General features: G+C 33.6%; 3 protein-coding genes, 1 non-coding gene and 2 pseudogenes across 5 annotated transcripts; 3 read left to right on the top strand and 3 right to left on the bottom strand.

The window, feature by feature from the left end:
• Positions 1-5,511: 5,511 nt before the first annotated feature.
• Positions 5,512-11,284, bottom strand: LOC107628178 (uncharacterized; annotated as a pseudogene). Its single transcript, XR_015905205.1, has 16 exons — positions 11,056-11,284; positions 10,264-10,366; positions 10,084-10,153; positions 9,943-9,981; positions 9,744-9,861; positions 9,595-9,652; positions 9,309-9,508; positions 9,163-9,223; positions 8,740-8,799; positions 8,604-8,623; positions 8,442-8,507; positions 8,171-8,338; positions 7,660-7,917; positions 7,256-7,468; positions 6,803-7,074; positions 5,512-5,978 (listed from the first exon to the last, which is right to left on the bottom strand). The product of XR_015905205.1 is annotated as an uncharacterized LOC107628178 (transcript).
• Positions 11,285-20,582: 9,298 nt separating this feature from the next.
• Positions 20,583-22,247, top strand: LOC107626824 (uncharacterized). Its single transcript, XM_016329720.1, has 3 exons — positions 20,583-21,588; positions 21,672-21,771; positions 22,016-22,247. The coding sequence occupies exons 1-3, from the start codon at positions 20,583-20,585 to the stop codon at positions 22,245-22,247; spliced, it is 1,338 nt and encodes a 445-aa protein (XP_016185206.1).
• A 14,524-nt stretch (positions 22,248-36,771) lies between these two features.
• Positions 36,772-36,879, bottom strand: LOC148573096 (small nucleolar RNA R71). The gene has a single exon (XR_015906345.1). It is a non-coding gene; the product is annotated as a small nucleolar RNA R71 (small nucleolar RNA).
• Positions 36,880-59,350: 22,471 nt separating this feature from the next.
• On the top strand, positions 59,351-60,307 carry LOC148573095 (uncharacterized). The gene has a single exon (XM_088505670.1). The coding sequence runs from the start codon at positions 59,351-59,353 to the stop codon at positions 60,305-60,307; it is 957 nt and encodes a 318-aa protein (XP_088361796.1).
• Positions 60,308-64,814: 4,507 nt separating this feature from the next.
• LOC107624896 (uncharacterized) lies at positions 64,815-67,226 on the bottom strand. The gene is made up of 3 exons (XM_088504868.1): positions 65,916-67,226; positions 65,606-65,798; positions 64,815-65,518 (listed from the first exon to the last, which is right to left on the bottom strand). Exons 1-3 carry the CDS (start codon positions 66,336-66,338, stop codon positions 65,043-65,045), a joined length of 1,092 nt encoding a protein of 363 aa, XP_088360994.1. The 5' UTR covers positions 66,339-67,226; the 3' UTR covers positions 64,815-65,042.
• A 2,541-nt stretch (positions 67,227-69,767) lies between these two features.
• Positions 69,768-70,481, top strand: LOC148573094 (uncharacterized; annotated as a pseudogene).
• The last annotated feature ends 1,608 nt before the right edge of the window (positions 70,482-72,089 follow it).

The following is a 72,089-nucleotide window of genomic DNA, read 5'->3' as shown; positions in this document are numbered from 1 at the left end:
TAAAGCTATTTAATCTATCCCCATTCCAGAGGATAGACAGTGAGGAAGCAGTGACACAACGCATAATCAGATTGACTGTCGGAGGAGGAAAGCCAAAACTCACCAGGGTTTGTTTCAGAAATCCCCAATCCACTCTATCGTACGCTTTCTCCAAATCAATCTTAAAGGCCAGGGTGCCTTTCTTTGACTTTGTCTTCTTCATGAAATGGAGAACCTCTTGTGCTACAATGATGTTGTCAGGGGTTCCTCTCCCCGGGATAAACCCTCCTTGAAGGGGCCCAATAATCTCTTTGAGATGGGGACGAAGTCTATTGACCAAGACCTTCGTTATAACTTTGTAAACCACATTACAGAGACTAATTGGTCGGAAATCCTTCATGGAAACCGGGTTTTCTACCTTCGGAATAAGAACCACAAGAGTTTCCATCATCCTTGGATCCATATCCAAACCAGAGAACGCATGATGAACCATAGTCCAAACATCAAAACCAACAATCTTCCAGTATTCTTTAAAGAAGAAAGCCTGAAACCCATCAGGGCCCGGCGCCTTAAAAGAATGCATACTGAAAACAGCCGACTTAACTTCTTCCAGAGTAACTGGCGCTGTGAGGCTACAACAAGCTTCATCATTCAGGGAAGGCAGTGGCACATCACCAAGACAACCTAAGTCTACATCCTCCGACTGGCAGAATAGACGTTTATAGAAGGATTCAGCTTCCCTTCTAAGGACATCCGGGTCTGTTTCCCACACCCCATCTTGAAGAAAGAGACCATGAATCTTATTATGCTTTCTCCGCACAAGAGTCTGGACATGAAAGAACTTGGTATTTCTATCCCCAAATTTTACCCACTGCTCTCTGGATTTTTGAAACCATAGAAGTTCCTCCTGCACAAGCGTGTTATTAAATTCCTCAATCAGCTGTTTTTCTTTTTGCCGCATAGACAAATCTTCCATTACTTCAAGTCGCTTCTGAAGGAAATTAATCTGTCTCTCCAATTTGCATTTCCTAACGAAAATATTGCCGAACACTTTAGAATTAAACTCCAAAGAGTTCTTCTGCACTTCTGAAAGCTTGCCGTACATCTCTCTGTAGCCAGCCTGCCATGACTGGTTCACAATATTTCTGTACCCCGGATGAGTTGCCCAAGCTGCAATAAACCGAAAAGGTCTATTCTTTTTCGGTTGGGGACGACCTGTACAGCGTACTAGGATAGGACAATGATCAGATTGAAGCCTATTTAAAATATCTGCGTAAGCCTCTGGAAATAGAGATAGCCAGCCACTATTGATACAAACCCGGTCAAGTTTTTTCGCCACCTCAACACCATTTTTAACCCTTCTGTACCAAGAAAATTGTCTTCCAATAGTCTTCAAGTCAAACAGATTACTATCCCCTAGAGAGGCAGCAAGCCGATCTGCATGATGACTCGAGAAGAGGCAACCCTTAGATTCATGAGAGAATAGTACTTCATTAAAATCACCAAGAACAATCCATGGCCCGCAGAAAGACGAAGACTGAGTAACAAGATAATCCCATAGCAAAACTCTGGTATTAAATTGAGGACTACCATAGATACCACTGCACCTCCAAATCACATTATTTACATGAACCTCAACTGTAACACACTGATCGAAAGCATCAACCCATTTGCAGTGAACACCCTGTATTGCAGAAAGGAACCAAATACCCCCCTTGTGTCCTGACGCCTCCACTATACCAATAGGGTGATAACCAAGTCTTTCCCAGAACATTTTCAAGTGTTGAAAAGGACAGTGAGTTTCAACCACAATAAAAATTACAGGTTTAAATTTCCTAACCAACTCTTTACAATTCACCCGGGCTAACTTATTAGAAGCACCCCTAATATTCCAAGCTATTATATTTAAACTATCCATAATATAAAATATAAAAACATAATACATTTAATAATACTAAAAACATAATACATTTAATAATAAATTAAATACATTTTAAAATTAAAAGATATAAAATACACTTATTTTTCAAAAAAAATTATAAAATATAATTAAACAATTTTTTATTTGGTTATTTGTTATTATTCTATAACATAAAATATATAATATCATAAATATTAACTCTTTTTTTTATATAATAAATTATCTTATCTTTAATATTATAACATAATACATTTAATAATACTAAAAACATAATACATTTAATTTAAATTAAATACATTTTAAAATTAAAAGATATAAAATACACTTATTTTTCAAAAAAAATTATAAAATATAATTAAACAATTTTTTATTTGGTTATTTGTTATTATTCTATAACATAAAATATATAATATCATAAATATTATACATATATAAACTTTGATATTTGTCTTTTTTGTTTCTATTTAACTCTTATTTTATACTTATATGAGATTATAAAATTTAGTTAGTTTTACACTTTAAATTTATGTATTTTTAAAATTTATATTAGCATATGTTAATATTTTTGTATATTTATTTATATTTTATATATTATTTTATTATAATTCGGTTATTTTGGTTAAATTACAGTTGAACCGATTAAATATTTAAATTGATAAATTAATAAACTAATAATTAAAGTGGTTCAATCACGGATTCAATTTTTAGAATTTTAATAATAATTTTTTAACCTTTTTATCTTTTAAAAAAAGTAGTTATTGAGAATCTTAATCTATTCTCCTAACTATCCTTCTAGTACTTAAATAGATATATTATTTTTTAAAAATATCAAAAAAATAAAATAATTTAAAACCTTTTTATTTAAAAATTTAAAAAATAATTTAGCGAATGAGTTAGTATTCCTAATCATTCTTCTTTTCAAAAATGTCCCAACATCTTCAAACTCTACTAGATCACATATTCCTATCACTACACATGGTCTAACATGATTTTTGTTGGTTTCCTAGTTTTGAACCATTTAAGTAAATCGCCCGAATCCACTCCATGAGTAACACTTAAAAACCATATATATAAAAAGAGGCCTGTTACACATACACTTATAAATTATATAAGTTGATCCAAATTCAAGAAAAAATACACGTACCATTTCTTTAAAATCGAATGTCCAACGCACGTGCCTTAATCACCCTTCCACAACACGTTCGTTATGGAAACAAACTACGATTCTGCAGAAAGGTTCTAACTTGTCGCAAATAGTAGAAGATCAAGAAGAAAAGATACAAATCTCCATCAAAAATCACCAGAAAAAAATGAAGAAACATTATTCAAGGTACTGTTTTACTGTTCTTCTAGGTTTTTTTCTAGATTGTCTTTGCCATGTGCCTCATCCTTAACCAACAAAACATTAAAAGATTTCAAGAAGAAATATACTGTCTCCCCCATGTTTTGGATGTATTTCTTAAATCCTTTAGGTGTATTTGTGTAATCCTTTGGGTGTATTTCTGTAACTGTTTGGGTGTATTTCTGTAATCCTTTCTGTAACCGTTTGGGTGTATTTCTGTAATCGTTTGGGTGTATTTCTGAAGTTCCATTATCTTCAAAACAATTTCAAAGCTTGATTTTAGAAATCATGAAAATCGAAAAAAACACGAAGCAAGAAGGAGATCCAACAAATTTGGCAAGAAATTCGAAAAAAGAAACGAAATCTTTTGAAAAATGGAAGTTATATATTTGCGCGTTAATTGATTTGAATTGATTTAAAAGTTTGTTAAAGAGGCACGTAAAGCAGCACGTTTAGTGGGTTTTAATTCTCTTCAGGCTTGTAAAGCTTGTAAGCGCAAAACACTTGTATGTAGAGATTAATCCATATAAAAAACTAGTATTTTTATCCGTAATAATATTACAGGAATATAAATTTTTAAAATTACAATCTATTTTATTCTGACAGTATAAATTATACATGGCACAAAAGATTTATAAAATCAAACTACTTTTACAAAAAAAAAAGTCATAAATTAACAAAAGTCTCTGACTAAAAAGACCAATGTATTTGTAAATAAAAAATCAAATAATAATTAGACATTAGCATAAAAAATTATAGTGATAGTTATAAAATTAATTTAAAATTAATTTTTTTAAAACAATTGAATCTTGATTCTAACTTTTAATTATAACATTAATATTCTCTCCAAATTATATGTAATAAATATTTGAAAGAAGAGAAATAAAAATATACATTAGAAAAATAAGCGGTGAAAATTTAAAACTAAATAAAAAACTAATAATAATAATAATAATAATAATAATAATTTTTTTATTTGAATTATATTATTTTGTTAATTTTGTTTTCTGTAGAACAGAAAGATAGAAAAAATTGAGAATGAGAGAAAAGAGAAAGAAAGATAAAGATGAAAAATGAGAGTGAGAGTTTGTTTATCTTGGAAGAATAAATTTAATTTTAATTGTAAAAAAATATCGGATTACATATTTTGATTTGTCAAATTACTAATATAAAATATAAATTATATATAGAGTAAAAATAATAGAGAGAAATAGAAAAATATAGAGAGATAGATGAGAGAATTTAGGAAGAGAGTTTCTTAATTTTGAAAAAAAAAATCTCTCAATTTTAATAAGAGAGTGTCATGTGACACATTTGATTATTAAATTAGATGATAATATATGATACATAATATAAGTATATTTTAATTTCAATTTTAATATTTTAAGTTTAATTTTAATGCAATTAAAGAATGTCATGTTGCACATTTTGATAGAATGGTTGAAGAAATGAGAGAAATAGAGAAAGGAAAAGGGAAAATGGAGGAGGGGAAAACTTTTTAATTTTGGAGGGAAATATTTGATTTCAATTGCAATGAGGAAGTGACATATGGCACATTTTGGTTGTAAAATTAGTAAGGAGGAGAGAATAACTCTTTAATTTTGGAGGGAATAATTTAATTTCAATTATAATAAGAGCGTGACATGCGGCATATTTTAGTTGTAAGGATGAGAGGAGAATTCTTTAATTTTGGAGAAAAAAAATTTAATTACCATTACAATGAGAAAGTAACATATAGTATATTTTAGTTGTAAAATTAGATATATATAATAGAATAATAGATAATAGATAATAGATTATTTAAAAAACAAAACTATCGTTGCATCTATTGTTGATTCGGATTCATCATGCATGAGAACTTTACTTATTTTCAATTACATAAGAACTTTTCAAGTATATATCATGTAGTGGCTTACTTGTTAACAGTTATATATATGTTACATATGTATAAAACAACCTTTTAAGAAGGAAGAAAAGACAAGTAGGGGTGAAAATGGGTAGGATAGGGTAGGGTTTGGATTCAATCCTAATTTTATCTGTGAGTTGAGATTTTTATACAAACTCAATTCTATTCTATCTGCGGGTTGAGAATATCTTAACCCTAATCCTATTCGTTCTTAATCTGCGGGTACCCGATTTTATCCACGGGTTACAAAAAATATATAACATTATTATATAACTTGATGATAATTTAAAATAGAACTTATTTTTATGTAAAAAAAAAAATTAAATTATCAATTAATGATTTGATTTTAATGGTTAAGGATCTTTTGCATTTAGTGAGAGGTTTTTGATTCAACATCTACTTAAAACATATTTTTATTTAAGTATATAACATAAACATATATAGAGTGCGGGTTGGTCGGGTAGAGTTGAGACTCAATCCGCACCCTACCCGACTCGCACGAGAACCCTACCCGCACCTTATCCTACCCGCTGCGGATCGGGTTGGCAACCCTACCCGATTGGATGGGGTCGGGTTGAGTACCCGCGGGTAGGGTACATATTGCCACCCCTAAAGACAAGGGATGCCCACATTAAAATAAATAAATAAATAAACAAAAAATAAATATCAGCATTAATTGGTTTATTTAGTCTGTTCTTGGTCGATTCAAACCATATGTGTTGCTGGTATGTAATGGTAAGAGCCACTGCGACCCATATTTCCTTTTCCCATAACAGGCCCAGCAGTAAAGAATGAACATTGACAGCATTGCAACAAGGGGAATGGCCCATCTGTTACAATCACCCAAAATTATTACTATGCAATAACAATATAAATGCCAATATTGCACATTAATTTTCAGAACTTTAGTAATATAAATGACTAGGTGAACATGGTTGAAAGGCTTGTTTTGGTGAGTTTTTATAAAATAATTTTTTTAAGTAATTTTTTAATTTTTTTAAAATAAAAATAATTTTATATTTAAATATTTCATATAAAAATATCTTTTTATTTAATAATTATATTTGAATATAATAATATACAAATATTTATTTATTATATTAAAAAAAATATTTTAAAAAAAATATAAATTATAGCTTTTAAAAAAGATATTTTTTATTTTTTAGCATTTTTATTTTTACTATTACAATTTTATCAAACACACTAAAAATAAAAATAAATTATTAAATTTTTTTAAACAACTTAATGGCACCTAAATATTCAAAAAAAGCAATGATACATGAAGTCATATTTATGGATTTGGGTTAACAATAACACCACTTTTAAAATGAGAGTGAGAATCATTGCTAATACTATTTCAGCTTAGATATAGGTTCATGTATTATCATTATATTAAATAATGTTACATATCATTTCGGCTTAAATTGTCAAGTAGATGCACATGAAAAGTTTTTGATACAGAGGTTTATGTTGTGCTAAAGTTTGATCTCTATTTAAAAAAATCGTGAAGCAACAAAGATCAAAATTTAAACTATTTGTTCATTTAAGTTTCGACTTCTTATATAATATTTTCTTGTATCTAGACCTAGTAATCCTAGTAATCCTAAAATCAACAGAATTTTAGTTGGAATTAATTAAGAAATGTTTAAATTACCTGTCAAGATCCAAAATTGGGCTATAAACAAGAGTTTCCCAAGTTGCAACTATAAAATTCCAAACTGGATTATAGTAAAGAGATTCTTCTGACCAAAACATTCTTGTGTAGGTCTGCAGAAATATAAAGAGCATCCATGCTCCAATTTCAATCAAAATGAATCTTGTGATAAAACGACCAATCACTACCATGACCAATGATAAGGTCACCAACCAATTGAAAATCTTCTTGTTGTATTCTTTTATAAACAGAGCACGTGACTTCCCCAACATCTGCATTTCCATTTGTTGCACCAAACTCATTAAGCATTTGAACCATTTACTTCATAGAAATATTGTAACAATTCAGGTTTTGATACTAAACAAGTCTAATATGGACCAAGTACCAAAGCTTAAAGGGTCTATTCATGTATTTTAAATAATGTGATGCAATATTTATTGTGCTGTTTCAAACCTTCATCATCCGTTGCTTGTAGTTTGTCTTTGCAGGTCCTAGACATTCATGTCCGAAACTATGATTGCACTGTTGGAAACCCGCATCGAATTTTGCCATAGAAGGAAGCCTAAGAACTTGAAGCTGATCCATAATATCCTCACATCTGGTGTAAACTGCCTCACAGGACTTTGAAGATAGATATTCGTTTTGCAAAATAATGTTTTTGTACACCTGCATCAAATTTTGCAAGCAAATATAGGATATAGATCATCAAAGTGTCAACATCATCAAATCATCAAATAAATGATAATCACTAAATATAGATGCATGACATGCTATTTCTAATATAATTTCAGTTGCTAATTGAATTCCCTGTATACCAATGACATTTTGAAAATCTACATCAAGTATTAAAAAGTTACCTTCTCCACTTCTGCATCAAGCTGCCTGAATGATTTCTTAGCATGGCGACGACCAAAACACTGCTTTTCAAAGACTTTAATGACTTCACCTTTAGATTTATCATGTGCCTCTTCAAGAGATTCTTCTGGAAGCGGGAGATTCAATGTTGCCATCTTTTCACCATATAACTTGAGACATTTCTCAAGAACACCCTTGTTGAAAACCTCCACAAGAGACCCTGTTGATGGAATTTCTCCTTTGTTCAATGCTTCAAGCATCTAAATTTGAAATGACAAAAACCAAAATGGTTTAACAGTTATACCATATGAGATCACAGTTAAAGGCCTTATTTTAATTGTCCAATCACTAGCCTCAATCTACCGATATTAGATAGCGCTAAGCATATTCACTATAAGAGCAGGGAAGATTTAGTTTCCGGTATAGGATCGTTGACAGAACAATGTTTCAAGAATAACTTGCAACACTTTGTCGAAAACCTACTCCCCCAAAGAGAAAGTAAAAGCCAAGTACCTGATCCATGAAGGACACAAATTCTGTCCCATTTAGAGTCTTTCCCTGTATAATCTTTGGACGAATTATGCTGGCGACAAGCTCCTTTAATTGCTTCCTTCTCTCAACATATGATTGATCGAGTTCAGCATCCTTCATATCACACAGCTTTATCCGATCAAGATGTGGCTGTTTAAGGTCCAGTTTCAATGACCAATTAGATAAAGAACACTATCTACAAACAATGTGGACATACATAATACAATTCCAGATAGAGAAACAATTTTAAAACCTGTGGTAAGCTAAATGCAGTGCTGTTGTCACCCATAATAGCCAATGAGTCTCGAATCTGATTGACCTGATGAAGTTAACTTCTGAGGTAAATATTCAGTCCTGGGATAATAATATTTTGCTAGTAACTAGAATTAGAATTAAATTCCAGGAAAGAAAATACCTTATCAATATTTTTATCCCCTGCAATTAAATAGTTGAAAAATTCTTTCGTCACACATTTGCTTTAGACAACATAGAAAATTGTACTGCAGAAAAATTTTAGTTAAAGCTGATAGCAACAATACTGCATATCTAACCATCAATGTTGGGAACATGCCAAAGAGCTTCGTTCACCATTTCCTGCACTGATTTCCCTTCTGAGACAATTAAGCAAAGTATCAGTATCCAAAATCCAATAGGGTTCACAGGATAGTCAACAAGGACTACTAGACCTGAAGGGTAGACAACAAAACAAAGCTCCATTTTCATTATGTCCTAAAGTTCAATTAATGGAATGAGAGTGACAAGAACTGAAAATTAACCACCTCGTCATAGAGACTCTGATACATATCAAGGACTAAATCTCCAATAAGCCTAAGTTAGTATATGAAGGCTTATGAATGAACGAATATTATATATCTAGAAACCTCAATGGCAGTTACAAAAGCATGTGATTCCTAGAATTTAACAGACACCTTGCTGATATATGAACTAAAGCAAGCAAAGTGTTTATGACTTACGGAGAAAATCACGTTGGATAAGCCACAAAAGTTTAGCAGGTTGAAATGCAACATCTCGGCCCTACCAAACATCCAAATATTCAGACCAAAATTCAAGAGAGAAAAATATTAGATCAATGGTGATATTACTAATGCCTTTGGATTACCTTTACTCTGTTACACAGCAGTTGCAAATTCAGCATATGCATACAAATCAAGCAGACAAGTTAATAACCATAATTTATCCCACAAAAGAGAAAGAGCTTGACAATGTCAGATAAAAAATTCATCAGGTTGCGAACCTCCCATAAAATTCTTCAGCTAGCTCAACCGCAAAAGAGAGCCGAGAGATGTCAGCTTCGCGTATCTGAATACATAAAGATTAAACACATCGTTCATGCAACACCAACAAACACAAAAATGACAAAATATGTAATGATGACTATAACTAACCGTCTCAGGGAGATTGTAAATAAGCACAGAACTCATAATAGTTGCCAGAGCGAAAATCCTGGAAAAGCAACAAGCAGAAAAGCTCAAGTGAAAAAGTTTTATGATTAAACACATGCAAAGAAAGATAATAGAGGGTTAGTATCAATTACCGATCATCGTATACGTTGGACTTGCCAAGACTTTCAAAACCTTCTGTATCAAGGTAAAAAACTGAAGTTCTTACTCCATCAATGTCCAACTCTATAGGCGTTCCCCAAACCCATATTCCTGTATGGTATCATTCAGAAGAGAAATTAGATTAAATCATAGAAGATAAACCCTAAATCCTAAACCTTAATCTCCATCTACCTTTTGTCTTGGTGTCACGCATGTGCCCAACACCAAACCCTAAAAAAAACATATTAATTCAAATCAGTTGATCAGAAAATGGAAAACATAAAACCAATATCAATGTGAGTGAATTCTTGCAGCCATGAGAAATTCATGCACCTTCATAACAAGAAAGAGAGAGAAGTTGATTAAGCAAGAAAGATTTTCCAGAGCGATATGGCCCAATCACCTGGTTCATACAGCGATTTTCAAAGTTACATGAGGTTTAATCTTAACATGAGGTAGAATAAATACTAGGATTCAAAGTTACAAAGAATACATGCTTTAACTATAACATACTGCCACAGATGCAATCGGATTCGTTATTCTCTTGATAGACTCCAATCCTTCACTTGAAATCCGAAGCTTTGTATGAGTAGGATCAGGTTCAACAATTGGAAAGCTGTGAACACAGAAATTGAAACCAAATATCAGCATGGCACTTCATAACAAGCAGAAAAATCTTGCTCATTCAACAGATTCTCAGTCCAAAAATGGAAATGGAGCTCTAATAATAATAAAAACATTCACATGGCTTTGTTATATGCAAAATTTTCACCATTGATCCCTAGCTTGGATCCTACACAAATCTAACACTAACCAAATATGCATATCAACCATATATAGCTACTAGAAATCTGATGAAAGTACAGGGAAACAATTCATTGCAATATGCAATTCATACAAATATTACTTTAGAGGATTCAGTACGCTATGATGAGATCAATGTAAGTTAACTATGGCAAATGATGTTTGCATTACTTTTTATGCACACTTCTCTTGTGCACGTTCCTTTTTTTTTTTGTGACATGACAAAATGTTTATCTTCCCGTCACTTTTAATACCCCAAAAAAAAAAAAAAAACCATATAAGAGACTGAGATATACACAAAACTATATAGCATTTGTCATTCTTATTCAAATTATGAACTAAACCCTAAACCCTAGCGTATGCCATTTAACTTTCTAAATTCTAAGCATTAACCACACATCACCACCAGTAACTAACAAACAGAATTTAATTACAGGTACACCTAATCAAAACAAATTAATAATAATAGAGCACAATTTTGATATACAATTGGTGACTTACGGTTGGTGAAAATTGAGGATGCCGAAAGAAGGGGAGAAAAAAAGTAGGAGGAGAAGAGAGGGAATTGGCATAATAACAGAAGAGTAGAGGGAGCAATATGCAAAATTAGAGAATGGTAAAGCAAAAGGGAGAAATGGAGAAGAAGTAGTAGTTGAAGGAGCCATGAGCATGAGAGATGAAATAGGAAATGTACGTTAAGAATAACAGAAAACACGGGAAGAGAAGGAAGGAAGACGTGGCGATGAGGCTAACCGTTTTCTGTTTTCTGTTTCGTTGGTTAGTTAAGTTCTGAAGTTTGAGTTTTCATTCTCTGTGTTGCGGCTCATCACATTCACATTGCACCAATTCACCAAATATTTCATAACTCAAACATCATTACTAACCACGCAACAAGTTTGTCATAGCTTGGGGTGCAGGTAAGTTATAAATAAGTCGTTTGGGAAGTTCTTCATTAAAATTGCTCCAAAGACATCACTCAATTATAGTGGGTTTGATCGATATTAAATTCATCTAGACTTTTTTTTTTTTTTCAACAAAATATATTGTCAGACTCGCGAAATCTAATCTAGTTGTCTTTGTGCTTAGCATGGAACCTTGGCTTCATGCACATTTTGGTAGAGCCTAACAAACTCAATTACATGTCGAAGTGTTATAAGAGTTCAAATCTGAACTACAGATACTCATAGTTAATTGACTTAAATCAGTGAGTTAGCACGTTAGGGTAGTGTTTGTTTTTTTTTTTTTTTGAAACAAAGGAGCTCAACACGGTGGAGCACAACAAACACTAATCGCAAATTAACCATAACCACCTAGTAGCTTACTGAACAAAACAAATCCCTTTGTCATCTTCGGCATAGCCATCAACAACAAAAGGGATTTTTACATCTCCACTCTTGGTAGCTAAGAAAAGACATGTCAAATATATCTTCTACGCCTGGTTCTTTATTGTGAAAAATTCTGTTGTTCCTTTCCATTCAGACATTCCAAACTACCGCAAAGTAGCACATGAACCATTTATTGCGCTCTTCCTTACTACCGCTTGCACCTGTCCAACTTAGAAAATATTCCTTCCCAGTACCGGAAAAGAACCATTTCATGTCGAAATAAGCTAACCAAGCGCACCAAACTTGCCAAGTAAAATCACATCCAAGAAATAGATGATAAATATTTTCAACTTCCTTTTTACACATAGCACACTTTGTTTTCAGAGAAGAAAACTAAAACTAAGGGTGCATTTGGTTTATATTTATATTTTTTATTTTTATTTTTAATATTTTCTATTTTTTAGATTTTGTGAAAGAAAAAAAAATAAGAAGTGAAAACAAAAAATAAGATTTTATTATTTTTACTGTTTTCACTTTTTTTTTCACAAAATTCAAAAAACAGAAAATATTAAAAATAAAATTATTTTGTTAGATGACCAACTTTTTACGATTAACATTAGTCAATTTTTTTAAAATTATTTTTTCTCTTAAATTTAGATCCTTAATCATAAACTTTTAATTCTAAATCCTGCATTCTAAATTTAAATTCTAAAAGTAGTTAATATTTGCTAACTAAAAGTTAGTTTCTTATATTTTTTGTTAAGAAATGATAAGATGTTCATAAAGTGATTTCACTTCTTAATAAAACTATGAAAGAATAAAAAAAAATGAAAAATATTGTATTTTATATTTTTTGATTGATTGAATTATAAATTATGAAAGTAAAATTATATATATATATATATATATATAGAGGGTATTAGCCTATAAAAAATAAAAATAAGATAAGATAATAATAAAAAACTAAAATTGTAACTGAATTTATGTATTCTAAAGTAAAAGTGGAAGAATGGTTTAATACTTCTTAATATACCTTATTTGTACCTGTGGAATAAGCAAACAATATTGCAACTCGCTGCAATTTGTTTCTTTGCTTTACCTTCACACAACTTATTAATGTTGAGACTTTTTTTATATGAGAAGAGAATACCCTTTTCAATCGACCTACTAAATTTAAGATGAGCTTCAAACTTGCAAATTCAGTAGATGCTTATATTGGTATTTAAATATCACTTATTAAAAGAGTTTTTACGAATAATTAAAAAAAAAAACTCAAAGTCAAAGTTCATATGAAATAAGTATCAAATTTTTACTATTTATACGAATTTTGGTATATATTTGTACCAATATGTATATATACAAACTTTGACACTTTTAGGACTTATAAATTTTTTTACATAAGATGATGCGGTTCAAATTCAATATCTAATGCATATTATTCTATTTTTTTTTTGTTAACAAAAGGACCAAGGCCCAAAACACAAGAAAACTACAAGCAACTAGCTCCTCTGGCCCTAGAGACCCCAACAACATCACTTAACAGAAGGTACCTGACCAAAAAAAAAAAAAAAACAGAAGGTGATACAATTCCCCCTTTTCTCTCAAAAAGTTTTTATAATGCTTATTATTCAAAGCTGTTATAAAATAACGGCCTTTGAAACTTCTCTTTTTTTTTTTTTCTCCTACGGTATGCTCTAATTTTATATTAAAAACTAAGGTAAAAGCTCAGGTGCAGTCGACTTCACGTGAAGTTGATAGGTGAAGACCGTTAAATGATTTGACTGATTTGACTAAATTTTCATCTAACAGCTCTCAGCTATAAACTTCACGTGAAGTCGACTGCTGAGTTTCTACCAAAAACTAATTCATTACGGAGGAGAACTCTATTTAATAGATAGTTCGAACTTTTGAGGCTTATCTATTTTTAGAATTGAGAATTCCATTTATGAACCCAATACCTAAATTGGGCTAAAATGAATGGCCTACTCTTATAACATTTTTTTAAGAGTCTTATAACATGTTCTTGACCAAAACAAAATCTCTTATACCATGTTCATGCAGTTCCTTATTTGGATGAAATGTTTAAAGTCTTTTACCGTAGATAATAAGATAGATGGTGATCTAATACCCAAAAAAAAGAAAAGATAGATGGTGATCTACAACTTAAATAAGTTTTTTATTTTTATAAAATAATTTTTAACCTTATAAAAAAAACTTTAAATTTCGGTCGCATAAAAATTTAAAAAAGTCTGTATTTCAGTTTATGTTAATTTACTCCATTAAGTATTGTCGTGGTATGTTAAATATTGACATGGTAGGTTAAATGTTCATGTATGACAAATTTAAATGCTTATGTGACACGTGACATAACAAGTTTAAATGCTATTTTGACCAAATGTGATATATTGATACATCAATATTTAACATACCATGTCAATAGACACAAATAAATAAATAAATAAATAAATAAAACACCATGTCAATAATACTTAAGGAAGCAAACGGACAATTTATGCATAAAATATTTGGATTCTAAAATTATCGAAATATAACTTTTTCAGTTTAGATATGAAAATACAATTTTTTATAAAATTATATAAATCCCAAAACTCCATGAGCGGTTTATGTGTATTCTGAAATTGTGGGATTCCTCCTGCGGTTTATATAATTTTGTAAAAAGTTGTATTTTCGTATCCAAACTGCAAAAGTTGTATTTCAGTCATTTTGGAACCCAAATATTTTATTTTCGTAAATTGTCCGAACAAACTAATGACATAATTTAAAATAGAGTAAAATATTAAAATAGTATCCAAAAATTTGTACCACTAACAAAAAAAATCTCAAAAGATTTAAAAACACAACAAAAAGAATTAGATATTAAATATATATTTTAAAAAATGACTTTAAAGATAAAGTGTGACGCAAATTTTTACAATTATTATTGAAAAATAAGATTTTTTATCCTTAAAATTTTTATAATTTTTTATCAAGTGATTTTTTTTTAAATTTTTATTGTGACTGACCATATTTTTTTTGAAAAATTAAAAGAAAAATCTATACATTAATTTTTTTTAATATTTTTTGTATCTTTTAAATATTTATTCAAATATTGCCACAAAAATTAAAATTTAATAGATAAACCGTTTGCTAAATATAAAAGCTTTTTTGTTACTTACAAAAATAATATTTATTAATTTTTTTTTGTCATATTTTCAAATCATTAACGAATTGTTTTGTTGATAACATCTTTCGGATACTAAATTAGTCGTTAATCCTTTAAAATACAAAATTTTTAAATTTTATTGGACTAAAATTTAAAATAATAATCAAAACAAAAACTAGAAAAGTATTTTATAACAGTCAAAAACTTAATTAACACTATTTAGAATTTTTGTTTATCATATTTAATGCAAATTCAGTACAATCTTATAAAAGAAATTTGTTGACATTTAGTACAATCTTATCACTGAAGGAGAATGAGACTGTGACCCTCCAAAACATCTTCAAATTAAAGCTTGAGAGTGGCCCTGACGTTTTTCTTGTTAGAAAAATTTCAACCTAATTGTCTATTTTAGCTTTGCATCAATGTGAATTGACACCTTTCCAATCACATAAAAGGAATAAAATAAAATAAACAGTAAACTACTAAAAATGATATCTGAAATTTTACTTTACTGGCAAAAAGGATTTTAAAAAAATACTAATGACAAATTTAAAAAATTTAAAAACACAATAAAAAATTATATATTAAAAAAATTTTAAAAATCAGATTTTGCTATACATTTTTATAATTATTATTAAAAAAATAAAATTTTTTAATCTTAAAATTTAATAAATGTTATAGTGTCATAAACTCATAATAAATGTTGATTTTACTAAATTAGACATTAAGAAATAGACATATCTAAATACAATCATATCAAAATATATTGGTCTCTACTCAATTATATAAAAGTGACATTTATTTTGAGTAAAATATATATATGTCTTGTACTATATCTTATCTTACATCTTATGTTGAAACCATTTTCCATTACTTAAGCGGTAAAAACAAAAGGTCACCAAGATAGACAAAACAAACTTGTTCGTGTTTTATTTTGTGTTTGTAGAGAGACATTAATCTTGTCAATATTGATTCTAAAGATAAAGTGATCTATGTCTAATTATTACTTTTAAACTTGACAAAAAAATTCCAAATTAAAATAAGACTAGTGTAATTTAAAAAAAAAAAATAAATAAAAGACCACCTTCTCTCTAGAATAAATTTCAGTGGAGATGTTAAAAGGCAACTATTTTGGGGTGGCAAAATGAGAGATTGGAGCTAGCTACCAAAAATTGCACCGCCTATTTTACAATATTTATCACTTTTGAAATAAATACTTTTTACAATGTAATATCTCTAAATGTAAATTAATCTGTGACCTTATAATTCAGTTTTTATTATACAATATGAGTTATAATTCAATTTTATTTACTTTTATTCTAAGTTTGTAATTGATAAATTTAATAACTATTATTTTGATATAATGACAATCTGCAATTTTTATATTTCAAAAAGAACAAACATGATAAATTCTATTTCATGTCTAATATTCTATATTTATAGAATTATTATATGCCTTTTAAATATTTACTGACTTGAGTGTCGAAATACCTTTTGTAGGTATTCACCTGCTGTGTTTTTCGATATCTGAATTATTCTTACTCTATTAAAAAAAATACATATTACAACAACGCAAGAGACAAGCTATACTTCGAAAATTTATCCACATAAGAACATAAATTATACTCAGCTATACAATATTATGAATATTTTAGAATGTTACAACAACAATATTGTATAGAAGATATTGATATATAAAAATATTATATATAATATACACACCAAAAATTTAATAATATATATTTGTATGCATTTACATAAGTAAATAATTTTTGGTGTATTTATAACATTATTAGTATATATTGTTTTTGTTGTGCTTAATTAATATTTATTGACACAAATTAAAATATGTAAATAAAATTAGGGGTGAACGCGGATCGGATTGGATATGGTCAAATTTTTTATTCGCACTAAAATTATTAGATCAGATTGTATTCAATATCCGCAGTTTTTAAATTTAGATCCGATCTGATCCACATCTTTACGAATCGAATCGGATCAGATATCGGATATATCCGCAAAACATAGAAATATTTTTAAAAGTTTATTTTTATTAAAAAATATCAATAAAATTCATTTTTTCTATTCTTTTAAATATGTTTACTCTTAAAATAATATTAAACATATTTTTCTTAAATAATAAATTAAAATAATACAACATATATAATAATGAGTAGTTAAAATAAGACATAAAAAGAATATTTACTTTTTATTTTTGCAGATATGCGCATACCTACACAAAATCTGCAATTCGATCTCATTAGTGTGCGAATTGGATCCGATTCGATAACCTTGCGGACCGGTCCATATCCGCAATTTTCGGATCAGATTCGAATAAATACCGCAGACATCCAGATCGAATTCTATCCATAAACACCCCTAAATAAAATAAAATATAAATATGTTATGTTTGGTTGTGTACTTGTGTATAAGTATAGGTAAATTGCACCGACACAAGCTCATAATTGCAGTTTCCCTTAGCCACACTCATCTCAAGAGCTTTGAAATTCTCAACTCACGAGAAAGAAAAGAATCCTTCCCCTTCTTTCATCTCTTTAATATTTATTATTTACTTTTTTCATTTTCTTGAGCCTACTTCTTTCCTTTATTTACATGTTAATCCTTTTCCTTTTTCAAAACTTTTTAACATAGATTGCAACAAGAACTTGGTCCCTCTGCTACTATACGAGTACTCAATAATCAGATTGGGTCTATGGTCCCCAATCTATATATATTGGCATACTTAATTAGTGCATGCAGATATGTAATAAATTGCAGATATAATTAATATTGGGAAAAAAAACATAGACATATGTTATCTGAACATAAAAAAGTATCCATTATAATATACTTGTATAAATTTATATATATTTTATATATTTTTAATTAAATAATTAACTATGAAAATAATCAATAAATATTTTATGATAAAATAATAAAATTTATTACAATTAAATAATCAAACTTTTTATAAATATCAAATTCAGTTACTACTATATTTTTTACATTTTTATTCATATTTTTATTATAAATATAAATACTGAGCTATTCTGTATTTATATACAGAGAGCAAGATTAGATAATATTGCGTGCAGTCTTAATTTTTTCAATTTGTTATACTTACATTTTTTTTTCCTAAAGGGGATATGTGTTATTAGATATAAGGGATTAACTATTATTATATAACCTAAACTTTAGGAAAAGTCAAGGTACACGCTCCATGATTTTTGTTTTTCATGAAGGGATTGAAATAAAAACACTCAACCCATTAAAATGTTTTAATTTGTAGAAGCATTTTAATGAATTAAGTGTTTTAATTAAAATATTTTTGTTTTTTTTTTAATTTATGTGAAATTTTATTTAACTATTATTTATTATTTATTCTTTTTATTTCTCTCTCTCTTAATTTATTTTCTTTTTTGAAATTTTACGAATAAAACTACTTCATGGAATAAGATATTTTTATTACATAGAATACATAAGAATGTCTCTACCCATAATCAATCTCATCATAGGAGTAAATGTCTTCATCAAACCAAGTTTTAAATTTATAAATTAATAAATATTTTGTGTAGAAAATGATATCAAACAAGCAGTGTAATATACTCTAACAATATCACCTGGCATTCTCTCGTCAAAATTACTCAAAAGTGTTTGATTCTTTTCTTGTTTTATGATTGAAGGAACTTTGAATTTTGGAGATATTTGCAATATTAATATATATTGTACACAATAAAAAATTAGTTCCTAATCAACTACTATATATGTATAAAAATACATATTTAATGTTTTATAAAAAAAATTATACTAATGTAAATATATTTAATTATTCATCCATTATAAATTTAATTATTCTAAGATACCATATTTAGTTATTTTAGTAATTTATTGTTTTATTAAAAAATTATATAAATTAATATATATAATATATAATTAATTTAATAACTAATTTTTAATATACATATAATATTTTTGTAATATATTATATGCACTCTACTTTATAGTCTTTTGGAATGGGAACAAAGTAACACACACATATATGCAAGACTGAAAATCTAAGCATGAATGAATACAAAAAAAAATGTTAAAGTGAAGCAAGAGAATGGTAACAATAATAATAAAGTTAAAAAAGGTTTAGACAAAATCATTGACTTGTGCATCAAGGACCTTGCCCTTAGCTTTGGCCTTTAGAAAAGGTGAAAAGAACGAACTAGGGAACAAGTTTCAAATGGGATCTTCACAACACAAAAAAAAGAACCTGATAGCTTTAAGAAAAGCCATATCTTACATTAATAACACGCCAAAGGATTGGATAAAACCAATTTCTGTTCAACACAATCTGATTATTATTTCTTTATTTATTTTTGAGTTTGATTTTAATATATTAATAATATAAAAAAATGATAATGGTTTAATTATATTTATTTTTTTATAATTATATATACAGTTAATATTAAAAATAATTATTTTTCCTGATATGATATTATATAAAATTATTGTATATATCGATAATGTATTAAAATTAAAACTTTTATTTATTTAATTTTATATTGATAAAAATAAACGTCAAAATCAATCCTTATTTTGTTTTGTTTAGATTACTTTTCTATTTCATGAAACATGTGACTTTATTATTGAATGAAATTAAATTAATTTAGAACTAAATATATACTTGAATCTTGAATCTATCTCACCACGTTTTTGGCTCGTCTTTTTATGTCTCATATACGATGATTCTCCATATCAATATCTAACCCATATGAAAATCAAGTAATAAAAAGCTTGATTCAAAGGAAAAATAAAAAATATGGCATTTAGTTAGTGTGGCTAATTTTTTTTATATGACACCAACTTTGGTGTAATGCTGGGTTATGAAACTATGGAAAATTTATAAAATTGGTGTGACGGCATTCAGGTGAAGGGAAGTAATCGGATGGTCCAATTTATTACAGCTAAAAGGGAACACAAATTGGACCGTTCGATTTGTGGTTCATGAAGGACAGTGCATGAAAATCGGAACCTAGACCGGTCTATTCCGATGATGAGACCGCACAAGGCAACAAAATCCGGTGCAAACCGGTAAAATTTGGAGTGGACTGGTTAAAATCGGTCAAATTCGGTAAAGTTAACAAAATACTTATTGTTCCTATTTCATATTATTTTAGAATAGCTAGATATTTTTAAAATGTTAGTGAAATTTTTTTATTATGTTTTATTTTTTATTTACATAGGACCGGGTCAATCGGTTCAACCAATGATCCACTGGTTGAACCAGTGACCCAGTGATCTGATCGGTTCGGTTTTGACAACTAGGTTTTCTATTGTTATGTGATTATTAGTTTATTAGATTTGAAGGATTACCATGTGTTCATAACACGCAGCGGAAGAAAAGAAAGTAATCCTTAAAGATCTATTTTGTGCTTAAAATTTATTCCAATAATAAATAATATATAGATCAGATCTAAATACCTGTGTGTACGCTAGTAAAACTACTTATTCCCAACAAGATTATTAGTTCTGACAACTATAAATTTTGTGATATGATTGCAGCAGAGCTTCCCGTTATGCCAGATGGTAAATTTACTATGGGAATGGAATTCAGTTCTAGGGAGGCAGTAATTAAGGCGATGAAAGATTATACAATCTGTAGAGGTGTAGATTATCGGGTGCATGAGTCAGAACCGACGACATTCTATGCTAAATGCACCCAGTATGGCGCAGGATGTGATTGGCTGATCAGGGTGAGCAAAATGTCCAAAAAGTTCTGTTGGGAGATAAGGAGGTACAATGGTAGTCACACATGTACTAGGGCCACCATTTTTCAAGATCATTCAAAGCTAGATTCTAACACAGTTGCAGAAGCAATAAAGCCATTGGTAGAAGTTGACCCGTCTATAAAAGTGAAATCAGTGATTGCGGAAGTACAGGCAAAGTTTAACTACATTATAAGTTATCGCAAAGCATGGTTGGCAAAACAGAAGGCAGTGGAGTCAATTTTCAGAGGTTGGAAAGCTTCCTACGAAGCCTTGCCGATATGGTTTGAGGCCATGTGTCACAAGGAGCCATCCGCAGTCGTTCATTCTGAAACAATGCCTGTGTATCAGGGAGATGACTTGGTTCCTAATATTCGTGTACTACACCGAGTCTTCTGGAGTTATTACCCTTGTATTAGAGCATTCAGACATTGCAAGCCAATAGTGCAGGTAGACGGAACTCATTTGTATGGAAAATACAAGGGTTGTTTGTTGGTTGCAGTCTTACAGGATGGCAACAAGAACATCGTACCTATTGCATTTGCGATAGTTGAGGGAGAGACATCTGAGGCTTGGCACTTTTTTCTTAGTAACTTGCGACAGCATGTTGTGACACGTGATGGTGTGTGCCTTATCTCCGATCGGCACGATTCCATTAGGTCAGCTATTGCTCGTAGTAACGGAGCTTGGTCTCCTCCCAAAGCATTCCACATGTTCTGCATCAGACATATAGAGTCCAATTTTTTGAGGAAGTTCAAGGCTCTGCATCTGCAGAAGCTTATCGTCAACATCGGTATGATAGTTACGATTACATTTACTCTTGAACTCAGTTATTATGATGAACGTTGTTTATAGTGGGTCTTTTTTTATTGATAGGATACTCGCGAACAGTTCGCAAGTACGAGACGCATTATCAGCGTTTACGCAAGCGGGGTAAGGCTTATACCAACTGGTTGGATCGGATTCCACGTGAGCAGTAAGCTTTAGCATTTGATGGGGGATATCGATGGGGTCATATGACCACCAATCTAGTGGAATGCATCAACTCGGACATCTCGGTACTGAAAGGGGCTCGCAATCTTCCAGTCACTGCACTTGTTAAGGCAACGTTTTATAGGCTTAATAAATTGTTCACCCAAAAAAGAGCCGAGGCTGAGGCTCAAATTAATGCAGGACACTTATTCTCTGAGCTTGTAACCTCCAAACTGCATGAAAATCAGCGGGCAGCAGGTAACATCCAAGTTAGTTGCTTTGACCGACAGAATGAGGTATTTGAAGTGCGTGAGTGTCCCAGTGGTGTGGAGTATGCAGTGGACCTCCGTCGACAACGGTGTGACTGTGGTGAATTTCAAGTTGACCGGCTTCCGTGTTGACATGTGTTTGCTTGTTGTGCAAACCAGCGGCCGATTCTCACGCTCCCAGTTACGCCACCGACATCGGACAATTCGATAATTTACATTTATCAATACAATTTAAAATACACTATTTCAAAGCATTTAGTAATTAAATTTACCTATTTGCAATCGGAAAGATTTGAGGATTGCCAAGAATCGGCGCAATAAATGGTAGACAGATCCAAGCCCAGGTAAGCAAAAGTGTCAGCGGACCATCAATCTCTTTACAGTCGACACGAGTTGTCCTACACAACGCTCTATACAGGTGTGCCAGGCATGCCGATCCCCAACTGAACTGTATGATCCTGGCAAAGTTACGGAGTAACGGCAGAAACTTCCAGTGCACCCCTGCCCCAGACTTATCTCCAAACACGATGGTCCCAAACAATAGCATTATGTGGCACTTCACGTACCTCTGAATCTGAATATCATCAACCAACACTAAACGATCTTTCAATCCTCGAAACCACGTCAACTTGATGAAACTTCCCCTACAGTCTACCTTCCTAGGTGCAACACCAAACTGATCTAAGCATTCACCCTCTAATGCCTTATAACTATTGAGTGTCGGTCCTGTAACTGGCAGACCATTCGTCGAAGACCAAGAATTAACGCCACGTCCTCCAACGTCACGGCACACTCACCAACCGGAAAAGGAAATGTGTGGGTCTCAGGGCGCCATCTCTCGATCAGAGCATTAATCAATGCCAACTGACATTGGACAATTTCAATCTGTGAAACATGATAAAAGCCGGTGTCCCGTAAATACCCCTCCACTATTGGATTGTACCGATCCAGCGGCATGTAGTGGTCACATTGCAACATTCTAGAATCCTAAACACAAACATAATATTAATTAATTAACAAATAAAATTTAACAGAATAAAATTTTCATTATCAAATAACCAATAAAACATATCCACAATCAATAAAAATAAAAATAATAACAATACTTTATATAAATAACTATTATAATATACTAATACTCAAATAACTATTCTATTCTATTCTAACAACATACATATAATAATAAATCAATCATTAGTCCTTTATTAAATATTTATATTAAACTTATAACAAAAATAATTAATTCAATAATTTTTAATTCATAATATTTATTTTACTATCGTACGAACGAAAGCTTAATAATAAACATTATTACTAAAAAAAAATTATTTATTACTAACAATTAATACTAATTAACTTATTTATTATCACACATAGAACAATCTTAATATTAGTACTATATTCTAATAATAATTAAACCATCAGACGCGTAGTAGTAATAACAATTATTATTATTATTATTACAATAAATTCATTAATAACAATTAATATTAATGATTTTATTTATCATATCTCCATTTTTAATAACAGTATTATTATTATTGTTGCAATTATTCTATTAATAACAATAGTTAATTTATTATCATAATGTACCATAATCCTTCCTTCTAAACAATATTATTACACTAATCTTTAATTTCTAACATTTGCATTATAATTTATTATTACAAATCTCTAAAATTATTTTAATTAAATTAAAATATTTAAAAATTATTACTACACTAATTTCTAACATTATCATTATAATAAACTACTAATCTCTAACATTATAATTATTATTTTAATTAAAATAAATTTTTTTGAAATAAAAACTTACATAGTTAGGATGATCAAGATAATTAACAATGTAGAGCTCCGAACGATTGATATATTTTATTCTTCTTCTTCTAGGCATTGCTAAAAATGAGTGGTCTAATTTTTTTTTTTCAAAGTTTCATCAATGGAGGAGAAAGAATGAATGAAGCTGGTGATGGGGTTGAAGGAGAGGAAGATTCGTATTGCTGGTTCGAAAGTGAAAGGGCATGGGGGCATTGATTCAAATTGGGAGTGTATACATTCTAGTGGGGGCTCATCAACCTGCATGCGCGACACGTGGATGGGGGCACAAATCGGACGGTCTGATTTGTGTACCTTCCCAGCCCCTGATCGGACCGTCCGATTACTGGCGTCAAATCGGACCGTCCGATTTTTTCATCGCAGCCGTCACATCTGCGTGAAGCACCATGGATGTCCATAACCGTGTCATACTCCATCTTCTCCCCAATATATAAAATAAAAAAGTGTAGTTAGTGTTCGTGTTGCGCGTCTGTGGGTCTATATATATAAATTTAATTTTGATGCATTATCAGGGTAAAGTAGTTTATATACATCGATTTAATAATGCGATATTATATCAATAAAAATAATTATATTTTATATTCATTGCATAAATAATTATATAAAAAGATAAATATAATTACACAATTCTATAAAATAATTTATATTGTTAGTATATTAAAATTAAATTCATATATATAGGTAAATATTTATTTTTTGTTTTCTTTATATACAAATCTTTTATAATATAGTAACACATAAATGTATTACATATCTAAGATATTAGACACCAAAAAAATATATTTAGAATATTTTTAAAAATAATGTTAAAATATAAATATTAGACATGAAATATATATTTTTTGTCACAAGGAAAAAGTATATAATTTTTTTAATTTGGGATCAATTTTTTTAACTAAAATAGTTGATAAAATAAAAAATATTTTAATCACTCTTAAATTAATATATATATATATATATATATTTCAAATTATAAATTTAATGTTTTTACCTTAAAAGAAAGGCCAAAAAAAATTTTAAATGAAACTTTTTTTAGAGTTATGCGCTAAAATAGGATTGGACAGTATTATATGTAGATATGAGATTTGGGGCTTCTCGCACTAAGAAAAAATATTTTGAGTTTTTTTATGTATTAAAAAAAATCTCGCATATAGCGAGAAGAATGTTTTAGAGTAATTATTCAAATCAGTCTCCGAAAATTTTAAAAGTCGACATTTTAATTTCCAAAAAAAAATTAATACACATATCAATTTTCATAGTTCTTTTCTACCGGCTAAAACAGTCCTTAGACCAGTTTTTTTGTTTGTCGCTATCAAAAAAAGCTAAAGTAACACGCTCAGTGTCCAACGTGTTCGGTATGATATACACGTGTTGTGGAAGACAAATTAGTCCCTGTCCGTGTCATCAAAACGACAATGGTTACGACGGTTGTGGACCAAACGGTGCGTTTCCTAGGAAGCATTTGTATGAGAGGTAGCATCTTCTTTGTCAAAGCTTTTGAAATCCTAGTTTATGAACAACTTGATTCTATTGGACACAGGTTGAGCAATAATGACACCAAGCAAAGGAAATTCGTCTTTTTCAAATTACCTTGGAGAGAGACACAATGGTAGCTATAGTTGTAGCAGCATCAGACACGGTGGCCTCAATAGCTTAGACAAAGTTAAAATTCCAATGGAAAACACCCAAAATACCTATGCGATTTGTATGTAATAATCTCCATTTCAAAAACTCATAAAAATTGGGATAGACTGTTTTTTAGATGCCCACTTTATAAAGTAAGCAATTGTAGGGTTTCTAGTAATTTAAGATTTATAAGCATTGTGTAAAATAATGTGTTTGAGGTTATGAATAGAAAAAGTTTTCTTATTGCATGTTTTTTGTATGGGTTGACCAAATTGTTTACATCAATCTAAAGAATAATGGTGCTATGGATAATGTTGTCATGGGTGGTAGTGAGGTTGTTACTAATATTTCATCCACAGGTGCTGCCGACAATGTTGGATTTGAATATAAACCAATGGAGTTGCAAAATAAAATTGACTTGTTAGAAATTTAGAAAAATATAATGAAAAAAGTTGAGACAAGGGTAGATGTTTAAATGTAGTATTTGTTATCATGTTCTTGTCATTGTTAGTGTTGAATTTGTCGGTTGCAATAACAATTTTGTAATTGATATGTTAGATTCATTTCAAGAGTTCAGTAATAATGCATCTTGTATGCAAATTTGTATGCATCTTTTGTGAATTAAATGCATGTGAAATGAAAGAATTTATATAATATCTCACCTAAATTTTTTTTTCCAAAATTGTTTCCTTCATGACCTTTTTTAATCCAAATCCATAATCATATTGCTATGTCATATAGCCAACTAAAAACATAGCAGCAAATGAATTAGAAAAAAAAATACCACCAATATTTTTAATAGAAAATATACTGCTCTAATGTCAAGTAGCAAATTTAAAACATAAGATAAAAGTTAGACATTACATCTAGTAATAACAACATAGTTGTCATAATAGCAACTTAACAAGATAGTAACCAACTTAAACTAAAGCCAGAAATCGATCATACATGAACCGAAACATGATCCAAAAATAAGAGTTTCATTCACAATAATCTGTCATCAATTCCTAAATTCAGAGTATTTCAAGTTCAGATCCTTGAACTTGAAATCTCATAACCAAAATACAAATTGAACTAAGTCATCAAAAAAGCATAATCATTTGTCTTCAGGCTGCATAGCTGATAAATTTCTATTTTATGACGATTTTTTGGATAAAAAACGTGGAGTTTATTAATTTATCTTGCATTTATTCATAGAAAATACATAGTTTTGTAAAGTTCTCCTAATTGTGTTTAATTGTGAAAAATATGCTTTTTATGCTTGAAAATTATCAAATCTAATTCACTTTTATTCCATTCGATACCTTACTATATTTGTTTGAGTGATTGAAGGTTTAGAAGACAAGGATGGCTTGAAGAAATGAAGAAAAAGCATGCAAAAGTGGAGAATTCATGAAAAAAATAAAGATTGTAGAATTTCATGGTTGTGCGTATACATGTCTTGTGCATACACATCACCTAGAATTTGTGCGTACACATGACTTGTGTGTACGCACGAGTGGTAGCACGTGATTTACTTAAGTAAATACATGGCTTGCGATTTCAGGCTCAATTTTGGCCCAATCCAACTCATTTCTGATGCATATAGAGGCAAGACCCAAAGGGGACCAACCAAGGAGTGATAGTAGTAGTGTAGAATCATGCTTTAGGTCAATTCTAGAGAGAGAAGTCAGAATTTAGGATTTTAGTTTAGTTTCTTCTTAGATTTAGGTTTTAATTCTTGTTTTAGTGTAGCTTCATTTATATTTTCATGTTCTAAAATCTTAATTTGCCTGATTTTATTTGTTAATTTCTTTATTTGTTAATTTTAATTTATGAAAACTTGTGTGAATTCTAATTTTTCTTTAATGAAATTTAATGTTTTCACATTCATTGTTGCTTGTTTGAATTGTTATTATTGGACTAAATCTCCATTTTGGTCCCTTAGATTCACGTGATTACTCATTTTGGTGCTCGAAATTTAAAATTACCTATATTGGTCCTCTAGATTTAGATCCGGACACTAATGTGGTCCATCAACCCTTTCCGATGATGACTCAGCAAATAGAGTGCCATAGTGGCACCCTCTCTACCACGCTGGACCCTCTTTAAACGACGTCGTTTACTCCTTTAGCACACAAATAAGTAAAAAACGTCGTGGCTTGTATATGAAGGAAAAGAAACGGTTTTGACCCTATACAAAATATTTATCTTCTTCTCTACCTCCATCATTCTTCTTCATCTCTAATCAATGGCGCCAGTGAAGAGTTTCTGAAATTATTCATCGCCCAAGTTGAACTAACCCACGGCTAGGTTAGAGCGAAAATCACAGTATTTCAAAGGAAGGAGGTTGCTCCCCTCTCGTTTTTAGCCAAGGTAATCGTTAATGCTGGGGTTTAGTGGTTTTAATTTTTTTAATTTATTTTTGGAATGCATGTATGATCGTACTCTATGGTGCTAGTGTTCTTGTCAATAGAGAACCTTTATGCTTTGTTGCAACTATTTTTTCTAGGGTGTCTTTGATTGCTTATATGTTGGGTTGGGTTGTTGGGGTGCTTTGTTTTTTTATGAATGGAACAGGGGATGATGTTGATGGGTTAGGGCTATACAATTTTAAACTAGTTTTTGGATTTTGGTTTTCATCTCTTACACTAAAATTCAAGTTGAATGGGACATTTATCAACATGCATTTTGAAGAAAAGGATTGCAGTTAAATTCTTAGAAGAAAATTATTGTTCATTATTGTTCAACTGATTTTTAGATTTTGGTTTTCATCTCTAAAGTGCAAAAAATAGTGTATAATGTATAATATTTGTCTGTGACTTTTAATTTCAATGATACATAATTTTAAGCTAAGATTATATTATCTCTTTTTTAATTATGTAGATGACTGAATTGATTGATATTATGATACATCACGGGAGTAATTTCCAAAAAAATAAAGAAGACAGATTGGTTTATTCTCCAGATAACAGGGCTTGTTTAGGTGATCTTGATGTGGACACTCAGGACGTATTTTATGCGAAGAGCTACTACAAAGAACTTGGTTGATGCAGGAGCATGTATCTTTATGTTTATGTCGTTAATTAAAGTAGTCTAGTTTAGCATATATTATTATATTATGTTATGAGTTAGTCCCACATCGCCCGAGTCATGAAAGTTTTCCTTCCCTTACTAGTAAAAATATGCGTATGTAGCCCTTTTATTCATCATAGTTAAATTGATTGAGTATATATTTAAATAAGCTGTGTGCTTATTTTCCTCTAAACTCTTTGAGAGTAAGAGGTGCATCCTTGGCTTAGCCAACCAAGGTGGGTTTATGGCTATTTTCACCATAGTGGGTTGCTAACCTCGCCAAGATTGGTGAATCTAAACTATGTCACCATAGTGGAATTGTTAACCTTGCCAAGATTGGTGGCCCAAGTGACGTCCCGGCGTCAGTTTGGTATCAGAGCAAGGTCGGTCCTCGTGGCCTTCACCTTGCTTTAGTAAAATTTTATTTGGTTCGTGGGTACGGTTTTTAGTGCGGTTCGCTCGCTGTTGGTACGAGTCGTCATCAGTACGAATCAGTACGAATTGGTGATTATCTTCGTTCATTTCCATTATCATTGTGCATCCTCATCATCATCACAACATCAACATCCAAGCATCAGTCTCATTGCATAGTAGTAAAAGATGGCTCCGAAGCGTAGAACTACTCAAGAGATTGAAATGGAGGAGTTACGCCATCAAGTTAAGGAGTTGCAAGAGCAACTTGCAAAACATGAAGCTGCTCAAAATAATCATGGCAGGAAGAGTGATGACAGTTCTTCTAGTGAAGAAGATAATGCAAATCCATTCATTATTCTTCTTCGTCTGAAGATTTGTCCACACGAAGAGTACGACACAACATGACTCACAAAGTTAAAGACTTAGGAATCAAAATTGATGTTCCTGAGTTTGAAGGGAGACTCTAACCAGATGATTTCATCGACTGGCTTTGCACAATGGAAAGAGTGTTCGAGTTAAAAGACATTTCAGATGACAAGCGCGTGAAGCTCGTAGCAATCAAGTTGAAGAAGCATGCGTCAGTTTGGTGGGAGAATCTCAAGCGTTAGCGAGAAAGAGAAGGAAGAAGAAAGATCAAGACACGGGATAAAAATGCGTTGTGAGCTCAAGCGCAAGTTCCTTCCTGAACATTATAGGCAAGACACCTTCATCAAATTTCATAATTTGAGGCAAAAGTCGTTATCTGTGGAAGAATATACAATGGACTTCGAAGAGCTGTTTATGAAGTGTGACATTCAAGAGCCTGAAGAACAAACAATTGCTCGTTATCTTGGAGGACTGAACACAGAAATTTTTTATGTTTTTCAGTTGCAACCATATTGGACCTTGGATGATGTCATTAGGATGTCTTTAAAGATTGAAAAACAAAAAACACAAAGGAATAACACTCAGTCGCTGAAGAACAAAAAATTCATCCTTGATGTTCAACAAGAAGTGAAGACAAAATTTTTTAAAGGCAACAAGGAGCGTAGATCATCAGGTAGGAACTGCTTCAAATGTCAAAGTTTTGGGCATATTGCTGCTGATTGTCCAAACCGAAGGATTATCACTCTTGTCGAGGAAGAGGTTAATGAAGAACCAATTCAGGAATAAGAGGAGGAAGGTGAGGTTGACTATGCTATTGAAGAAGTTCCACCCGATTGTGGAGAAACTTTAGTAGTTTGTCGAAACTTAAATACTGCAAGGGTAATAGAAGACGAGAGTTGGCGACGCCACAACATCTTTCACACAAGATGCACTGTTGAAGAAAAGGTTTGCAAGGTCATCATAGACAATGGAAGTTGCAAAAATATTGTTTCAAATTATATGGTAGATGAACTGAAACTTCCAACCGAGTTACATCCTCATCCTTACAAGTTGCATTGGTTAAAAAAGGAGAATGAAGTTAAAGTAACAAAGTGATGTTGTGTCCAATTTTCTATGGGAAGCAAATACAAGGATAAAGTATGGTGTGACGTCATCCCGATGGACGCGTGTCATTTACTGTTAGGACGTCCTTGGCAATATGATCGTCGAGCTATTCATGATGGTGTTAAAAATACATACTCCTTTATCAAAGATGGCAAGAAGATTGTATTAACTCCGTTACAATATGTAGATGGTCAAAAGAATCAAGTTGAGCTATGCTTTTTCACATCTTTCAAATGCACTCACCAATGAAATCTTTCGCCAATACAAGATCAGTATTTTTCAACCCAGGAAGGATGATGCAGGACCCCTTTCCAACCCAGGGAGGATGATGCAGGAGCATGTATCTTTATGTTTATGTCGTTAACTAAAGTAGTCTAGTTTAACATATATTATTATATTATGTTATGAGTTAGTCCCACATCGCCCGAGTCATGAAAGTTTTCCTTCCCTTACTAGTATAAATATGCGTATGTACCCCTTTTATTCATCAGAGTTGAATTGATTGAGTATATATTTAAATAAGCTGTGTGCTTATTTTTCTCTAAGCTCTTTGAGAGTAAGAGGTGCATCATTGGCTTAGCCAACCAAGGTGGATTTATGGCTATTTTCACCATAGTGGGGTTGCTAACTTCGCCAAGATTGGTGAATCTAAACTATATCACCATAGTGGGGTTGTTAACCTCGCCAAGATTGGTGGCCCAAGCGACGTCCTGGCATCATTGGTTATGGTGAGATACAGAAGTGCTGGTGGTTTGTGCTCTGGAAGGAACCTAGAAGTTGGTTTGAGGAATCTAGACATCGATCATGAACTCATGAAAATGTGTTACCATGCTCAGAAAAACAAAGGGTTGGTTGAAGTGTATTATGAGCATGGGGTCTTACTTCCTGAGGTATTAGAAGGTGGTACTAATGTTGTCTACTTGGACGATGAAGAAGATGTTGGGTAGGGACCAAGTGAGGCTCCAATTCCTAATTTTAAACCCACTTTAGTTGATGCTTCCCTTCCAAATTCTAAGCCAAATGAACAAGAGTCTAACTCCAATCTTGGGCTAAGTGCAACTCCAACACCCACTCCTACTACTGCCAACATTTTTTTCATACTTAAACCACAACCATCCCAGCCTACCAATGTTTCTAATAAGCCCAACAGCACTACCAAGTCCTCTAACTTCCATGATCACCAAGCCTACAACAAACCCAACTAAATCCACCAAATCCACTAACCCAAAAACGTCCACCAAGCCCACAAACCCAACTAAATCCCCCAAGACCACTAACCCAAAACCATCCACCACGCCAACTAACCCAAAAAAGTCCACCAACCTGATGAGCGGATATTTTATACGCTTTTTGGGGATAATTTCATATAGTTTTGAGTATGTTTTAGTTAGTTGTTAGTCTATTTCTATTAGTTTTTAGGAAAAAATTCATATTTCTGGACTTTACTATGAGTTGTGTGTTTTTCTGTAATTTCAGGTATTTTTCTGGCTGAAATTGAAGGAGCTGAGCAAAAATCTGATTCAGGCTGAAAAAGGACTGCTGATGCTGTTGGATTCTGACCTCCCTGCAATCAAAGTGGATTTTCTGGAGCTACAGAACTCGAAATGGCATGCTTCCAATTGCGTTGGAAAGTAGACATCCAGGGCTTTCCAGAAATATATAATAGTCCATACTTTGCACAAGAATAGACGATGTAAACTGGCGTTCAACGCCAGTCCCCTGCCCAATTCTGGCGTCCAGCGCCAGAAAAGGATAAAAAACTGGAGTTGAACGCCCAAACTGGCATAAAAACTGGCGTTCAACTCCACAAATGACCTCTGCACGTGAATTGCTTAAGTCTCATCCCCAGCACACACCAAGTGGGCCCCAGAAGTGGATCTCTGCATCATCCATCATAGTTATCCAATTTTTGTAAACCTAGGCTACTAGTTTAGTATTTAAACAACTTTTAGAGACTTACTTTGGATCTCATGACATTTTAGATCTAAACTTTGTATTCTCTGACGGCATGAGTCTCTAAACCCCATTGTTGGGGGTGAGGAGCTCTGCTGTGTCTCGATGAATTAATGCAAGTATTTCTGTTTTCCATTCAAACACGCTTGTTCCTATCTAAGATGTTCATTCGCGCTTAACCGTGATGAAGGTGATGATCTGTGACATTCATCACTGATGAGCGGATAATATATACGCTTTTTGACATTGTTTTTAGTATGTTTTTAGTAGGATCTAGTTACTTTTAGGGATGTTTTCAATAGATTTTATGTTAAATTTACATTTCTGGACTTTACTATGAGTTTGTGTGTTTTTCTATGATTTCAGGTATTTTCTGGCTGAAATTGAGGGACTTGAGCAAAAATCAGATTCAGAGGTTGAAAAAGGACTGCTGATGCTGTTGGATTCTGACCTCCCTGCACTCAAAGTGGATTTTCTGGAGCTACAGAACTCGAAATGGCGCGCTTCCAATTGCGTTGGAAAGTATACATCCAGGGCTTTCCAGAAATATATAATAGTCCATACTTTGGCCAAGAATTGACGACGTAAACTGGCGTTCAACGCCAGCCTTCTGCCCAAATCTGGCGTCCAGCGCCAGAAAAGGATCCAAAACCAGAGTTGAACACCCAAACTGGCACAGAAAGTGGCGTTCAACTCCACAAATGGCCTCTGCACGTGCTACACTTAAGCTCAGCCCAAACACACACCAAGTGGGCCCCGGAAGTGGATTTATGCATCAATTACTTACTCATGTAAACCCTAGTGACTAGTTTATTATAAATAGGACCTTTTACTATTGTATTAGGCATCTTTGAACGCATTGTTCTTAGACCATGGGGGCTGGCCATCTCGGCCATGCCTGGACCTTCACTTATGTATTTTTAACGGTAGAGTTTCTACACTCCATAGATTAAGGTGTGGAGCTCTGCTGTTCCTCAAAGATTAATGCAAGTACTACTATTTTCTATTCAATTCATCTTATTTCGCTTCTAAGATATCCATTCGCACCCAAGAACGTGATGAAGGTGATGATTATGTGTGACGCTCATCACCATCTCCCTTACGAACGCGTGCCTGACAAACACTTCTGTTCTACATGAAATAAGCTAGAATGAGTATCTCTTAGATCTCCTAACCAGAATCTTCGTGGCGTAAGCTAGAATGATGGCGGCATTCAAGAGAATCCGGAAGGTCTAAACCTTGTCTGTGGTATTCTGAGTAGGACTCAATGATTGAATGACTGTGACGAACTTTAAACTCGCGATTGTTGGGCGTTAGTGACAGACGCAAAAGGAGGGTGAATCCTATTCCAGCATGATCGAGAACCGACAGATGATTGGCCGTGCTGTGACAGAGCATGTGAGCATATCTTTCACTGAGAGGAGGGGATGTAGCCACTGACAACGGTGATGCCCTTGCATAAAGCCAGCCATGGAAAGGAGTAAGACAGATTGGATGAAGATAGCAGGAAAGCAGAGGTTCAGAGGAACGAAAAGCATCTCTATTCGCTTATCTGAAATTCCTACCAATGATTTACATAAGTATCTCTATCCCTATTCTATTATTTATTATTCGAAAACACCATTATCAATTTATATCTGCCTGACTGAGATTTACAAGGTGACCATAGCTTGCTTCATACCAACAATCTCCGTGGGATTCGACCCTTACTCACGTAAGGTATTACTTGGACGACCCAGTGCACTTGCTGGTTAGTTGTATCGAAGTTGTGACAATTATGAATTAAGATCAAAGCACCAAGCTTTGGAGCCATTACCAGGGATTGTTCGAGCCTGGACATCACAATTTCGTGCACCAAGTTTTTGGCGCCGTTGCCGGGGATTGTTTGAGTTTTCGGCAAGCTTTTGGTCCGGTAACATCAGTGCCAAGTCTGACCCGGCAACAACGCCAAGTTTTTGGCGCCGTTGCCGGGGATTGTTTGAGTTTGGACAACTGACGGTTCATCTTGTTGCTCAGATTAGGTAATTTTCTTTTTGTTTTGTTTTCAAAAATTTTTCAAAAATATTTTCAAAAATCTCTCATATGTTTTCGAAAAAAATAAAAATGTTTTCAAACTTTTATTCAAGATTTTTAAGAATGAATTCTAGTGTTTCATGAAGCATGTGAAGCCTGGCTGGCTGTAAAGCCATGTCTAAATTTATTTGGACTGAGGCTTGCAATTTGTTATAAAGAGCAATATACTCTCGTGTTAAAGACTAAAGCTTGGTTGGCCATTGGCCATGTCTAGTGTTTTGGACTGGAGCTTTCATTGAAAGCTTGGCTGGCTAGTGAGCCATGTCTAATTCCTGGACTGAAACTTTAGACTAACATGGCAAGATTCCTGGAATTCATACTAAAAATTTTGGAATCCTTATTTTCCTTTTCCAAAATAATTTTTCGAAAAATATAAAATAAAAATCCAAAAAAAAAAATCAAAAAATATTTTTGTATTTCTTGTTTGAGTCTTGAGTCATGTTATAAGTTTGGTGTCAATTGCATATGCATCTTGCATTTTTTCGAAAATATCATGCATTCATAGTGTTCTTCATGATCTTCAAGTTGTTCTTGGTAAGTCTTCTTGTTTGATCTTGATGATTTTTTGTTTTGTGTCTTTTCATGTTTATCATATGCATTCTTGAATTCTTAGTGCGTAAGCATTAAAGAATTCTAAGTTTGGTGTCTTGCATGTTTTCTTTGCATTAAAAGTTTTTCAAAAATATGTTCTTGATGTTCATCATGTTCTTCAAAGTGTTCTTGGTGTTCATCTTGACATTCATAGCATTCTTGCATGCATTCATTGTTTTGATCTAAAAATTTCATGCATTGCATAATTTTCATGTTTTCATAAAAATTTCAAAAATCAAAAAAATATCTTTCCTCTTTTCTCTCATCAAATTCGAAAATTTGGATTGACTTTTTCAAAAATTTTTAAAAATCAAATTGTTTCTCATGAGTCAAATCAAATTTTCAATTTGAAAATCTTATCTTTTTCAAAATCTTTTTCAAAAATCAAATATTTTTCAAAATTCTTAGTTATTTTCGAAAATTCCAAAAATATTTTTCAAAAAAATCTTTTTCTTATTTTTATACCAAATTTTCGCAAATAACATAATCAATTAATGTTTTGATTCAAAAATTTGAAGTTTGTTACTTACTTGTTAAGAAAGATTCAAACTTTAAGTTCTAGAATCATATCTTGTGATTTCTTATGAATCAAGTCATTAATTGAGATTTTAAAAATCAAATCTTTTTCAAAACTAATTTCTATCATATCTTTTCAAAAATATCTTCTTATCTTATCTTTTTCAAAAATATCTTTTAAAAATATCTTTCCTAACCTCCTAACTACTTATCTTTTCAAAATTGGTTTTCAAAATTTGTTTCAACTAACTAACTAACTTTTTGTTTGTTTCTTAACTTTTTCAAAACCACCTAACTAACTCTCTCTCTCAATTTTCGAAAATATCTCTCCCCTTTTTCAAAATTTCTTTTTAATTTATTAATTATTTCAATTTTTAAAACTTAATTTTTGAAAATTACTAACAATTTTTCAAAAACCATTTTCAAAAATCACTAACTCCTTTTTAAAAATAATTTTCGAAAATTCCCTCCTTCTCTCTCATCCTATTCTATTTATTCATTCATTAACTAACATCTCTTCCTCACATCATCACCAAATTCGAACCCCCTCTTCTATCTGTGTTCGAATTTCTTCCTCTTTTCTTCTACTTACATAAGGGAACCTCTATACTGTGGTAAAGAGAATCTCTATTATTATTATCATTTTTCTGTCCATTCTTCCTTGTCTTATGAGCAGGAGCAAGGATAAGAACATTCTTGTGGAAGCAGATCCAGAACCTGAAAGGACTCTGAAGAGAAAATTAAGAGAAGCTAAAATACAACAATCCAGAGATAACCTTTCAGAAATTTTCGAACAGGCAGAGGAGATGGCAGCCGAAAATAATAATAATGTAAGGAAGATGCTTGGTGACTTTACTGCACCTAATTCCAATTTACATGGAAGAAGCATCTCCATTCCTGCCATTGGAGCAAACAACTTTGAGCTGAAACCTCAGTTAGTTTCTCTGATGCAGCAGAACTGCAAGTTTCATGGACTTCCATCTGAAGATCCTTTTCAGTTCTTAACTGAATTCTTGCAGATATGTGATACTGTTAAGACTAATGGAGTAGATCCTGAAGTCTACAGGCTTATGCTTTTCCCTTTTGCTGTAAGAGACAGAGCTAGATTATGGTTGGATTCTCAACCCAAAGACAGCCTGAACTCTTGGGATAAGCTGGTCACGGCTTTCTTAGCCAAGTACTTTCCTCCTCAAAAGCTGAGCAAGCTTAGAGCTGATGTTCAAACCTTCAGACAGAAAGAAGGTGAATCTCTCTATGAAGCTTGGGAAAGATACAAACAGTTGACCAAAAAGTGTCCTTCTGACATGCTTTCAGAATGGACCATCCTGGATATATTCTATGATGGTTTATCTGAGCTATCAAAGATGTCACTGGACACTTCTGCAGGTGGATCCATTCACCTAAAGAAAACGCCTGCAGAAGCTCAAGAACTCATTGACATGGTTGCTAATAACCAGTTCATGTACACTTCTGAAAGGAATCCTGTGAGTAATGGGATGCCTATGAAGAAGGGAGTTCTTGAAGTTGATACTCTGAACGCCATATTGGCTCAGAATAAAATATTGACTCAGCAAGTCAATATGATTTCTCAGAGTCTGAATGGAATGCAAGCTGCATCCAACAGTACTCAAGAGGCATCTTCTGAAGAAGAAGCTTATGATCCTGAGAACCCTGCAATAGCAGAGGTAAATTACTTAGGTGAACCTTATGGAAACACCTATAACTCAACATGGAGAAATCATCCAAATTTCTCATGGAAGGATCAAAAGCCCCAACAAGGCTTTAATAATGGTGGAAGAAACAGGTTTAGCAATAGCAAGCCTTTTCCATCATCCACTCAGCAACAGACAGAGAACTCTAAACAAAATGCTTCTAATTTAGCAAATCTAGTCTCTGATCTATCTAAGGCCACTGTAAGTTTCATGAATGAAACAAGGTCTTCCATTAGAAATTTGGAAGCACAAGTGGGCCAGCTGAGTAAAAGGATCACTGAAATCCCTCCTAGTACTCTCCCAAGTAATACAGAAGAGAACCCAAAAGGAGAGTGCAAGGCCATTGACATAAGTGCCATGGCCGAACCTGTAAGGAGAGGAGAGGACGCGAATCCCAAGGAGGAAGACCTCCTGGGACGTCCAGTGATCAATAAGGAGCTTCCCTCTGAGGAACCAAAGGACTCTGAGGCTCATCTAGAGACCATAGAGATTCCATTAAACCTCCTTATACCCTTCATGAGCTCTGATGAGTATTCCTCTTCTGAAGAGAATGAGGATGTTACTGAAGAGCAAAACTGCCAAGTTTCTTGGTGCAATCATGAAGCTGAATGCCAAATTATTTGGTATTAATACTTGGGAAGTTGAACCTCCCTTGTTCATCAATGAACTTAGTAATCTGGATCAACTGACATTGCCTCAGAAGAGACAGGATCCTGGAAAGTTCATAATACCCTGTATCATAGGCACCATGATCTTTAAGGCTCTGTGTGACCTTGGTTCTGGAATAAACCTCATGCCCCTCTCTATAATGGAGAAACTGGGAATCTATGAGGTGCAAGCTGCTAAAATCTCACTAGAGATGGCAGACAGCTCAAGAAAACAGGCTTATGGACAAGTAGAAGATGTATTAGTAAAGGTTGAGGGCCTTTACATCCCTGCTGATTTCATATTCCTGGATACTGGAAAGGAAGAGGATGAATCCATCATCCTAGGAAGACCTTTCCTGGCCACAGCAAGAGCTGTGATTGATGTTGACAGAGGTGAAATAGTCCTTCAATGGAATGAGGACTCCCTTGTATTTAAAACTCAAGGATCTCCCTCTGCAACCATGGAGAGGAAGCAGAAAAAGCTTCTCTCCAAGCAGAGTCAACCAGAGCCCCCACAGTCAAACTCTAAGTTTGGTGTTGGGAGGCCACAACCAAACTCTAAGTTTGGTGTTGAACTCCCATATCCAAACTCTAAGTTTGGTGTTGGAGAGTCTCAACAAAGCTCTGCACATCTGTGAGGCTCCATGAGAGCCCACTGTCAAGCTATTGACATTAAAGAAATGCTGGTTGGGAGGCAACCCAATGTTTATCTAATTCTTATTTTTATTGTTTTTCATGTTTTCTTAGGTTCATGATCATGTGGAGTCACAAAATAAATAGAGAAATTGAAAACGGAATCAAAAACAGCAGAAGTAAAATCACACCCTGGAGGAAGCATCTGCCTGGCGTTCAACGCCAGAACAGAGCATGGTTCTGGCGCTGAACGCCCAAATGGGCAGCATCCTGGCGCTGAACGCCCAGAACAAGCATGGTTCTGGCGTTCAACGCCAGAAATGGCAACAATTGGGCGCTGAACGCCCAAAATGGCCACCAACCTGGCGCTGAACGCCCAGAGTTGGATACAAAGGCATTTTTACATGCCTAAGGGGTGCAGGGATGTAAATCCTTGAAAACCTCAGGATCTGTGGACCCCACAGGATCCACTCAGGATCTGTGGACCCCACAGGATCCACTCAGGATCTGTGGACTCCACAGGATCCCCACTTACCTCCACTCACTTCTTCTCACCACTCTCTTTCACACAACCCCATAAACACTCTTCCCCATCACCTCTTCACCACTCACATCCATCCACTCTTCCCCATAAACCTACCTCATAAACCCCACCTACCTTCAAAATTCAAAACCAATTTCCCACCCAAACCCACCCATATGGCCGAACCAATACCCCCCTCCCTTCCCTATATAAAGACCTCCATTCTTCATCAAATTCACACAACACACCCCTCTACACTCCTCTTGGCCGAAACCACATCTCCCTCTCCCTCTCCTCCATTTCTTCTTCTTCTTCATCTATTCTTTTGTTTATTGCTCGAGGGCGAGCAATATTCTAAGTTTGGTGTGGTAAAAGCATAGCTTTTTTGTTTTTCCATTACCATTGATGGCACCCAAGACCGAAGAATCCTCTAGAAGAGGGAAAGGGAAGACAAAAGCTTCCACATCCGAGTCATGGGAGATGGAAAGATTCATCTCCAAAGCCCATCAAGACCACTTCTATGATGTTGTGGCCAAAAAGAAGGTGATCCCTGAGGTCCCTTTTAAACTCAAAAGAAATGAGTATCCGGAGATCCGACATGAAATTCAAAGAAGAGGTTGGGAAGTTCTAACAAATCCCATCTAACAAGTCGGCATCCTAATGGTTCAAGAGTTCTATGCCAATGCATGGATCACCAAGAACCATGATCAAAGTAAGAACCCGGATCCAAAGAACTATGTTACAATGGTTCGGGGGAAATACTTAGATTTTAGTCCGGAAAATGTGAGGTTGGCGTTCAACTTGCCATACATGGAAGAGAACGCACGCCCCTACACAAGGAGAGTCAACTTTGATAAAAGGTTGGACCAAGTCCTTATGGACATATGTGTAGAAGGAGCTCAATGGAAGATTGACTCCAAAGGCAAGCCGGTTCAACTAAGAAGATTGGACCTCAAGCCTATAGCTAGAGGATGGTTGGAGTTTATTCAATGCTCAATCATTCCCACTAGCAACCGGTCTGAAGTTACTATAGACCGGGCCATCATGATCCACAGCATCATGATTGGAGAAGAGGTGGAAGTTCATGAGATTATACCTCAAGAACTCTACAAAGTGGCTGACAAGTCCTCCACCATGGCAAGGTTAGCCTTTCCTCACCTCATTTGCCACCTATGCAATTCAGCTGGAATTGACATAGAGGGAGATATCCTCATCAAAGAGGACAAGCCCATCACTAAGAAAAAGATGGAGCAAGCAAGAGAGCCCAGTCATGGAGCTCAAAAGGCGCAAGAAGCTCATCACCATGAGATTCCGGAAATGCCTCAAATGCACTTTCCTCCACAAAACTATTGGGAGCACATCAACACCTCCCTAGAAGAATTGAGTTCCAATATGGGACAACTAAGGGTGGAACATCAAGAGCACTCCATCATGCTTCATGAAATAAGAGAAGATCAAAAAGCAATGAGGGAGGAGCAACAAAGACAAGGAAGAGACATAGAAGAGCTCAAGGACATCATTGGTTCCTCAAGAAGGAAACGCCACCATCACTAAGGTGGATTCATTCCTTGTTCTTCTTTCTTCTGTTTTTTGTTTTCTATGTGCTTATCTATGTTTGTGCCTTCATTACATGATCATTAGTAGTTAGTAACTTTGTCTTAAAGATATGAATGTCCTATGAATCCATCACCTCTCTTAAATGAAAAATGTTTTAATTCAAAAAGAATAAGAAGTACATGAGTTTCGAATTTATCCTTGAACTTAGTTTAATCATATTGATGTGGTGACAATGCTTCTTGTTTTCTGAATGTATGCTTGAACAGTGCATATGTCTTTTGAAGTTGTTGTTTAAGAATGTTAAATATGTTGGCTCTTGAAAGAATGATGACTAGGAGACATGTTATTTGATAATCTGAAAAATCATAAAAATGATTCTTGAAGCAAGAAAAAGCAGCAAAAAACAAAGCTTGCAGAAAAAAAAAATATAGGCGAAAAAAAAAATTAGAAAGAAAAAGAAAAAGCAAGCAGAAAAAGCCAATAACCCTTAAAACCAAAAGGCAAGGGCAAATAAAAAGGATCCCAAGGCTTTGAGCATCAGTGGATAGGAGGGCCTAAAGGAATAAAATCCTGGTCTAAGCGGCTAAACCAAGCTGTCCCTAACCATGTGCTTGTGGCGTGTAGGTGTCAAGTGAAAACTTGAGACTGAGCGGTTAAAGTCAAGGTCCAAAGCAAAAAAAAGAGTTTGCTTAAGAACCCTGGACACCTCTAATTGGGGACTTTAGCAAAGCTGAGTCACAATCTGAAAAGGTTCACCCAATTATGTGTCTGTGGCATTTATGTATCCGGTGGTAATACTGGAAAACAAAGTGCTTAGGGCCACGGCCAAGACTCAGAAAGAAGCTGTGTTCAAGAATCATCATACTGAACTAGGAGAGTCAATAACACTATCTGAAATCTGAGTTCCTATAGATGCCAATCATTCTGAACCTCAATGGATAAAGTGAGATGCCAAAACTATTCAAGAGGCAAAAAGCTATAAGTCCCGCTCATATGATTGAAGCTCTGTTTCATTGATAGTTTGGAATTTGTAGTATATTCTCTTCTTTTTATCCTATTTGATTTTCAGTTGCTTGGGGACAAGCAACAATTTAAGTTTGGTGTTGTGATGAGCGGATAATTTATACGCTTTTTGACATTGTTTTTAGTAGGATCTAGTTACTTTTAGGGATGTTTTCAATAGATTTTATGTTAAATTCACATTTCTGGACTTTACTATGAGTTTGTGTATTTTTCTGTAATTTCAGGTATTTTTCTGGCTGAAATTGAAGGAGCTGAGCAAAAATCTGATTCAGGCTGAAAAAGGACTGCTGATGCTGTTGGATTCTGACCTCCCTGCAATCAAAGTGGATTTTCTGGAGCTACAGAACTCGAAATGGCATGCTTCCAATTGCGTTGGAAAGTAGACATCCAGGGCTTTCCAGAAATATATAATAGTCCATACTTTGCACAAGAATAGACGATGTAAACTGGCGTTCAACGCCAGTCCCCTGCCCAATTCTGGCGTCCAGCGCCAGAAAAGGATAAAAAACTGGAGTTGAACGCCCAAACTGGCATAAAAACTGGCGTTCAACTCCACAAATGGCCTCTGCACGTGAATTGCTTAAGTCTCAGCCCCAGCACACACCAAGTGGGCCCCAGAAGTGGATCTCTGCATCATCCATCATAGTTATCCAATTTTTGTAAACCTAGGCTACTAGTTTAGTATTTAAACAACTTTTAGAGACTTACTTTGGATCTCATGACATTTTAGATCTAAACTTTGTATTCTCTGACGGCATGAGTCTCTAAACCCCATTGTTGGGGGTGAGGAGCTCTGCTGTGTCTCGATGAATTAATGCAAGTATTTCTGTTTTCCATTCAAACACGCTTGTTCCTATCTAAGATGTTCATTCGCGCTTAACCGTGATGAAGGTGATGATCTGTGACATTCATCACCTTCCTCAAATCATGAACGTGTGCCTGACAACCACCTCCGTTCTATATACGATTGAATGAGTATCTCTTAGATTCCTTAATCAGAATCTCCGTGGTATAAGCTAGAACTGATGGCGGCATTCATGAGAATCCAGAAAGTCTAAACCTTGTCTGTGGTATTCCGAGTAGGATTCAAGGATTGAATGACTGTGACGAGCTTATCCAAGCGAGGATCTCAAATCAACTCAAGAGAGAGGATCTCAAGCCAGCTGCCAGAGGATGGCTGGACTTCATTGGGCGTTCTCTGTTGCCCACTAGCAACCGTTCTGAAGTCACAGTTAAAAGAGCAGTGATGATTCATTGCATCATGATGGGAAAGGAAGTGGAGGTTCATCAGCTGATTTCAACTGAGCTCTATAAGATTGCTAACAAAAATTCAAAAGAGGCCAGGTTGGCTTATCCAAGCGTGATTTCTCTGCTCTGCAAGGACGCTGGAGTCAAGATGGGAATAACTGAATATATCCTAATTGAAAAGTCAATCACCAAAGCATCAATGGAGAGACAACAGGCACAGGAGGATCCCATCAAGAAGAGAGCACAGGAATTCCTTCCAGAGATACCTCAAGCTGAATACTGGGAATATCTGGAGACATCCATCACCAAGATGCAGGAAGCTATGGAGCAGATAATAAAACAACAGAAGGAACACAGTCAAATGCTGACCCATATGCTTAAAGAACAAGAGGAGCCGGGACGTGACTTAAGGGAACTGAAGCGCCAAAAGTCTTCTGTAATACCAAGCCTCCCAAGGATCAGAGGAACCCCCATACCCCCAGAATAAAGGTTGTTAATTTCCAATTTTTGCCTTAACTCTGTGACAGTGTCCTTATAAAAAGTTTACCTTAGAAGTCATATAATAGTAATTAGTATTTATTTGATTTTATCTCCAATTAAGCTATAGTTTATTTTTCTCATCATCATTAAACATGAATAAAATAGTAGATCTTTTGAATAAAAAGCAATAAAATTTAGAGTTTAATAAAAGAAATTCTAATTGGTTAAATGTGGTGGCAATGCTTTCTGTCTTCTGAATGAATGCTTGAACAGTGCATATATCTTTTGAATTTGTTGTTTAAGACTGTTAAATATGTTGGCTCTTGAAAGATTGATGAACATGAGACATGTTATTGATAATCTGAAAAATCTTAAAAATGATTCTTGAAGCAAGAAAAAGCAGCAAAGAACAAAGCTTGAAAAAAAAAAAAAAGAAAGAAAGAAAAAGCAAGCAGAAAAAGCCAAAAGCTCTTAAAACCAAAAGGCAAGGGCAAATAAAAAGGATCCCAAGGCTTTGAGCATCAGTGGATAGGAGGGCCTAAAGGACTAAAATCCTGGTCTAAGCGGCTAAACCAAGCTGTCCCTAACCATGTGCTTGTGGCGTGCAGGTGTCAAGTGAAAACTTGAGACTGAGCGGTTAAAGTCAAGGTCCAAAGCAAAAAGAAGAGTGTGCTTAAGAACTCTGGACACTTCTAATTGGGGACTTTAGCAAAGCTGAGTCACAATCTGAAAAGGTTCACCCAGTTATGTGTCTGTGGCATTTATGTATCCGGTAGTAATACTGGAAAACAAAGTGCTTAGGGCCACGGCCAAGACTCATAAAGAAGATGTGTTCAAGAATCATCACACTAAACTAAGAGAATCAATAACACTATCTGAATTCTGAGTTCCTATAGATACCAATCACTCTGAGCTTCAATGGATAAAGTGAGATGCCAAAACTGTTCAGAAGCAAAAAGCTACCAGTCCCGCTCATCTAATTAGGATCTGAGCTTCAATCAAAAACTCTGAAATATTATTGCTTCTCAACCTATTAGTCTTCTATTTTATTTGTCTAGTTGCTTGAGGACAAGCAACAGTTTAAGTTTGGTGTTGTGATGAGCGGATATTTTATACGCTTTTTGGGGATAATTTCATATAGTTTTGAGTATGTTTTAGTTAGTTGTTAGTCTATTTCTATTAGTTTTTAGGAAAAAATTCATATTTCTGGACTTTACTATGAGTTGTGTGTTTTTCTGTAATTTCAGGTATTTTTCTGGCTGAAATTGAAGGAGCTGAGCAAAAATCTGATTCAGGCTAAAAAAGGACTGCTGATGCTGTTGGATTCTGACCTCCCTGCACTCAAAGTAAATTTTCTGGAGCTACAGAACTCAAAATGGCATGCTTCCAATTGCGTTGGAAAGTAGACATCCAGGGCTTTCCAGCAATATATAATAGTCCATACTTTGCACAAGAATAGACGACGTAAACTGGCGTTCAACGCCAGTCCCCTGCCCAATTCTGGCGTCCAGCGCCAGAAAAGGATAAAAAACTGGAGTTGAACGCCCAAACTGGCATAAAAACTGGCGTTCAACTCTACAAATGGCCTCTGCACGTGAATTGCTTAAGTCTCAGCCCCAGCACACACCAAGTGGGCCCCAGAAGTGGATCTCTGCATCATCCATCATAGTTATCCAATTTTTGTAAACCTAGGCTACTAGTTTAGTATTTAAACAACTTTTAGAGACTTACTTTGGATCTCATGACATTTTAGATCTAAACTTTGTATTCTCTGACGGCATGAGTCTCTAAACCCCATTGTTGGGGGTGAGGAGCTCTGCTGTGTCTCGATGAATTAATGCAAGTATTTCTGTTTTCCATTCAAACACGCTTGTTCCTATCTAAGATGTTCATTCGCGCTTAACCGTGATGAAGGTGATGATCTGTGACATTCATCACCTTCCTCAAATCATGAACGTGTGCCTGACAACCACCTCCGTTCTATATACGATTGAATGAGTATCTCTTAGATTCCTTAATCAGAATCTCCGTGGTATAAGCTAGAACTGATGGCGGCATTCATGAGAATCCAGAAAGTCTAAACCTTGTCTGTGGTATTCCGAGTAGGATTCAAGGATTGAATGACTGTGACGAGCTTCAAACTCCTGAAGGCTGGGCGTTAGTGACAGACGCAAAAGGATAGTAAATCCTATTCCAACCGAATCGAGAACCAACCGGTGATCAGCCGTGCTGTGACAGAGCGCGTGAGCGTAGTTTTCACTGGAAGGATGGAAGGTAGCCATTGACAACGGTGATCCACCAACACACAGCTTGCCATAGGAGGACGTGCGTGCGTAAATCAGAAGACAGAGGAAAGCAGAGATTCAGAAGATAAAGCATCTCCAAAACTCCAACATATTCTCCATTACTGCATAACAAGTAACCTTTAATTTATGCTCTCTCAGTTATTCACAATTCAACTGATAAACATAATTGACTTCCTGACTAAGATTTACAAGATAACCATAGATTGCTTCAAACCAACAATCTTCGTGGGATTCGACCCTTACTCACGTAAGGTATTACTTGGACGACCCAGTGCACTTGCTGGTTAGTGGTACGCGTTGTGAAAAGTGTGATTCACAATTCGTGCACCACAACCCCACAAGTGCCACAAATTTTAGCAAGCCCACCCAAGTCAGAAAGCCTTGCACAAGGTCTGCTTCCAAGAGAAGGATAACACATGTTACTCAAGTCTCAGTTCATGTTGATGATTCTTCTTACTCTTATGAGAATGCAGAAGATGAACTATATAGGCCAGGTTTGGAGGGTAGTTCTTCATCTTCAGATGAAGGGTTTGTGTTTGTCAAAGGTAGGAGGAGTTCTCTTAAGTTTAAACATGCCTCTGCCTCTGTATTTGCAAAACTTAAGGAGAAGATTGTTATTGAAGATGATGGACTAGTGGAGGATGTCTCGGATGACGAAGTTGACATTGGTTTTCTTGGTGCAAAATTTGGACTTGATCCCGGTGTCGATTCTGATCGGGCTAATTCGTGGCATTCTAAAGAGATGAAGACCTCTCCCAACTCTGATGAGGAGCTAACAGATGTTGACTCAGATGATGGTTGTCCATTATTTAGAGATGGAGGAAGGTTTGGAGAGTTAGTGTTGGAGGTTGGTATAAAGTTCATTACCAAATGGGAGTTCAAAGAGGCTGTTAGGGAGTACACAATTCAAGAAGGAAGGAGGCTTAGGTTGAAAAAAAATGATAGCAAAAGAGTGAGAGCTGTGTGTTAAGTAAAGAAATGTCCATGGCTGGTATATGCCTCAAGGGACCATGAGGATACTTGTTGGCAGATAAAAATATTCAACAATGATCACACTTGTGCTAGAGAGGACAGAAACAAGGTTGCCAACCGTAATTGGGTGTGTAGTAAATTGGTAAAAAAAATTAAAAAGTACCCAAACTTTAGGCATTGTGAAGCAATGGCATATTAAGACAAAATTTGATCTTACTTTGAATAAGAATTCAATTTCTAGGGCATTGTGTGATGCAAGAGGTATCATGTATGGTGATGAAAAGAAACAGTACATGATGGTGCGAGACTATGGTCTGACATTGCTAAAAGCCAATCCTGGATCAACTATCCAGATTGCAACCATTCCTCAACCATATGGGACAGTGATATTTGATAAAATGTATGTATATTTAAGTGGCTGTAGGGATGGGTTTAAAGCTGGATGTAGGCCGTTGATTGGGTTGGATGGTGCCTTTCTCAAGACTCAATTTGGTGGCCAAATTCTATCCGCAGTTCGGCAGGATGCCAATCATCATATATATGTCATAGCCTGGGCAATTGTTGATGTAGAAAATAAAGAAAATTGGAAGTGGTTTCTCGAGTTACTTCACCAAGACTTAGGAGACTATAAAGATAATGGATGGTGCTTCATATCTGACATGCAGAAAGTAACAGTTACATAAGATTTTCAATGTTTGAGCTATAATTTTTACTGTAACGTATATGATTCTGAATATGTTTGGGCTATACTGTTTGTGCTTCATACATATGATTCTTAATATACTTGATATTATGTATTGTTGTTGTGTGATTTGACTTGGACTGACGTGTTGCACAATAATAAAAATTTAGGGACTGTTATGTATATGATTGTTGAATGTAAGGGGCCTTTATGGAGAGTCATACTGAAAGTGAGGGAATGTTATGGGATCGATAATATTAATTAGGGACTGTTCTAGTGAGTCTTATGCATATGAGATTACGACAATGATTTTTGTGGCAGGGTCTGATTCCTGCTATGCAGGAGGTGATGCCTAGAATGCATCACCGATTTTATGTCTAGCATTTGTGGAAAAATTTCAATAAGAATTGGAAAGACCTGGAATTAAGGGGTTTACTATGGAAATGTGCTCGAGTCACAACATTCCAAGAGTTTAGGGACACCATGGACAAAATCAAACGTATCAGCGAGGATGCTTGGTCATATCTAGACAAGTGGCCAAGAGACTCATGGACTAAGTTCCAATTTAGTCATAAGCCAAAGTTGGACAGCATATGCAACAATGCATGTGAGGTGTTCAACTCCAAGATTAAAGAAGCAAGAGCAAAGCCCATCATTACTCTTTTGGAGGAGGTCCGAATGTTTGTCATGAGAACCATCGCAAGAAACAAGATAAAATTGAGCAATCATATTGAAAAACTACCACCAGTAATCAAGAGTAGATTGGAGAAAGTGAGGAAGGAATCCAAGAACTAGCACCCCATACAGACAGGAGACGATGGATATGAAAAATTTAAGTTCATGGATATCCCACAAACCATGTTGTTGATTTGGGAAAAAAAATTATGCACATGCCAATTCTGGATGTTAACAGGTAATATTTATAATGTTAATATACTTCATTTTCTTTTAGTATTATTGTCTAAATATTTTCATATTTGCTGCATTCTTGTAGGAATTTTCTGTGTAGATGCATGTGTTGCCTTGTCTAGGGTGAACAAGCCCTTAGAAAATTTTTGTCATCTATTGGTAACCATAGAATCATACAAGGCAACATATAACCATCATATAAATCCAATACCTGGACAACCACTGTGGAAGGTTTCAGAATTTAATAAGCCACGTGCTCCAAAGGTTAAGCGGCCACCAGGAAAATTAAAGATGAAAAGAGAAACATAGAGGAGGCAAGATATCGAGGCTTGATACTAAGGACAACGATAATACTCATTTGAAAAGACAGCTTGAAAATTTTACTTGCCGTTATTGTGGTGATAAAGGTCACACCAAGAGAGGTTGCAAAAAGAAGAGATTGGTTGATGCAGCAGCAGCTGCTGCTGCTGCTGTGGCTGAGGCTAAGGCTGCTGCAAAAAATAAAGAGGGCGAAAGGGGAGGTGATCCACCAGCCGACCAAACATGTGTTGCTACCTTGGATGGAACAAACCAACAAGGTGAAGGAGGAAATGTATAACCTATTGATGTAGCACCTATTGTTTCAGCAGCCAATGATGTCTAACCAGTCGAACTTGAGTTGTCTCAACCTACCTGTTTTGAACAAGAGGATTCTCAGCAGGTAAAGATGTAAATGCCATTGTTATATCATAACCTATTACTGTATTTTGTCTTTGGAACCTGAATATTTTTACATGATATAGGTTGCTGGAAATATAAGGCCTGCAAAGTTGCCGGCAAGAAGAAGAAGTTCTCCATCGCCGTCTGTCACAGTCAATCCATTGCAAGGTGCTAGCTTAAAAACAACATCAAGGATGGCAAGTTTAATAAAGTTTGTGCCTACTCCCGGTTTCAAATCACCAAGGAAAAAGACTTGAAGAAATTAGTTAGATGTGTTTAGGGAGGTTATGAAAATTAGTATGTGGCATTAGGCCTTTAATATTTTGTTAAAATTTAGACAATGACTACTAAGATCAGTCCTGGTTATTTTGATATCACATTGGATCTTTTGATGTTAATACTCATGATGCTTGGTTATGCATCTTTTTTGTTCAACTATGATAACTAATTTAATATAAATCCGATTTGTTGGCTTAACTTGCTTATTGTAATCCTATTTAAATAAGTTTTGTTGAATCATGTGTAAGTCACAGGAATACCACAAATTAAATTATTCATTCCATTCAAATATTTTTACACAATACATCTTCCATTACATTACATTACACATGAATCCTTCCATATTTTTTTCTTCAAAATTTGTAACACATCACTAACAAACATACTACCATCATAAACACATCTACCATCAACAAATTCATGAATTTCTGACTTCTTATATCATCTTCCAACCTCCCAACCCTCCATGCTAGGTTCATCTTCATTCCACCATTGACTCTATCAGAATCTGCTATTCTAGCACTTTCCTCTTGTCCAATGTCAGCCCAAACAAACATACCACACCAAGTCTTCCCCCTTATCTGAAATGAACTAACAAAAGATGATGAAATGAAGCAGGCAAGAACAAATGAACAAAATATCATATATTTAACTTACATTATAATTGGAACATCCAAAAAATGGCTTGTTTGGATTTGATTCTGTTCGAGACCATCGCAGAATTGGATGGTAACCACACCTACACCATTCTGGCACCCTCGCACTTCTGTTCTGGTTTTGTGACCTGGCCCAGTTACCGCTTGAAGGGGAGCGAATCGAGCTTCCTACTGCGGTGCTTCTACCACCCACCATGGTGCTACAACTAATAGCGACGAATGACAAAGATTTAACAAGAAGAAGAACAACAACAAGAAGAAGAAGATAAAGAAGAATAAGAAGACAAGAGGAAGGAAGACAGAAGTTGAAGAAGAACCTAACTTAGATAAATGAGAGAAAATTAGGGTTTTAAGGACTAAATTAGGTACAAATACAACCCTCGCCACGTCAGCTAGCCGTTGCAGGGTCCAGCGTGGCAGAGAGGGTGCCACCATGGCACTCCATTTGCTGAGTCATCACCGAAAAGGGTTGAGGGACCACATTGGTGCCTGGATCTAAATTTGGAGGACCAGTATAGGTAATTTTAAATCTCAAGGACTAAAATGAGTAATCGCGTAAATCTCAGGGACCAAAATGGGAATTTAATCATTATTATTGCTTTCTTGTTTTGGTAGTTATAGATTTTATTATTCAAACAAGAAAGCAACAATAACAATTCAAACAAGCAACAATGAATATGAAAATATTAAATTGCATTAAAGAAAAATTAGAATTCACACAAGTTTTCATATACTAAAATTAAGAAAATAAAGAAACTAACAAGTAAAATCAAACAAATTAAAATTTTAGAACATGAAAATATAAAGCAAACTACACTAAAAAAAAATTAAAATCTAAATTTAAGAAGAAACTAAATAAAAAACTCTAAATTTAAGAAGAAACTAATACAGATAAAGTAGGGGTGTTCATGGATAAGGCCAGACTGAATTTAATCGGACTCGAACCCGATCCTAAAAGATCACGAGATCTATTTTGACCCGATTTGAAATAAGCTGAGTTAATTTGGGGTCGGCCTAATATAAAATTATTATATACAAATTATAAATTTTATATATTAAAGTAATAAAATTTTACTTTTCAAATTTAAATTTAAGAAATCTTATATCATATTTATACAATAAATTATTTTAAATAAAAAACAATACTGTTTAATATAAAAAATATTATTGAAGCATAAAAGTATAATGTGACATTATTGATTTCACTCTAAAATATATTTTTTTATTCTAAAAAAAACTTCAGGACGGATCGAGTGATTCGAAGCATAAACCAAATCCGACCTGAAATTAACACCTGGTAAAAATAATAAATTCGAACCCGATAAAGTATGCCTTGGATCCGAGCTGAATTTCGAGTCGGTTATGAACATACACCTCTAAAATAAATGTTAGAGACTATTTTATATATTTTAAAATTTAAAATATTAAAATATTCAATATTAAAATTTTAGATAATTACTTAAACGAAAGACAAACTTTTGTGTACATCCTAGAGGAAGAATCCATAGTTCCATATTGACTTACTATCACAAATAGTTAAGAGAAGAAAGAGAAAACATAATAAAAAAATTTAGAAAAATAACCATTTGTACTCATGAAAAAAAAAAACTAACATTGTACTTATGAAAGATGAGTTCTGTTGGACAAACGTATCTAAATTCTAAATTTTTGTTGAATTTTTAATAAAATACCCAAATTACCCCTACCATTTATCTTCAACCTCAACTCCACACTATCTCTTTCTCCCCAAATTCCAACGTTTTTAGAGATTCCAAAAATAACAATACAAGACTTAAATGTAATTATGTAAAGCACAATTAAATCAAATCTATTGTACGAGTGTTGGAATGAGAATGAGCATTACCTTCACATACGAGAATAGGGATTGGAGACGGGACAGAATCGTTGATTAGGGCCTCGACTTGAAGTTTGCGTTCATCAAGGCCTTTGTAAGAAGAAGAAAATAAAGAGTTCCTATTGGCGTGGTCCGTTGGAGATGGTGAACGTCGTTCAACAGAGCTATGGCGGTTTCTGCCATGGAGCCATGGAAGGAGAGCTCCTCCAGCAAAGGCAAGGGCTAAGGAGCAACAATAATCGCTGAAGAAGTAGAAGATAAGATTTGAGATTGTATATAGGTGCGGTCGTTGATGCTTACGGAACGAGCCATGGGAACAATGGCGTCAGAGTCGTCATCTTCTAGATCATCATCTTGCAAGTCCTCCCTTTTTGAGCCAAACGTTAGCACCAAGCCTCTCAGAGAGCTTAGGAGCAAGCTGAAGATGTGAGACTTGAGGACATGGCAGAGACACTGACAACAGATCTTCGATGGTGTCGGGGGCAGAGGAAGAGAGAATTGTGGTGATTTCATTGGCAGTGGTTGAGGGTGGGTTGGTGAGGGTAGCGGTGATGAAGTGGCGAGGGTGGTGATGGAGGGGTTGTTTCTAGAGTGTGGAGGAGTTGAAGACGTTGGAATTTTGGGAGGAAGAGATGGTGTGGAGTTGAGGTTGAAGATAAAGAGTATGGATAATTTGGATATTCTATAAAAAGTCAACAAAAAATTAGGATTTGGATATTTTTGTTAGACGGAACCCATCTTTCATAGGTACAACATTAGTTTCTTTCTTTGATGGGTACTTTTATCAACGTTCACAAAGTTCATGAGTACAAATGGTTGTTTTTCCTAAAAAAATCTATAAATATGTACTAGTTATAAAATGTTGTAGTGACCAAATTTGTTATTACGTAGAAAAGGATGAAATATCTCTTCAAATAAAGAATAATGCTATACTTTCAAGTTTTTTTTTTTTTTTATAAATTAAGTCTAACTAAGTTAAATAATAAGATTTTGAATAATGCTAATTATAACAGATTTTATTATGTTAGACTAACTTGATTGGACTTTGATTAATAAAAAGACTTGGATGTGTAGCATTATTTTCAAATTGTATATTTGAATTAATGGTACGTTAAAATCCAAATGTATATAGATTGTGGTAAAATACATTAAATATTAAATATACCGCAGATTATTCAAATAGATATTATTTGAAAAGTTTAATTTTAATGTACTAAAAATATAAAATATTTTACACAATTGTGTAATTATAATTGTTATCTTAGATGATTATTTATATTGTCAATATAAAAGATAGTTATTTTTGTTAATATGATATTATATAATTGAATGCATGTGTAAAAATAATTTTACATTGATAGTATATTAAAATTAAATTCATTATTTAAGACCTAAAAAAATAATTTTAAAAATATCAAAAATATTATTTACACACTTAAATTAGTTATTAAAATTAATCATAATATATTTGTGTATAAATACATACATATTTTGATTTATTTTTAATAAATATTTTGTATTTTAATATATATTCTATTTTATTGACTAATTTTTAATGATTAATTTTAATGTTATAAATACGTACATAGATTTACAGAGTACTCTTGTCATTTTATATTTTTTTTAATTAACTTTCAACTTTTAATATTATCTTTTTAAAATAATATAACATATTTCAATTTTTTTGTCATTTTAAAAGTTTAATCATGGATCTAGAGACAAGCCGAATCAGATATTTTAATCGGATTAATGAAAAGGTCAATAAAAAATTGGAAAAAATTAATAAATTAATAAAATTAGTTTTAGTTAATTAATTTAAAATAATAAAATATAAAAATTATTTTATTATACTAAGTTTGACTTTAGTTAAATATCAATTAATTAAATCTTGTAAAATTTTAATTTTACATATTCAATATTTAATTCGATTTTTAGAATTTTTCTTTAATTCAAAAACATCATAAATTTTAAATTTTATTTTGAAAAGAAAAGTTTAATTTTTTATTATTTATTTTATAGATAGAATAAAAAAATATAAAAAAATTATTTAAAAATAAAAAATCAAATTTTATTTTTTAAAATAAAATTCAAAATTTAGATAAAATCTATGAATTTTATACGTACAGAGCGACAAGGGTTAAAGTTAAACAGACTAACAGAGTAGGTGAGATGTTACTTTCCGAAAATAATTAATATTTCTTGAAATAATAAGAGGGAGGAGTTACTCCCAACGAACTCTATAATTGTCCTTTGTATCCTATTAGAAGCTTTTCAAAAAGCTTAAATTGGCTTTCAATAGTACGATGTATGACAAGAGAAGCGGATAATTCCAACTACAAATGGTCAAAATTATTAGTAATGTATTAAGAGAATTTCTTTTGAAGATAAATAAAGTTGGATGATGATGGAAGCTTATAATTAATTTTTTTTAAAAGAATGTATAATATATACTATGTTTTGTTTTTTAAATAATTTTTATTGTAAAAAAAATCATTATTATTAATTGAAAAACACTTTTTAATAACATTACCTATATGTATTAATTGGCATTATCTTGTCAATTAATTCAACTTTTACTAATTAAATGTTTCGATAACAATAAATACAAAAATTAGTCAGATATGAGTAAATTATAATCTAAATATTTAATTTAGAGTTTTTTATATCAAAATATAAAAATAATATTTTTATGAATTATATAAGATGAAAGATATTTTAAGAAAAATATATAATAAAATCTGATCTCTCTCATATTTCCCATTTATATATTATATATAGTAGATACCATCGCAGAATTTAATTTCTTATAGTTATTGCTTCAATTCCATAAAAATTACTGAAATTTAATTAAGTTGCTATAATAATATAAAACTCTTATGTCAATAGTATTAGAATATTATTCATCCCTTAAGAAGAAAAATCGTATAGTTACATTGCATACACTAAATAATATCGATAATATTTGAACAATTATAAAACCGTATTTTTGAAAAATCATATTAATTTCGTTTTCATCATATAATTATGACATTATGTGGACAGAACAAATGAAAATATCTATTTTCTAATATATTATTAATTATATTTTTATTATAAATTTTTTTAATAATTAATAATTAATCGATTTTATTTTCAAATTTACTCCTCTCCAGCATCAAATCTAATTCTAATCCTCAACCTAAATCTAATCTAACCCTACCGACCCACCTCCTCCTTCGTCTTTTTTGGAGAAAAAAAAATTGACTCACTATTAACTCAAAAAAAAATTAATAATAATAAAATTAAAATTTATTTCAAACGCTAAAAATAAAATTAAATTAAATATTAAGAAATTAAGAGTGATTTTAATAAATATAGAATATAAAATATTATTTACATACTTTTATATATAAATATATGTTCTTGTTATTATTTATATTATTATTATTATTAAAAGATAAATAATAATTTTATTAATGCTATGCCATAATATTTTTAGAAATCGTACGGTATAAATTTGGCTAGACTTTTATAAAATTTTTTATTATAATTATTTGTTATTTTAAAATTTAAAATATAAAAAATTTATACTAAAATACCAGATTAGAAGGTTATATATAGGTTATTTTTTTCGAAAACAAAATTTATGGTTTAAATTTATATGTTTGTAGATATGCAATTTTATTTGAGTTGCAGTCAAATACAAAATGTGAAATTTAGTTTTTATTTATTTTTATTCTGTTTTTATCTTTTATTGTAACATGTAGGAGATAGTTGCGGCCTTGATCATCTAAAAATTTTAAAAAACTATGTCTACATATGGAAGATATGTCTAAGGAAATAAAAAATATTATGTAATTTAGTAGCTTTATATATATATATATATATATATATATATATATATATATATATATATATATATATATATATTATTTTATTATGTAATGGATTTATATCTTAATTATTTAGATCTCTAATATTTTTTACTTAACCAATTTAATATCATACACTCAAGTTTTTGTACTTATCAAATTAGTTTTTATATATTTATCTCTATGTCTATTTTTAAAAAAAATTGTTTGTTCTTTTAATAATAACATATTTAACATTTATATTATTATATAAAATATTAGTAATGACTTACAGATTATGTTCTGGTAATATATTGTCTATCTTTGATGTTATTTTCTTGTAAAAAAAAAACTCAATTTTTCGTTTAATTTTACATTCTTAAAAAAAAAAACAAAATAAACCTAACTTTTTTTTATCTTAACTTATTTAGTTCCAACTATCATTTTATTTTAATATTCGTATCTTATATTTGATAACAGTATTATACCTTTCAAGTAATTAATAATTTATGATTTTTTTTCAAGTAATTTTAATTAATAATTTTTGTAACTAAATACACTATAAATTTTTGGTCCATTGTAATTTTATAATATATTATCGATATTGTTGTCTCCTTTATGTAATTGTCATATCAAAAATGATATTATAAAAAATAATTTATAAGATTTTTTCTTTATATTTGGATAAAATCAATTCAATAACTATATATTATTCTTAAATTACTTTTATGTAATGAAAAAATCTAAAAAAGAAGTTAAAAAATTTGTCTATAATTCAACCCCTCCGTATTAAAAATCCTAAAAACATTTTTGGTAATCTAAATACAAAAATATTTTGTACACTATTATGATTAAAATATCTTTTACCGTAATTTTACATGAATATCCTAAGAAAATACGAATGACACTTTTTATTTTATATTTTTACGTTTTCTGCTTGTCAATGTCCATTTTTTCTTTAGTTTTTAAAATTTATATCATGGAATTAACAAATAATATGTATAATCATGGATATACAAATAAAAAAACAAAAAAATTTTAGTTAAATAAAAATTAACAAATTAATATCGTAAAAAATCATAAATGTTGATAAAAACTAACAAATTTACTTCACAAATGGTGATGGTTTTGCAGATTTTATATTTATTTCTTTAAAATTTTATACAAGGATCACGTTTTATATAAATATTAAGAGAAAAAAACAAAATTAAAAGTGAATTGAGTTTTAAGACAATCTGGTATAATTAATTTTCAACTAGTTTATTTAAATAAATTATAGAAGGTATGACATTATGAATTTAAGATTTACGGATGTCTGCTTTAGTGGATTCATAAACTAAAAAAGTAAATCTTATTAATAAAATTATTATGAAGATTTTTAATAAGAGCAGTGCTATATGACTAACAAGTATTATCATTTTTTGTCCGGACTTAGTCGGTAATAATTTATACTTATATTTATAGAGATTTTGTACACAATAAACATACAATTTACACGTATGTTTATTAAAATTGTGCACATACACATAAATCATTACCATTTGCTCTCAAAATTTTTAGAGTTTGAACATATAAATTAATAAAATTTATCTGTTAAAAATAATTTAGTATTTATATTCACCAAAAAATGAATAAAACTACTAAAAATTACCAATTTTCAAAAATGTATCTTTTAATAATAATAATAATAATAATAATAATAATAATAATAATAATAATAGTAAGAAGAACAAAAATAATAATAACTATAATAATATCAATAATATTGTTTAATAGTTATTTTTATTCAAAATAAAAATATTTTCTTATAAAATTTTAACACTTTATAAATTTATACTCTCATATAATTCATGCCACAAATACATTAATAATAAGAGCTCACATAAATATTGCATGATTTAGTTCTTGTTTTTTTTTTATTACTCTCATTATTAATAGTTCATGATGACCTTTTATTGATCTAACATTATAATAGATTTTCACACTAAAGCCCAACCATTAAAATTTTGGAATTATCCACTTAAAAAATACTAACAGATTTTTTTTCTTCAAAACAAAGGCCCACATGATATACACATCATTTTGGTCCTTCTATTTACTCTTTTGCCCTACTACTCACTAACAATAAGGCCTGTCACTCTAACTAACAACTTTCACCCAACTCTACACATGTCATGTGTTTATTGGTCAGTCAAAATTTAGCCATTCTTAGCCACTATAACCTTGGCCACCAAAGAACTATATATATATATATATATATCTTAACAAATAGTCTAAAATTATGTCAAGGTGTACATGCCCTGCTAGGGTTAACATGTTCTGTTATGATTTATCCAAAACAGAATTTTAATACCGTCAAAGTCAAAGTCTTTTCATTGATCAATTTATAACAAACACAGAAGGCAATCAACTACGTGAGATTCTTCATTACTTTCATAGAGAATGGCTGACACAAGAAAACAAGGAGGTGATGAGGAGAATGATAATCTGATCCAATTGGAGGAGGAGGACATAAGGGGAGGTATTAGCACTTGCATAAATAGCTTGATCGGAAAGCTGTTCGCGGATAAACAGTTTTCAGTAGGAACAATGGAAGGGGTCTTGAAAGCAATTTGGGGACGGCCAGAGGGATTTCGGGTCACCGAAATTGGAGGAAATAATTTTTAATTTTTTTTTTTGACAAGGAATGGGATGTGATGAGGATTGAACAGGGTGCACCATGGTTATTCAAGGAGTATGTTTTGTATGTTCAGCAATGGAGAGAAGGAGTGCGTATGGAAGATCAATTAATCAAAACTCTACCCATATGGACACAGTTCTGGGGAGTGCCAGAGTCGTTCAAAACCTTGGAGGTTGCACGAAAGTTAGGTGCTGGAATTGGTAAGGTAATGGAGGTGGGTTTATTTGATATGAAAGGAAGGGAGTCTAGAATTATCAAAGCAAGGGTGGAGATAGAGGGTAACAGTTCAATAAAAGACTCCCTTAGGGTGCAGGCCCTAATAAAAACCCAGTTACGATAGTTATTCGGTATGAGCGGATGGGGATAGTATGCTCTTATTGTGCTAAAATTGGACACGACTTTAGGAATTGTATAGGAGCAATGGAGGATATGAAAGATAACCGGCTGCAGGAAGATAAAATTGGAGATTGGATAAGGGCTGACCAAATAGGATCAAGGGTGGAAATAGAGGAGAGTCACCAACAAACAGGGAAGCAAGACGATGCCAACTCTCAGATGCAACGTCGTAAGAAACCAGTACCAGATTGTCTCATTGGAGGGCTGATGGGACTAAAGTTAAAAGCTAAGGATAAGCCAAGTTCTTTGAATAAAAAGACTATGATGGATACAAAGAAGAGGGAGAATAACAAAGGAAACAATTGGCTACAGAATGAAAATTCAGAATTGTTTAAAGGCAACAAGGGGCTGTCAAGTGAGTCAGGTAGAACTTTACTGACCATCACAGATGAAGCAAGTGCTGAAAGTCTTCCTGATAGTGCTACACGTATAGACTTTGTAAGAAAGTTTAAGAAACTTAAGCAAATGGCCAGAACTGGAGATGGAGGCTTAAAGCAGGTTGCTGGTAGTAAAAGAAGGGCAGAGGACGATGTTGAAATGAGTGGTGATAGGGAGGAAATAGGAGACCAGAAGACACTTGACTTGGAGATGGTGGAGGGTGCTAGCCGACCAATGGCACCCACGTCGCCATGAGAATCCTCATGTGGAATTGTCGGGGTTTGGGGAGACCCTGACAATCCACAATCTCAAAGGGATGTGCCAATCTCACTCCTCCGAGTTAATTTTTCTCTGTGAAACTAAAAACCAATCTCAAAATGTCAAACAGAAAATCAGATCTTGTGGATATTCAAGTTTCACCATTGTAGACCCAAGTGGTTTAGCAGGGGGCATTGCATTAGCATGGAAGGATTATATGGAGGTGAGAATACTCTCAACAACTTCTTACTCTATTGTTGCTACAGTGAAGGATGAGGGTAAAAATCTGGTTTGGGGGCTGGTCGGGGTGTATCTCAGCACTAACGAACAAATCCGGGTCCGACAATATGAGGAGCTATCAGGCCAACTTTCACAATTTGAGGATAACCTTATTATTATGGGTGATTTCAACATGATCCGTAATCAACATGAGAAGGAAGGGGGCAATCTTCGCACATCGGGTTCCATGGATAACTTCAATGGTTTCATTAATGATAACAGATTGATGGATCTTGGGATGATGGGTCAGTCGTTTACCTGGACTAATAGGAGGCGTGGAGAGCAGATAATCAGGGAGAGAATTGACCGCTTCTTGACAGGACAAGTGTGGAGATGTGCTTATACTTCGGCAGTGGTAAGAAGGTTGACTGAAAATGGTTCTAACCATGCCCCATTATTGCTGGAATTTGATCCCCCAACCTGGACCACTAAGAGAAGATTCAAATTCCAAGCTCACTGGTGCGAAGTGGAGGAGGTTCACCAAATTATTACCGATGCCTGGAAAACAAAAATTCATGGCTCTCCTATGTTTTCTTTAGCTCAAAAACTGAAGATATGTCACCACCGATTAGTCCTATGGCAGCAGCAAGGTAGAAATAATTCAAGGAAAGAAATTGCGCCAATTTCGGCCAAACTAGACCAGCTTCGGGATGAAGGCATTCATGGGGGTATAGAGATGAGTGAACTAGAAAAAAAATTGGAGGATGAACTTAACAAGGAGGAGAGTTATTGGTAGGAGAAGTCCAGGTGTAAATGGTTGAAAGAAGGGGATAAAAATACGAGGTTCTTTCACCAAAAGTGTCAAGGCAGGAACCGGAAAAGCAAAATCTGGGGATTGACCACCAATAATGGTGAGATGGCTTCAGACCCTGAGGGCATAGCCAAGGTAGCTGAATTTTATTTTAAAGATATTTTTTCATCCTCGAATCCTGAAGAACCGAGTTACCTGTTTGATGAGTTCACCCCTTTGGTTACAGCTTCCATGAACCGAAGATTGGTAAGGCCAGTTACTATTGAGGAAACAAAGAGAGCTACCTTCTCTGTTTGTGCTCAAAGTGCCCCTGGAGAGGATGGTTTCACAGCAAAATTTTTTCAATTCTACTGGGATATTATCGGTGGAGATGTGTTCAAAGCAGTGGGTAGTTTCTTTGGTGGTGGACGGATGCTTAAAGGCTTCAATCATACTCAAATATGCTTGGTTCCTAAGATACCAGACGTTAGAGAAATGACACAGGTTAGACCTATTAGTCTATCTTCAGTTTTCTACAAGATTCTCTCAAAAATTCTGGTTCATAGACTTCAAAATTTCATGAATATAATAGTGAGTTCAAATCAGAGTGCTTTTTTGAAGGGTAGGCTTATTTCTGATAATATTCTCATTGCTCATGAATGTATGCACTATCTGAAAACTAAGAAGTCAGGATTGGAATGTGAAATGGCGCTCAAATTAGATATGAGTAAAGCTTATGATAGGGTAGAATGGAAATTTTTATGGTTTATCATGGAAAAAATAGGCTTTGCCTCTAGGTGGATTTCTTGGATTCAAGAATTAGTCACCACTGTTTCTTACTCTGTTCTGGCTGAAGGTCAACCATTTGGTTTCTTTAGGCCAACAAGGGGTATTCGTCAAGGAGATCCCTTGTCACCGTATCTTTTTCGTCTTTGTGCAGAAGATTTTTCCTATCTGCTACACAAGGCAGAGCAAAACAGGACTATTCAGTGGGTTCAGATTCACAGGAGGAGCCCAAGTATTAATCATCTACTGTTTGCCGACGATTCTATACTTTTTTGTAAAGCTTCAGAGGAGACATGTTCTAACATTTTGGCTCTTCTCTATGACTATGAAATAACCAGTGGTCAGAAAGTCAATCTCGATAAATCTGCTATTTTCTTCAGTCACAACACTTCTACCAATACACGTCGAGAATTGGCAACTTCTCTTAATATTCGACATGTGGGTGCCCAGGATAAATACCTGGGACTGCCTTCAGTGGTCCAACGATCAAAGAGAGCGACTTTTGGAGCCATTAAAAATAAAGTTCAGAAGCGAGTTCAAGCGTGGAAAAGAAATCTCCTTTCAACAGGTGGAAGACATATACTCATTAAAGCAGTTGGTGAAGCGATTCCAGTGTATACTCCATCTTGCTTCCGATTACCAGATTCATTATTAAAAGAGATTCATCGAATCTTGATGCAATTTTAGTGGGATCAAAAGGGTTCAGAGCGCAAGATAGCTTGGGTTAGCTGGGATATGATGTCGAGGCCTAAGAAAGAAAGAGGACTGGGTTTTAAAGACCTAAGAGCACATAATTTGGCACTTCTCGGAAAGCAATTTTGGAGAGTCACCATCAATCCAAATTCTCTGCTGTCCAGAATGCTAAAAGGAAAATATTTTCGTTATGCATCCACACTCACAGCTGATAAAGGATCACAGCCTTCTTGGGGTTGGAAAAGTCTTTTAGAAGGAAGAAAAGTTGCGGAAAAAGGTATTAGCTGGAGCATAGGTTTGGGTTCTAATGTTCGTATATGGTATGACCCTTGGTTACCTCTCCCATACCCATTTATTCCTAGTTACAGCAACAACATAGGTACAGAAGTCTACTGGGTCAAGGATTTACTTACAGTGGATCGGCAATGAAAGAAGGAGCAGATAGAAGAAATTTTTCCTCTGGAGACAGCAACTCGGATCCTCTCCACTCCGTTGAATGCTGATGGTGTTGACAAGCTACAGTGGATCTAGAACAAAAGTAAGCAATATGATGTCTCTACTGGGTATAAGATCGCCTACAATTTCTATCATGTTCCAACAGCACAACTTCCCCCTTTGTTGCAAAATCAAGTAATTTGGAAGCATATTTGGGGATTAAAGATTCAAACTAAGCTACAGATATTTCTATGGAGGGCTATTCAGGAAAGGTTACCTATGATACATGTCATCCACCGCAGATTTGAAAACACCTTGCCCCTTTGCCTAAGATGCAGAATGGAAGATGAAATAATCACCCACTGCCTCTTTCGCTGTGGCCCTACTGTAGCGGTCTGGAACGCCCTCTTCCCTGCTGAGACTGTTGCTCGAAATGAGTCTCCTGATTTTGCGACGTGGTGGATGCGGGTCACCACCAAAAACCAGAGCAACACCAAGACACTTGCTCGAGTTGTGATTGTTTGCTGAGAACTCTGGAAAGCTCGGAATAGAAAAGTGTTTGAAGGAAAGAAGACAACGGCGGAGGAGATAACTGAGGTAGTAGCTCGGTACCGATGAGATGTAACTAAGAGTTCAGCACATTTCTTCTTGTTTCGTTCCTTTCTGCAATAGCCATCTGATTTTGTTGTGTTACTTTTAGTAGGAATGTCTATTTGCTCATTGTATGTCCCTCTTTGGACACTATTGTTTTTTTTCTGAAGAAATAAAAATTAACTTACCTTTGGAATATATATATATAAGGAATGAATTATTTAATTTTTTTAATTGATAAATACTAAGAAAACTTAAAAAGAAAGGAATTTCAATAATTCACTTTCAAATTTTAATTGTTAGCAGTTAAACTAATTTTATTTGTTGAAATAGTATTTTCTTAATTTTTGAAGGTAGTTTATTTTATGGTTGTCAATATTGTAAAGATGTCATCATCTTGCGCTGCAAGAACAGATGGTTAGAGTTGTTAAGTATTTGATGAGTTAAGCTTTATTTAGTTTTTGAGACGGGTGAATTGTACTGATTTAATTTTTAATTTTTTTAATTATTATAATTTAATCTTTTAAAATAAAAAAGTGTACTAATATAATTCTTCGTATATTTTTTTTATTGGAGCTTAATGCTATTAATAATGTGGCTCAAGCCTTATTTCGCTAGATATATTAAAATAATATCGTGCGCATTTTGGTACTAAAATAAGTATTAAACGACGTCGTTTAAGTGTTATGTCAAAAAATTTGGTCATGACAAGATTATTCAAACTCTCAAATGATGTCGTTTAATACTTTTTTTAGGGTCAAAACGTATATGATGACAAAATTTGAGTCACGTCACTAACCATATTGAACTCTAGTAACAAAAAAATATGATGGATTATATTGGTGTATTTTTTTATTTAAAGAATCAAATTTTAGTAATTTTATTTAAAAAACTAAATTATAACAATTGAAAAATTAGAGACTAAATAAGTGTAACTCACGAATTCAATATGAGAGACTAAAATAGAGCTTAGCTCATATTTGATGGAGCATTACAAGAAGCTTATGACAAAAGAAATTAAGAAACAAAAGAATAAATCAAATTAGGGGTGCATCATGGGTCGGTTTGGTTCGGGTTTATAATAAAATTAGAACCGAATCGATTAAAATATAATTGGTTTGTTTTGGTTTGGATTTGTATTTTTTTTATATGTACTCGAACCAAACCAAACTGATTAAGAACGGATTGGTTCGGTTCGGTTAATTAGGTACCCGATGACTTTGAAATTCATAAAAAAAAAAAATAAATTTTTATCTTAAAAATTCAACAAGGATAATAAACATGTAACATCAATAGAAATAAACCAAACATGTTAAATACTAAATACATAAAAAACTAAACTCATTAAAATCCAAATATATTAATAATGAATAATCATTGTCTAATTTATTTAATTAATATATAATCGGGTTCGCGAGTTAGTTCGGATTCCGCACCTCCAAAACCGATACCCGAACCAATCACTAACAAAAGCTATCAATTTGGTTCGAATTGGACCCAATTATCCATTGATTTCAGAACCAATTTAATTAGTTCGGTTCGAATTTAGACGGATAATCGATTTCCGCTACCCGTGCTCACCCCTAAATCAAATGAGTAATTATTTTGAGTAATTATTTCCTCCGTTATAATATTAATGCGTAATAATTTTATATTTTGGGAGACACAGTTGAATGATTATAATTGCAAACGAATAGTTGAATGATCCAAGCGATTTTGATGCAGTTCAGTTATCCAAATAATGCATTCAAGGCATATGATACAGGTAAAATTTTGAATCATATAATTGACCAATTATTTTCTCCTCTATCCCCACCTAATCTATGACCTAAATAATGCACCATAAGATTTCTTCACATCCACAAACCACAATCATTTCTTCTTGAAGAGAAGAGCAAGTACCAAAGCTCCAAAGCAAACATGAATTAAAAAATAGTAAATGACCCATAACTAGAACCATAGAGATATCACATTACTAATCAAAATTGAAACGAAGCAAAGACTAAAATTTAGTATCAACTTATTTATTTGATATAATCCATCATATGTTCAAACTACAATACCTCAGTTTATTTGTTATATATTCATATCACTTGATAAGATCCATCCCGTACTAAAAAATCAGGGGATAGGAGAGTCACAGAGAGCTGTTACAACTTACAATTACATATTTATAAGGAGTTCTTAAATCCTCAAATTAACAAATTGAACACTCAAAAAAATGTCAAAAATTTCATCATGTCTTATCATCATCATCATGAAAAACCGCTGCTAAACCAGAAAGTGAGGTTGAACCCTTGGTCTTCATCTCCAGCGGTGGCGGCTTCAACTGAATCTCAACCACCTCCTCCTCCTCCTCCTCCTCCTTTTCTTCACCCTCAGCACCAGAATCCAGAGCAGAATTTCCCTCCTCTTTGGAAACGGAACCAGTGATTCGAGTGTAAGGGGAGAGCCACTTGGCTCTCACGTATTCTACCCTCCGCCACGGTGGAAGGTGCATCCCCTTCTTCTTCAGACTCTGCTTCGCCGCCTCCGAAACCACCGCCACGATCCTCTGGAGCCGCTCGCACTTTCCGACGAATATGTACGGAAGGTTCTGGAGAATCGCCTTGTAAGCTTTTGTTGATCGAGCGATCTCGAATTCCGACCTAAAATCAACGTCAACTATCAACCGCTCTTTCCCAATCATCACATCTATATATTCGTACTCCCCTGTAAAATTTAGTAACATCAGAATTCAGAAACATTTTTTCATCTGAATTTAACTTCGATGCGAAACAAATCAGTAAAATTAATTACCAGCGGGGTAAGATGAGAATTTCTCCCAGCGAGATTTGCAAATGGAGGCATCGTATCCGAGATTGATCAAATCTTCAGTGACGATCTTTCTGCACGAACCGTCTTTGCTTTTGCAGATCTTGTTCTTCTCCACGATCTTCGCCGTTTCAGCCAGCAGGTTTCTCTCGCTAACGCTCGCCGAAGTGGACAAACCCTATCCGAAGCCAGATAAACCAAAATAAATAAATAAAATTTGTTTCGTTTTTCTATTTTTAAACAAGTCTAACATGGTTTCAATTTTTCAAATGGAATTGTTTATATTTTTATTTACCTTGAGGATTTCGGAGACTTCGCCTGGAGAACAGTTGGAGTCATCTGATTCGTCGTCGGAGCTATCGTCGCAGATGCTGTTGAAGCAGTTAGAGCGGTTACGCCCGCACCTACCGGAAGCGGAGGAGTGCTTCTCGAGATTATTACCTTCGATGAAACTCTGCACCATTTTCGCCAGACACGCCGAGCTCGGTTCAAAATCGTTGGAGCCGTTGAAACCGTCCCTACCGGACGATTGCACTTCCTCACCGCCACCGCCACATCGTCCACCGCCGATCTTCTCCGCGGCTGAATTTCTAAGAACGCCAGCGAAATTCCTCTCGAAGAGGCGCTTGAACCTCGACTTAACTATCGGCTTCGCAACAAAGTTAATACTAGTGTCTCCCTCCACCGGTACCGGAGAATTGACTGGCTGAATTTTCATCGGAAACAAAAAAATTCTCAGTCTCTGTCTCTTCTAGCTTAATTTTGATTTTGAATTCAGAGCACAGAAAGAAACTCTGTCAGCCAATTACGCTTCTGAACCTCGGCAAAAACCACTTCTCTCGATTCTTCGCCTTCGATTTCAAAATTAGAGGACGAAGGAACCGAAAAAACCATCGACCGAGAAAGAAATTACACAAAAAAAAAAAAAGTGAAAAATGTAAAACCAGTAAAATTCTGCCAAAACTTGAGACTGGCTAAAACTATCGCGAGTCTCGTAATTTTCTATTCTCTTTTCTCTTCCTCCTATGAATAATATATTGTTACACAGTCATCATATGAAAAAATAAAAAACTCAGCTATGTGATTAAGTAGGTTCTCGTTAGGGTTTTTAGTTTCTACCACCAGGTACGATCTGAATTCACAAATAAGCGACGGCATAGCAACGTCAATCGGATCCCGAGATCGTTCTTAATGGCCGAAACATCCATATTTACCGGCGCCGGTTTAATTTTCCGGCGAATTTTTCGCCGGCTAAGAGGCTTTCCGTTTTTCAATTTCGTAAAATGACAATGGCTTGGGTGCAGAAGGTAGCAAAGAAGAGGATAACGAAGAAGGTTAAGAAACCCTGGAGTATTTAAGGGCTAAAGAAGAAGAGAGCGTGGTGACGTGGCAAAACCTCCATGTGTCAGTTCATTGTGGCGAGTCTCGGGAACTGTCTCTTTGAAGCGCGTTACGTGTCAAGGGTTGAACTGGATTTTGTTTCGTGATATAGGCTCAAGGTGCCACGTTAATGCCGTTGGGGAGATGAATTACCTAAATTACCCTCGTTTCTTTTTCCAATTTTTGCGAAGGCCTTCTTCTCTCGTGATTTGATGCGGACGCTTATACGGAACAGGGTCACGATGGTGGCATGGGCAAGATATGGAAAGTTGAAAAACCCTTTCTGGGTTTGTGTGGTGTGTGGGTGAGGGTGTTGAAGCGCGTGACTGTATATTGACGATAATACCCTTGTGTCCATCTTTACTGTGTAGCCAAATGGCTGTGCAGGCGTCATGCACTGTATAGTTTAATGGCAAAAATGAGTGTGAAGTGGAACTAAACCCCGAAAGTAAAGACGGTGGTTAGAGACCGTTTACTGGATTTACTAAAATGCCCCTTTTTACTAAACACTTTTCTTTAGGAGTTGGTCTAATGTCAATTTTCGTGTTTATGAATCTATTTTTGGTTAAAAGAAAATAAAATTCGTATTGTGGAAAAGTTCGGTAAGATATGTGGACTTGACTTGAAAAAGCAACCTCCTAGTGAAGAGCCAACATTTTATTTGTTTATCTTTAATTTAGTTAAGGTCGTAATTATACTGTGATGAAATGAAATAAAATGTTACATTATAAATAACGTAAATTGAAATGTAATTATTTATAATTAGTATACTAATAGGTTTTAATGTATTAATTAATTACTTTTCTATAAATTAAATATAAATAATAATGATAAATTTGATTTTAGCTAAGGTAATAAATATATTATATTAAAATCAAAATATCTGGATTTAATTTTTGAATTTAACAACAATTTAAATAAATTATATATAACGAATAAATATTTTTAAAATAAAAAATTGTACCCTAAATTCTGTTTATTTCCATATGCGTTTTTTAATTTACTCATTTATTTATTATATGTGAATAAAAATAAAATCAATTGAAATGAGAAATTACTTATAACTTAACTAGGAGATTTTACGTTTAAATTTTAAAATTAGAAAAAAATATTTTATTATAAATTATATAAAAAATATTTTTAAAAAAAAGTATCCATTAATTTTATTTTATATTTATATAATATTTGATATATAATATACAATATAATAATTTATATATATAGTTTGTTTAAAATTTTAGAGGATTCTTTGGGAAAAGAACTGCGGGTATTATAAAAAGAAAATAAATAAATAAAAGAAGCAAGAAAAAGTAGGTTTTGGTGCACTGAACTTTAGCAGGGAATGTGGAGCTGTTTTGAGATTGGGTTTGACAAAGTTTTTAGAGAGATATTTGTTTTATTTTGTATTAAGTAAATAAAAAAAATTATGTTTTTGTGTTTGTAATTTTTTAAAAAATAAAAATATTTTTAAAAATATTTAAGATGAAATTTTTTTAAAAAATGAATTATATTATAAAAATTAAAAGGTCTAATATAATTTTATATATTAATATTTAAATTTAATTTTTATATTAATATTTATTATAATATTTTTAAATTTAAAAAATTATTTTATTAATTATATTTGTTATTGTTTATATTTATTAAAAAAATTAATTTAATTTACTAAATATAAATATTATAATTTAAAAAAATTATATTTTAAAAATTATTTTTATATTTAAAAATAAAAATTTTATTAAATTAAACTTAAATTTTTTTGGAATGATGCCACGTGTTATGTAATTGGTTCTCTACCGTTCGATTGTTTGTCGTGAAATGGAACCACACAGGAGATTGAATGTCAAGCATTCACAATAATTATAATATAGTTAAAAAATAAAAACAAAACTATTTAAATCATTGTCCCTCTTTTTTGGTGAAACGAAGATCAGTGTCCTTTTCCACAAAAGAAGGGCATAGGAAATTTCTAGATAAATATTATGCAAGAGAAGAAAAACAGAAGCTGACGAAGATAAGAAGATTGTTTAAAATATTTAGGATTACAAGATTTTTTTTATCGGTATAATTACGGGAAATTGCAATTTTTTTAGGAAAGATTCTGAAAGGAGAATTCTGGATTTCTTTTATTTAAATTAAATAAATATAGTATTTATAAAAATAAATAAATGGTGAGTTAATTATGAAAATGTATTCTGAGACACATCTCAGATACTGAAAGGGTAACTCCAAAATGATCATATCTCGGATGCTGTGATACTGTGCTGTGATAGAGTGACGGCGATTCACATCTTGGATGCACCCGGAATATGTATAGGCGTTGATATCGGACATAGAGTATTCGAGATGTGCTCAAAAAGTGATAGGAGTCTCAGCACGCGAGATAAGAGCAACTTCCTAATTCCCCCCTCAGCATCCGAGATATAGTCAAGGATATAATTAGGGTCTTGGCACCCGGGATATGTGTATTATAGTTTAGATGTCTCTGCACCCAAGATATGATAGAGAATTAGTCTATTTATAGAATCCGTCCCAATATCTCCCCTCACACAATTCACAAACCAATCTTTTCTTGTTCTTCTTTCCGTTTTGTTGTGACGGAGAATAATCAATTCTTCTTTGTTGTGGTTTATTCCAATGGGATAGTCAGACATGGTGATGAAGGAGTGCTTTTCGAGTCTAACAAGACTGTCATGTTGCGAACTTACTAGGTTGATAGCTTGGATGCGCTAAAGACGGTCAAGCTGAGCAATATGGGGGAGTAGGTATGAAGGAGGTTGGACGAGTTGCATATAGATTTCTGCACGCGCTTCCGAACGGTGGATTTACCAACCGGTTATTTTGGATTGATGGGGATCAGCATATGAGGGTAATGTTCGACGTACATGCACGGCTAACGCCGCAACATGTGATGGAGTTGTACGTTGCGGTCTGTGACGTGGTTGTTGGTGATGGGACGTCTCCTTTGACTCCTGAAGTTGTGCTGCTCGAGGCCATACCAATCCACTGTGCCTAGCCTCATGATAGTTCTGACGATGACGACAGCGAAGGCGATTCAACTTATGTTGCCGGGTCTGGGTTGTCAAGCGATACAAAGTTCGAATATGAGTATGTGTAGGAGACTCCCAGTGGCGGTGCTGATAGGTTTCTCCTGCCTCCCCCTTTGGCCATTCCTCGACTGTCGGATATTCCTAGCCATTATCATACGTTGAACTTGGATACAATGCAGCCGGACGATCTTCTGAACGCCGGGGACGGGGAGGATTACAACACGGATGGTGGGGTGGAATTCCGAGTTGGACATAGGTTTAGAAACCGTGAAGCAGTTCTAATGGCAGTGAAGAACTACAGTATTTGACGGAATACGGAGTACTGAGTTTTGGAGTCAGATAGGCTTAAATATCAATGTCGTTGCAAGTAATTTACCAACGGTTGCCAATGGAGTCTTCGTGTGGCACTACAACAGAACTTGAATGACTAGTATATGTTACGATTTATTTTGGATACATTAGAGTCTATTACGTTAGTTGTGTTTTGCATAATGTTGACATCCGTGCGAAATTTCGGTGGATCATATACCTGTATGACACCTACCATGTCTCAGGACCATGCTCAGCTGGATAGTGGTTTAATTTGCAAGGTCGTGTTACCTATGATAAAAACTGACCCGTCGGTATCTATCCCAGCGTTGCAAAGTGATGTGCATCAGAGTTACCATTTCAAGCCCTCATATCGAAAGGTGTGGATGACAAAGAAGAAAGCGGTTGCCAAGATTTATGGCCACTGGGAAGAGTCATACAAAAGGATACCTGCGCTCTTACAAGCTTTGTAAGAGTGCCTTCCAGGTATGATTCACGAATGCTTTGTTGTTCCTTATTACAATGGAGATATGGTTGACGGAGAGTGGAGTCAGTTTGATAAGGTTTTTTGGACATTTCCTCCATGTATTGAAGCGTTTAAGCATTAGAATCCTTTTGTATCTATGGATGGGACACACTTGTACGGAAATTACAGGGGCGTACTATTAATTGCTGTGGCTCAAGGTAACAACAATATTCTTCCGATAACTTTCTCATTAGTAGAGTCTGAAACAATGGAGTCACGGTCATTTTTTCTCTCGAATTTGAGACAACATGTTACTCCACAGCCAGGAATCCTTATCATATCATATAGATCACAGGCCATTCGCACCGCCCTCAACGCACCTCACAGTGGATGAAAACCTCTGTCGGCATATCATGCTTACTGTATCCGGCACATGGCTTCAAACTTCAATTCACGGTTCAAATCCGTCGAGGGTAAGAGGTACCTTATAAATGCTGCGCACAGTCTAAGCAAGGAGGGTTGCGACTGGTACTTGGATGCTTTGGGTACACTATCCCGTGAGATGGTATATTGGGCTCTTCGTTTCAGGAAGAATTTGTGGCTGCAACATTGCGACAAAGGTCATTGGTATGGTCACATGACAACGAATCTATTGGAGTGCATAAATGCAGTGCTGAAGGGTAGTCATCGACGTTCACTGAATCCGCTAGCCTGTGCTGCTGACCCTCTAGCTGCCTCTTTACTTTGTCAACGTGATGAAACTCTACAAGGTGAAAGCAGACGATAAGGACGACATCCCTCCATGTATAAAGCTCTGCGTCACTCATAAGCCAATCGGGTACAATCTGACGTAGCTGGAGATCCTCGTAAGGTATTCACCGAAACTGTTCACATCAGGTTAAAGTACCGTAATTATAAATGATATACCAATGCATGGAAAAAATACATAAACTAGAATCCATCGTACCTGGTCAAATGTCAGTGCATCGATGCGACGACGCAGACTCTGGATCCTGCCTCATGACGATCTCTACTTTGCTGCCCTAGCCTGCCAACCTACGTACAACAAAGATAGTTTAACAAAATTTAATTATTTATATTCCATAACATAACACGTGTTCAATGTTTACTACTTGGTAAGTTAAAAAATATTTACGATATGTACGTATCTAGAAGCAAGCTGGAACCTGATGACGTCGTATCCCACCGGACTAAAAGACGGGAACCTATGGTAGATCTACGAGACAAGAAGCGGCATGTACCC

The sequence above is a fragment of the Arachis ipaensis genome, chromosome B2 (genome assembly GCF_059453495.1).
Source record: "Arachis ipaensis isolate K30076 ecotype BB chromosome B2, ASM5945349v1, whole genome shotgun sequence".
In the NCBI taxonomy this organism is placed as follows: Eukaryota; Viridiplantae; Streptophyta; class Magnoliopsida; order Fabales; family Fabaceae; genus Arachis; species Arachis ipaensis.
Note: the sequence above shows the minus strand (reverse complement) of the source record. Positions and strands in the feature narration are given on the sequence as shown.

What these genes read in the sequence shown, in the direction of transcription:
- LOC107626824 (XM_016329720.1), top strand. Translation starts at nt 20,583, where the DNA reads ATGATTGCAGCAGAGCTTCCCGTTATGCCAGATGGTAAATTTACTATG. An exon ending in GAAGCTTATCGTCAACATCG is followed by an intron (nt 21,589 to 21,671) that starts GTATGATAGTTA and finishes TTTTATTGATAG; the next exon opens with GATACTCGCGAACAGTTCGC. An exon ending in GATCGGATTCCACGTGAGCA is followed by an intron (nt 21,772 to 22,015) that starts GTAAGCTTTAGC and finishes CATGAAAATCAG; the next exon opens with CGGGCAGCAGGTAACATCCA.
- LOC107624896 (XM_088504868.1), bottom strand. Translation starts at nt 66,338, where the DNA reads ATGAAAATTCAGCCAGTCAATTCTCCGGTACCGGTGGAGGGAGACACT. An exon ending in AAGTCTCCGAAATCCTCAAG is followed by an intron (nt 65,799 to 65,915) that starts GTAAATAAAAAT and finishes GGCTTCGGATAG; the next exon opens with GGTTTGTCCACTTCGGCGAG. An exon ending in ATTCTCATCTTACCCCGCTG is followed by an intron (nt 65,519 to 65,605) that starts GTAATTAATTTT and finishes TAAATTTTACAG; the next exon opens with GGGAGTACGAATATATAGAT.
- LOC148573095 (XM_088505670.1), top strand. Translation starts at nt 59,351, where the DNA reads ATGTGCCAATCTCACTCCTCCGAGTTAATTTTTCTCTGTGAAACTAAA.